This window comes from Marmota flaviventris, chromosome 8, assembly GCF_047511675.1.
Source record: "Marmota flaviventris isolate mMarFla1 chromosome 8, mMarFla1.hap1, whole genome shotgun sequence".
Taxonomy (NCBI): domain Eukaryota; kingdom Metazoa; phylum Chordata; class Mammalia; order Rodentia; family Sciuridae; genus Marmota; species Marmota flaviventris.
In genome coordinates, this window is record NC_092505.1 from 74,547,623 (window position 1) to 74,619,711 (window position 72,089).

The window sequence follows — 72,089 nt, forward strand, 5'->3', positions numbered from 1 at the left end:
TTAACAAATTTTCTGCTGTTTTGTTCTTCTCCGTGCAACATTCTGGGAAGTGTTCTATTGTCTCTGGGATGCACATTAAATTCACCTTGTATTTTATTATTTGTCAAGTAACAGAGCTCTTTGTTACTGATTTTCAGAAAACATCATAACATTTTTTGCATGATTTTATGATAAGAGGATAAGTAGAATAACTGTTTCTGTCATGAACATCCCATAAGTCCTAATATGTATACTAAATAAACATTTTTGGAAGAAAATGTTGATCCCCGTGAAATCTGTTTGAGAGAAAGAGAGTATCCACTTCCTAGAACAAATTTATTTTCACATATATAAACATTTATATTACATATTTAAGAATGTATCCTAAACAAACAAGAAATGCATAGTAATTAGTATTTTAAAATTAAAAAGGTAAAAATAAGAAAACATCACAGTAAAACAGATGTAATTTTTCAGAAAAAAAGGTGAAGGAGTTTGCCCAATAAAGTTTTTTTTTTTAAATTAAATATATTGTGGTAGAAAGAGTTACACATCTGTAATTAAAAGTACTTTGTTGTTTAAGAAGATTCTAGGTATTATTCAAGAGAAATAAAAAGAAGTAAAAATTTGTAATGTTTCATTTGAAAGGGTTTGGTGATGTGAAAGCATTTTGAAAGTCTCAGGAAAATAGGATTGGATGGGAGTTGAGAACATGATTATGCACCCCCCCCAACACACACACACAAAAAAAATTTTATTTGTTTAATAGCATATATTATTTTAAAAAATAACAGAAACAAAAATTTAAAATGTATGAAAATCAGTCTCAACACAAAGAAAAATCTGAGTAGAAAGCAGGTCCACTAAAGAACATTTTAATGTTGTCCATGTAGGATCTTTAACTTCAAAGCAGTTTGGTTGTTTGGTTACATTGAATATTTAAAATATGTAGAACTTGAAAGTATTTAAGACATTTTTATATAAAACAATCTAACACAAAATAAGGTATGAGGGAAATATAGATGTAAGTGCATAAATTTAATGGTTGTTTTTTTAGTTGATATGGTCAAAGGAGTTTCAGATAAGCTTTCTCTGATAGGAGGATGGTGCTATGCCATATTAGTTTTCAAATAACAAGTTCAGTTAATTTGTGACACTACACTCTGCTATGTATTCACAAATTTTATTTCATCAATTTACTTCCTGTTCATGAATACAAGCAACATTGATTTGTTAGATATTGGATTGATTTATTGGATATTTATGAAAATTTCTTATAGTGGTATCCTGGGTAGTTATGGACTTTATCATTAGTAGTAAAAAATAGATAACAAATATTTTGTTATCTGCCACTGAGTAAGATTGAAAACGCAGGGAGAAAAAATGTTATGTTATCACTTCTCACAGTAGATGACCTATTTAGAAAAGGATATTTAAAATAGAGATTTGCTTATTTAAGGAGAAAATAACAAATGTGCATGTATGTGACAGCTGATTAAAGTATTGACAGGCTACTGTTGGAAATGAGAGAACAAATTTATGATCTAAATTCTATGTAGATCATAACTAAGGTAATTTATAAAAAACAAGTTCAGTTTCCTGATTTGTAATACTAATAAAATTCATCAGAGTTTAGTAGCAAATGTACTGCTAATTGTTTCATGTAAAAGACTTGTAGGTTTCAAATGAAGTATCGGAAAAGGTTTCCAAAGCTAAACTAGTTCACCAATGATTTATTCTTTCTTTCTTAGGTAGCAAGCTTAAATCAAACTCCCCATAATATTTATAAAAAAAATCAAATAAGACTTGACCAATTTCCCATCCTCTAGTAGTTACAAAATCCTTCTATAATTGAAGAACTCAATATTCCAAAATTGTGTATGTAAACATAATACTTATATTTCAATAATAATTATAATTGCATGGCTAAGACTGGTTGTTAACTAAGCAGAATAAAATAGTTCTGTAATGCTGTATTAGATTTTCATTGCATTGACATAAATTCAGAGTAATATTTAATTCAGAGTAATATTTATTCTGAACATACTAACAGAGAAGCACATTTGTTACTATTACAAAATAACCAAAACACAATCAAGAAGTAAAGAAACAGTAACTGAGTTTGGTTTTCAATTCATCCTTTTAGTTTTAAAAAAATCATTAAAATAGTCGTACTTATAAGTGTTTAAATATTTCAGAACATAGCTAGTTAGAGTCTGACCTATTCCCAGCTTCTCTTTTTAATTTAGACATTTAAAAAAATTATATTTCTCTTCTGCTTTGATATCTCTGAGCACTAGTTGTGACTTTTTGCCTATACCTATTTCATTGCACACTTAGAAGGGCAAATTTATTGAAAGTATTAGAAATAAGTCAACGCTCTTAAAAGGATTACTCTGGTTTAGAAATTTCTTCTTCAGGGCAATTTATTCCATCATAGTTTGTATAAACCTGTGAAATATGTAGTGGCAGTGAGACTGAAGTTTAGAGAAACTTCTCACCCTTCCTCACTGGTAACGATATTTTGGAAATGGAATATTGTCTATTAGTTCATAGAATTGTTATTCCTTTGTTATTATACAAATATCATAAGCAGCATATATTTAATCTGTCTTCATTAATTTTTTAATGAAAAATTTACTCTATTGGGATGAAAAATTATGGCTAGTTCTCTAGAGGCAAATCTAAGAAGCAAGAAACAAGATGTAAGGGATTTGATAATTTGATAATTAAAGTAAAAAATTAAATGTTTTCAATTCTCAATTGCAATATAAAAGTTGAAATAGGCCACTAATGAGATTATCATCTTTATTCACTGAATATTTCACAGACAGATGATTATTTTACAAAGCCATAAGTGTTTTTTGTTAATGCTTAACAAGATTAAATTTTAGCACATGGATTTTAGTTTCTGCCATATTTTGGTTTTCTCACAAAGTCATCTTTAATATGCTGACTGCTCATAAGAGCCTGGTTATATTATAGGCCTTGATATGATAATTATTATTTCAATATATGTCTCTCAGAAACTTTAACATTTATGATGAATTGTTTTTAAGCAAGTATTAATTTAAAATTTATGTTTTCTCAAAAAAAAGCTAATATACCACATTTACACACACACACACAAACACACATACACACACAACACATACTCCCAGAAAAGTTTGAAGTATAAGAAATGTATTTTAATATATAATATTCTTAGAAATATGTTATAACATTTGTGTTTATAGTTTGGAACTTAAAATACAAAAACTAGAATATAAGATGGGTGTCTAACACAGGTAAAAGTAAAACTAGAAATGGTACAACCCCAACCTTTCTAAGTCTCAGTCTAGAGTACAACAAAAAGAAGAAATAAAATCTGTATATATGTTTAATTCTATAATCACACTCAACAAATCAGGTAGAGTTAAACATTGTTTTTATTTCTGGGAATATAGCCTAGGTGTAACCTGTCCTTTTCCATTAGTTTTGTCTATTTTACTTTCATTGTGATTTCATATATTTATAGGGTAATGTGTGATAATTTGGTATATGTATGCAATGTATAATTATCAAGTTGGAATACTTGTCATTTTTGTCTCCTTAATTATTCATTTAAAAATTCCTATTAACATATAATTATCATACATATTTATGAAGTATGTTATGATATTCCAATATATGTATACAATATGTTCTTAGTGACTTAATCCAATTTTTAATCCCTTCATATCTCATCTAAAAATAAAATACTTTACCTATTATGAATCCATTAATTATTTTTATATACAACTTAATTCAATCATACTTACATGGGTAAAGAAATTTAATTATGTTTGATAACTGGACAACAAAAAAAGGTAAATAAAATGGTAAAAGTATTTGAAATCAGATAAAAGTAAAAGAAGAAAAGGGGACATGAATAAATAACTAATTACTATGAGAAAATAACTTGAAGGGATCAAGTGCTTCCAAAAGATGACAGTTGAATCATTAATAAAGGTTTCCTCCAGGCTTCAGTAAAATCCCAGAATGGAAGTATCCTGTTTGCAATTATGTGAGTGGGAACAATCAGAGCAACAAAAAACAAACTATATTCTGATGTGAGAAAAGAGCTCTGGGAATCAGGAAAGAGGTAACCTAAAAGTTAGAAGACATGGACCCAGAGAAGCAACTCAGAAAAAAAGTAGGAAGCAGTCTGCAACTCTACCTGGGCTCCCTGGGGGAGGAGAACTCAATAACTCAAGCAAAAGTTAAGCCTGGAGAGTACACTCAATCCTAAATATAAACAACAAACTCAGCAAACTGCCAGTTCTGGACACAGAACAAACTCAGGGTTCTTGCAAGTTTTATATCCACTGTGGAGATTTGGGCTGAAAGTGATTCCTCTGGCAGGGCATCGTGGGCTCGGGGAAATAATCACTTGCAGTACTCACCATATCTTGAAGTGTTGGAACCATCTTCAATCTTCAGAGAAGGGTCTGTTGTTTAGTATGTGCTACCATGTGGAACAGAAGACATGGAACAGTCACACAATTCAGGATCCCTGGATACACTCTGCCATAATGTCTGGGCTGGAAGATGACCAAAAGAGACAGTGTGGAGAACGGGAGGGTCAGTCACAGACACATTGAGATGCTGAAGAAGTCAGGAGTGTGAGCAGCAGAGGACACAGTGGTCAGTGAAACCACCTCTGTGTTGAGGAATATATCTATATCTATATCTATATGTGTGTGTGTGTGTGTGTGTGTACACACACATACATCATAATCATACTCTATGAATAGAGGTTTATTCTATGAAATGATAGATATTCATTATAAAACCTATGATGAGTCTAATATGGGGTAATAAGACCATTTACATATGAATTTTAATTGTTTCATAAACTTCCATTAATAATCTATTCCTTAATATATTAAAATCCCAGTATTCACAAAAGATTGAATCCAGATGCTTTGGAATTTTTATGAGAATAAAATAAAATTGGAAACTTCTGAATCCACTCTAGAGAAAACAAAGTATTACCACACTTAAGGTTTTTATGATCTCTCATATTTTTGTCTTGATCTATGGGTGTATTACTATTTTATATGAAAGCTAATGTTGGGAAAAATAGTTTTAAGATAGTCCCTATATTCATTTGTTCCGATGTGTCTTTTCTGGGGCATGTTAGGGAAAAAAAAATGACTGTTCTCTGGCATCTCTGTGGAATTCTCTACCTTTCTCATTGTATCAAGGCTTGTAGAAGCAGATGTTTCAACCAATAATTTACTTTATGATTTACCAAAAGATATTTTTCCATATTCAAAAGAACTAATTAGAGAATGTTCAGGAAAATTTCAATGAGCATTCACTGATTGCTTCAAGTTGCATTTTTGCTAAATATTTCCAAAACATAATAGAATACTGCCTATGGTAGATTATGAGGTAGTCCTAAAAACCTGACCCTAAAATATAAGGAACCACAATTTTGATTCCAAAATAATTGTGCGTATTGGGACAACTCATAGTTTAGATCTGAAAAGTCTCACAAAGGCTCATGTGTTGAAATCTCAATTCCAATGCAGCCATATTCAGAGAAAGGGCTCTGAGGAAGTGATTGGATCATGAGGGCTCTGACCTCAGCAATGAATTAGTTCATTGATGAATCTGTAATTGAACAGACCATTTGTGGTTGTGGAAACTATAGCAATTGATGGCTAATTGGATAAAATCGTTCACTGGGAACATTCCTGGGAAGGATATACCTTTCCTTGTCCTCAGACCCTTCCTGTCTTTCTCTCTATCTGCTCTTGGCCACCATCATGTGAGAAGCTTTGCACTACCACACTCTCCCTTCCATAATATTCTGCCTCCACACAAGTCCAAAACAATGAATCCAGGTCAACATGCACTGAAACTTCTGAAATTGTGAGCCAAAATAAATGCCTCCACCTTTAAGTTGACTTATCTCAGGTATTATTCACAGTCATTGTAATCTGACCATCACACGGACTCTCCATATACTAAATTTCTGCGATATAAGCTTTCTTTTCTCAGTGATATTCCCCTAAGATAGGTTTCTCTAATAGAGGATGATATAAAAGGAAAGGTTGTTTATAACAAAGGTTGTTCAATGCAAAACAAAGGGCCCTTTATGATGAAAACACTTTCAAATAAATATTTTTCATCAAAAATTTCTCTATGAGGCTGGGAGCAGTGGCACACACCTGTAATCCCAGTGGTCAGGATGCTGAGGCAGGAGGACTGCAAGTTTAAGGCCAGCCTCAGCAATTTAGCAAGACCCTAAGCAACTTAGCAATACCTTGTCTCAAAAAATAAAGAAACAAACAAATAAGTAAGTTACAAAAAGTTCTGAGGATGCTTAGTGGGTAAGTATCCCTGGTTTCAATCCCTGGTACCATAAAAAAAGAAGAAAGAAAAGAGAAAAGAAAGAAAAAGAAAATAAAAAAAGATGAAATCTCTCTATTCTCTCTGTGAAGGAAGAGCAAGTAAAACAATGTATCAGGCTTGACATTCCATCAGTTAAACATAGATTTAGATTTAATTTTGCAAAAACTGGCACTGATGTGAACCAAATTACTATTTTCAATTTTTATACTAGTATAACAGTTTAAAAATTAAACATTTAGCTTTACTCTTCATATTACAGCAGTCCAATATAATTATGTATATATATATATATATAAAGTTGTAAATGCAATTTCAGAAAGAATAAAGAATATTTTCAAAGAATTTTGAATGTTTGAGTGTGCCCTTATGGGAAGAAAAACTTGATGATCAGAGAACTATTTATAGTGATTTTCAGTAAATCCTATTCTCTGCAAATGATCATCCAAAATGAGCTCACTGATATCTAAAACCACAAACGAGATATTTACCCTTTTGCTTTTGGCCTAGTGTTGGTGGTTTGATTTTCATTTTCATTAAAATGCAAATATCCAAAGGATGATTCTTACTATTTCATTCACTTCTTTATACCTTCCTGGAAACAATGAGTATACAATCAATATGTCTTAATTCACACTGGCTGATGATTGATTAAGAAAGAACATGATTAATTTTGGAGGGAGAAAAGATAGAAACAATTTCCAATAGGACATACAGTGTACAAGAAAAAAAAAGTACAATTGTTTAAGGAGCTCAAAGAAGTGAGTTTACTTATTGCACAGTTTTTCTGAGTGGTGATTGTGATTCTAGAGCAAATCCAGTGATAACATGAAGCAGTTCTTTATTATTGTAGTGTATCTAGTGAGGAAAATTGTATCAAAAATGGCTAATGTAAGAAAGAATTTTTATAATACTAGTTACTGTTTCAGTCAACTTTTTCACTGCTGTGACTAAAAGGACCCACCCAGAACAACTGTAGAGGAGGAAAAGTTTATTTGGAGGCTCATGGTTTCAGAGGTCTCAATCCATAGACAGCAGACTCCATTCTTGGGCTCAAGGTGAGGCTGAACATCACTGCAGAGGAGTGTAGCAGAGGGAAGTAGCTCACATGATGATCAGTGAGCAGAGAGAGGGAGACTCCACTCTACAGCTGCAAAATATATACCCCATAGCCACACCCCCAATGAAACTCTTCCTCCAACCACACTCACTTGCCTCCAATTACCACTCAGTTAATCTCATCAGGGTTCAATTCTCCTATTAGGTTAAGGCTATAACCCAACCCCTTCTTCTGATATTGTCTCACACATGAGCTTTTAGGACACACCTCATATCCAAGCAGTTACTAAACATTTTGAATGAGCTATGAAGAATGAATTGAGACCATAAAATTCCCTAATACATCAACACTAAACAAAACACATTTCCTACTGAGTATGAATAAATGCAAACAGATAAAATAAATTAATTATTCCAAATTTATATATGCATATTAAAATGAAAGTAATTAAGATTGTTATATATTCAAAAATCCTTGAAAATTCTGGGGGTGATGAAACATGGTGCAGTTGTGTTAATTGGTTTTCAGTAGGAAATATTCTACAAAAATTAGATTACTTGAGAATAGTTTAATAGTTTTTAAATTTTTTTGTTGTCATAAATTTTGAAATTTATATACAGTAAGATTTACTTTATTGTTGGACTGTTATATAATATATGATTTTGCATATGTGGAATTTTTAACTACCATCACACACAAGATATAGAAAAAATGCAAATCCTAAAAAATTCATTTGTAGGCTGGTCACAGTGGCACATTTCTTCAATTCCAGCAGCTCTGGAGGCTGAGACAGGAGGATTGCAAGTTCAAAGCCAACTTTAGCAAAAGTGAGGTACTAAGCAACTCAGTGAGACCCTGTCTCTAAATAAAATACAAAATAGGGCTGGGGATGTGGCTCTTTTTTAAAAAAAAATGTAGTTGTAGATGGACAGAATGCCTTTATTTTATTTGTTTATGTTTATGTGGTGCTGAGGATCAAACCCAGTGCCTCATGCTTGTTAGGCTAGTGCTCTGCTGCTGAACTACAGCCACAGCTCCTGGGAATGTGGCTGTTTAGTAGAGTGCCCCTGAGTTCCATCCCCAGTATCCACTGAAAAAAATAAAAAAGAAAAAACACAAAAATTCATTTGTATTCAGATCCTCCACATAACCTATCATTTGAAACCACTTATATTTTTTCTCTGCTGCTATATTCTTGCCTATTCAAAAATGGTATATAAATGAAATTATATAGCATGCAACATTTTCAGTTTCACCCTTTTTTATTTAGTATAATGCAGTTGATGTTTACCATCTTGCATGTATTAATATTTTTTCTTTATTATTGAATAGTGTTGTATTGCATGGTGTTAAAGAAAGAAAACACACATGGCATTTGTTACAGAGATCAATGGATAGACAATTACTAAAAGAAAACAAAGAATAAGGAGGATTCTGACTAAACCTACCTGAGAGGATTCTCTGTGAAGGCAGAACAGTGTGATCTGATATCAAGAATGAGGCATAAGAAATTTAAACAGAAACCAAGGGTGGTCAGATATCCAATGGTGGAGGACTTCATTAAACAGATGTAGTAGATTTCCTGCTAAAACTGAACTAAACAAGGTAGCCACTCACTGGTCCATGGACTGAATTCAGGCAGAAGAAGGAAATTTACTTGTTTTCATTGAGGAAAGATTGCTTTCAAAGGGTGTCCCTAAAGTCAACTTATTCACTGAAAGACATTTTTGACAAAGGATATTATGAACATTCCTTTGAAAGTTTTTGTATACATATACAAGTTTTCATTTGTCTAGGATGATTAATTAAAAGGGGAATTGCTGGGTCAACTGATTTGTAACCCAATTAATATATTCACTTGATTCATTATCACTGTCCATTTCAATAACCTAAAGAAAACAACACACATTCTCATATTAATTTGTGTGAAGAAAACATTTGACAAAACTCAGCATTTATTTGTGATGCAAATTCTCAGCAAACTGAAGTCTCTGAGTAAATCAGGATTTATTCAATGTAGTTCCCTGATTTCTGGGAAGAGATGGCTGGCCCTGGAGATGATACATTTCCACTCATATTTTGACTTTTGTTTCATGAATTCTTATGTGCATCTGTAGTTTAGATTTAAGTGTCTTATAATAAAAGAGTACAAATGAAATAGTAATAAAAAAATTAGATCTTGTTCAGTTCTTCCCAGAATTTGCTTGGTTTAAGGGACTTATTAAAGAAAAACAAAACAAAAAGAAATGGAGTTTTATTGTTTTGAGCTACATAACGAATATACAGACCTAACTCTATTTGAAAGAATATATACCTTATTTGTTTAGAAAATCAGGGCTGAAATGATACTCCATTTACTAAACTGTGTTAATACGGGATCTTCCTCCATGGAACCCTCCAATTCAGCACCCAAATACGTAGTACTGCAGATATAAAACTCTTATCTTTATATACTACTAAAAACTGTGATAGAATGTTACTTAGAGCATTTATTTTAACCAATCACTTAATGATTATTGATCATGTAGTATGTGGTAAGACTAAGGGCTAACATATTTGGTTTTTGAGTACAACATAAGCCATTTGGTATTTTCTCCCTTTTTCTCAATTATTAATTTAAAGTCTTTAATGCCATTATTATTGACACCGGGTATTATAGGGATAAATTAAATTTTATTTTAATTAGCTTTATATTATTTTCTTATTCAGTTTAGTTTTTAATCAGTAGACACATATGTGAAATGCTTGGTACTATGCCATTTTTTCATCCATAGGCAATTAATTTAACACCTATCATTCATTGTGATGCCCTATATTGAAAGAATTTGAACTCCTGAACTCCCCAAAATCGAATTTGCTAGACTCCCCTACCTATCAGATTCTAGTGTTGGTCAGTGGGAGAAACTCACAAGTTTTATTTCATTTATAAATTTTTATTTTACTTTGAAATCATTAAAGTTTCACTGTAATTTGCAAAACAGGAGAGAATTTCAGTGTACTCATCACTTAGTTCTCCCCCATTGTTACACTTTATAAAGTTCTAATGAAATACCAAAATCAGACATAGGACATTTGGATAATGGATGTCTAGTTATATTTTATTCTACCACATATATAGATACATATAATCATTATGTAATAAAAATACAAAGCTATTTCATCACCACTAAGATCTCCCTCATTTTATCCCTTTATAGTCAACCCCCTCTAAACTCTTCCCCTATCCCTAACCCTACCCCTGGCTACTACTAACTGGTATTCCTTGTCTATCATTTTTGTCCTTTCAAAAATGTTCTCTAAATAAAATTGTACAGTGTATGACCTTCCATAATCTGTTGACTTCAGCATAATGCCATTAAGATCCCTGATAAGATTTTGAGAGGAAGACTGGGCAGTGCAGTAGTGCCTATGGTCTTTTAGTAGCAGTAATGGGGTTGACTGCCAGCAGCTGTTTAGACCTCAAGTGACTGAGACATTGAGGAAAGCAAACAGAGAGTAGCCACTGGACTCAGAAGCCTTTGAAGGTTCTGTCATGGCTAGTTTTCAGAAGGGTCCATGGCACATGTGCCACAGACTCTGGAAAGATCCTCTCTCTTATTTTGGTTTTTCCAACCCTCTGGAAAAATAGCAGATTCTTGACATTATCAGTCACATAGTCCAGTATGTGCCCTTTGGTCTTTCTACCCTCTTAACACCTTTGTTACCAGTGCTTAATAACTGCTTTGTGAATTGCCTAGCCTGACTTTTGTTTTCTAGGTGTACCCTGCCAGAGGCATTAATAAAACGCTAATGGTAAAAAGCTAGCCATATACACTATGGTAAAAACATACTGATGGTGTCAATAGTATCACTAATATCAATAATATATGAGCTATTTTTTTTTTATTGAGGATATGTTTTGTGCCAGGCATTTTGTATAATAGCATCCTTTAAAATAGCTTACATACAAGGGGAAATAAAAAAAAAAAATAGTAGAGTAAGCAGTGTAATGCGACCTCAGTTCTGAACATAGTCTTTTTAATTATACAAGCATTTTCTATGTGAATAAGATAAATTTTAAAAAAATTAGAATCAATTCTCTGAGTCAACAATTTTGAAATAATCTATCTCATGTCACAGCCCACTTAGGAGTCTAATGGTCATCCAACTGTCAATATGGTTAAGTTTTTGATGCTTAGTGGTAAAACCAAAATATGGTGCCAATGAAGTGGTCTGGTGCTATAACACTCACATAGGAAAGTGCTATCCTGTCAAGCATTTCTGATGCCAAGTCAAGTTCAATATTCTTCAACTGGTGAAAACACTTTTGGCATTGCATTTTATGTTTGCTGAAAAGTCACTTTGGATACCAGCACTCTGGTGCCGCTGTCCGAGGCCTTGTGCAGCTGACAACATCTGTTTCCTGAACAGATTAGAATGACAACAATGCCAGGGGCCTGGTTTAATAATTGATTTCTTCTTTGAAAGAGCTTTATGTTTTGCTCTGACTTGTTATACTTTTTAAAAAGCTTTCACTCCAAGAAAGAAAATTGCATAGAAAGTCCCTTAATTTGATAAAAAATAAGATTTTACTCCTTAGATCCCTCTGAGAAAAAAAAATTGCTAGTCCTTTAATAACCTTTATGTATCTACATATTAATAATAGACTACAATGAATATCACTTGCTAATTTATCCATGAATTTTAGATAAACATAAGCCAAATTTCTCCTAACAAGTTTTACTTTATAGTAATTATATAAAAAAGTTATGATTCTTTTTATTTCAAGAAATTATTGGTTTTAAATTGATTGATCCCTTGTAATACTGAATATGAGTACTTTATATTCTTCCCAGGTATACAAATTCCTTGAGTATAAATGTTATAAATATATCATTATTTGTGTATATAAGAACTTATATACTAGTAAATCTTTAACTTTACCTAAGAGTGAGTTTTATGTTCACAATTAGTAATTTAATGGTGAATTATTAAAGCACTGACTTTTGAAATAGAGAATTTTTATGCAACATGAGAACATGTAAACCACTTGATCATGAATTCCATTTGGTTTCTGTGCTACCTTAATTACTATCAACAATGTTAATTGCCAAGTGGAAACAAAGCATTCAATGTAACAAAAACTCTGATTCAATAAAACTCTATAAAACTCTGATTCAATATTTTAGAGGATATTAAATAAATTAGAAAATAACTATTCATTTATCTTCAAATTGTATATTTTTAATAAAATGAAAATCCACATGATAGTGTTTAAAAGAGTAAATTATAGGAAAAAATATGATTTAAGGGATTATTATTTTAAATAAATCAAATAAAGGCATTCCTTTACTTGACTTTAAAGCATACTACAAAGCTGTAGTAATCAAAACCACATAATAGTTGCATAAAAACAGGCACATGAAGCAGAATACAGAGCTTAGATGTGAATCTACATGTGTATACCCAATTTATTTTCAACCCAGGTACCAAGAACACACATCAGAAATAGGTCAGTCTTTCAATAAATGGGGCTAAAAAAATGGGTAACTACATGCAGAAGAATGAAACTAGACTCCTATTCCTCATCAGTTACAAAATTCAATTGAAAATGGATTAAAGGCTTAAATGTAAGAGATGAAACTACAAAAATACTAGAGGAAAATATAAGGGAAACTTCAGGACACAGAATTGCCAATAACTTTATTTTCTTTTTTGGGGGGGAGGGAGTGGAAGATCCTAAAGACATAGAAAACAAAATTTTAAAAATATAGTAAAATAAGATCGCATGAAGCTGAAAAACTTCTTCACAAAGTAAACACCAGAGTGCGGAGCCAAATTTCAGAATGTAAGAAAATATTTAGAAACTACAGATTTGACAAGGGGTTAATATGTCGAACATGTAAAGAACTCCAAAAACATGTAAAGAACTCCAATAAACTCATAACCCAATTAACAATAAGTACAATAAACCTAAACAGGCATTTCTCAAGATATGAAATAGGAGTGGCTAACAGATAAGAATGAGTGGCTTTTGTCAAAAGATAAAGAAAACAAATGCTGGAGAGGATATGCCCATAAGGAACTCATGTGCACTGTTGGTGGGAATGTAAATTAGGAAGGCTATTATGGAAAACAATATGGAACCACCTCAAAAAATTAAAAAAAGAACCACCATGTGATCTAGCAATCCCTTTCCTGGGAATATATCCAAGGGATATGAAATCAGTAAGTTAAAGATGCTTCTGCACTCTCACTTTGTGCTGCATTATCACAATAGTCAAGAAATGGAAACAACATAAGTGTCCATCAGCTGACAAATGGATACAAAAAAAAGTATACATACATACATACATATATACACATACATATATACACATACATATTCAGGACAGATACTATTCAGTAACAAAAAAAAATAGTGGGATCCTGTCATTTGTGACAACATGGATGAAACTGGAGATAATTATGTTCAACAAAATGAACCACACATATAAAGTCAAGTACTATACAATCTCACTCATTTATGGAGTATAAAAAAGTTGATGTCATAAGATGAGAGTAAAATAGTGTTTCCCATGGGCTAAGAAGACTAGGGGGAAGAGGGGCTGGGGCACTTGATGGGTACCAACTTATTGTTCGATGAGAATAAGAAGCTGTGGCATGATATTGTGCAGTAGTGTGGTTATAGAGAAAAATAATGATTGTATATATTAGAAAGCTAGAAAAAAGGATTTAAAAAGTTCTGTCATATAATTATCCTCATATAAACATTAAACAATGTGTACATGTATCAAAACACCACATGGAACTCCAGAGACTAAGGAAGGAGAATTGCAAATTTGATATTAGGGATGTGTCTCTGTGGTTAAGTAAACTTGGGCTCAATTACATAAGCCCAAAAAAACAAAATCACATGACACTCAATTAGTATAAACAATTCTTATATATCAGCTAAAATAAAATTTACTTTAAGTCCAAAAAACACCTTCTTAAAGAATAAAATATCTAAGGCAAGAACTAAATACATTTTCAAATAACCAAAAGAAATATTATATTCCATTACCAGCATACAGTCCTGGTGCTAAAAATAAGCTTGACTTTCTTGAAAATGAAAGGTGGACATTGTTTTTTTTTGTGTATATATATATATATATATATATATATATATATATATATATATATATTTTTTTTTTTTTTTGGTGGCTTATTTCTTGAGGATATTTGTTGTTTGTTTTTTAAGATAGAATAGTAATTTAGATTTTATTCTAAGAGCACTACAAAGCAATGATTTTGTTGTGTATAAGGGACTCATCATACCAACTTTGAATTTATTATAATGAGTATAGGTGCTGCTGTTAAAAACAGAAATGTAATTCAAAGTAGCAAAAGAGAATAATTTTCTGTAAAGCAAGAAAGAGCAAGAGGTGGTTGGGGATGGTTTTAATAGATAAAAACAGAAACAGGTATACTTGAAGTGTCTGTTGGGCAAATTAAAAATAGTTGCTGTTGGTAAGGGATAGAACAGTCTGGGAGTGATAATAAATGTTTTAAGTAAACAATGTGAAAACTAAGGAAACCTTCTACATAAAAACTGTATCGATGCTGATAATTAATGTATTTAAATCAATATTCCTTCTCATATATGGTAAGAATGTTCTATAAGGAATTTTGGTATGAATGTTCTATGAGAAATTGAGAAAATTATGTTAAATTTCTCATTTTTATATTTATCTTTATCAATTTTGTAATTTTGCAATAGCTTTATCACCTATGATTGTTTAAATCTCACACAATTTAAAGTATCAATAATTATATGAAGTAATTGTTCTTTTCCTAGACTGAAGATAAATTCACTGAATGTCAAAAGATTAAATCATGTTTTAAGATCAGGGAAGTTTCTTTACAGCAAAGTTATTAACATAAAACCATACTTTAAAAAACACTTTTAATATGGTATGTTAGAAATGCCAAAAAAATTAAGTTTAAAGAATTTCTGCAATTAAGGACTATTGAGATGGAGGTGACACCTTGTAATCAATTACTTTCAAGAAGCTCATAACTGTGCAACTGAGGCAAAATATTTGTGCCTTAAAGTAAAATTTTGTGAAAATCTCATTAAATGACACACATGGGTATTTGATATGTATTTTACACATAGAAAATTTCATTTAAAAAATGACCAGAAAGTTCAAAATTTTTGAATTTTGACTATAATTACTTACTGGCATACCATATGTAATTTATTGTTGTTCCATGTGTACTTGAAAAATATGTGCTTTCTATAATTGTTAGATATCATCTTTTACATAAAATCTGTGTCAATGCTGATAATTAATGTATTTTATTCAATATTCCTTCACATTTTTGGTAATAATATTCAATGAGGAATTGAGAAAATTATGTTAAATTTCTCAGTGTAATTGTGCATTTTTATATTTATCTCTATCAATTTTGTAACTTTTAATGTTTTTATTAGCACATTATAATTATAATTAATATTGTGGTTCTTTTGAACTCATACATACTTGGAATATAATTTGTTCCAATTTAGTCCCCAACATTTCCCCTTCCCCTTCCCTCCTCCCTCTCTGATCCCCTGCCTCTACTCTACTTTGTAAATTTTTGATATTTTATGGTTTAAGTCAATCATTTTTAATTATTTCCTGTTTATTCTGTTCTTACTTCTATTTTTTATTACTTATCTCACTTCTGTATATCATCTTTTAAAAATATTTTATTTGCTATTCTACAACCCTTATAATTATTCATTCTTTTATCATTGTTTTAGAAGTTTCCAAAATAGAATATGTGTCTGTGCCTTATTAAAATATAAGAAAAATAGATATTGATATCTCAGTTGGGAAATTTCTAATTGTTACATCATTCTATAAATTTGTATTTTGTTTTTATGTTCTATTAGATACAATTATTACTGTATCAAACATTTAATCTGTTTAGTTTTACCAAAATAACATATATATATATATATATATACATATATATATGTGTGTGTGTGTGTGTGTGTGTGTGTGTGTGTTTGTGTGTGTGTGTGTGTGTTATATTTATGTTTTACCATCATTTGTGATTATTTGAAGTCATACACTTTTGTCTCAGGACAACTTTCTGCTTTTCTGTCTTTATAATTTTGTAAGGTTTATTTGTGAGAAATACTGATGCCATTGTTTATTGCTAGATCTCTTCCATTTAATCTCTGCCTAATAACATCATTTTCTAAAGTTTATGCATGGAGGTAAATCAAATTGATGGTTTAAACTAATTTCCCATGTAACTACTTACCCTTTTTTATTTTTAAACTCAAAAATATCATAAGTTTAAACTCCTTCCCTTTTTTGCTATAAATTACATACATGCACAATCAATATGCAGTCTATTGTAATTCAAAAACTTGAAATTGGGAATTCAACAAAAATTCCTAAAATAAATTTTTTATGTACTTTATGTCTTGAAGTATTCATTAGTGCTTCCATTTTTTGTTAGGATGTAAAATGTTTGTATTCCTATTGAGAGAGAGAGAAAAAAAAAGGAGAGGAGAGAAATATGAAAAAAATAGGAGACCTGATACATAATCAGAAGGAAAAATTCTCAATGGAAGTTGACTCACAGTTGACTCAGATATTAGCATTATTAATAAAAAAATAATTATAAAAATGAATATTTAACCTTAAAGAAAAGCAAGCTAGTTATTTTTTACAGATGCGACAATGTAAAAATTTAATGCTTATTTTCCTGGCATTAAACTTTTTCCCTTCCCTACCACATTTTTCTATGGAAAGGGGCAGGATGAAGCCACTTGTAAGGAATAGAAATAGAAATAGAAAAGAGGTCTCTTTCAAACAGGAAGATAAAAAGCTGCCTCTTTATAACATTTCTGAAGTACTGAAGGCCAGAACTGGCGGGAGTACAAGATATGAGATCAAACTATCATCCCAATCTTTGGGGTTTGAGAAGCTAGCTTTGCAAATTTTCATTTATGTACAAAGGAAAGACTGCTGGTCCCAGACCCTTAATCACTGCCAGATTTATCACCAATTAGCCCCATTTAGTAAAAGTGAGTATGATTGTGCACCATTGCCAGAAGTGTTAAGATATCATAATTTTTCTACTTCATTTTACAGGCAACCAAGACATATTAATTACTTGGAACAAGAGGTCAAGATATTCTTAAAGGCTGTAGGATGGGAACATGGAATTATAAGATTAAAAGATCATAATGTGGAGGGCTTTTAAATCTGGATGCAAATCTTTAAGATCCTAAACTTCAGTAGTAATGGGTGTTCCTAATATCCTAAAAGGTTAGCTAAAAATAGTTGTAACTTAGCAGACAAGAATTAAGAGACCAAAACTAAGCAGGTCTTTCACATCAGAGAACTGCAGCAAGAGATTACAATGCTGCTACTTCAGTTTCTTCCCTTACTGTCTTGTATGGAGTCACAGAACTTACTCTGGGTGCCTAGTGCCCGTTTTCAGAAGAAGACTGTGGTAGAAATTTGAGACACTGAACATTTCCTAAAGATTCTGGATATAATCTAGAGATACTTAACTTGACCAGACTAAGAAACATTTAATGGAGAAAGTATAACTTGTTTGTTTATCAGTCCACACTTGAGTGTTTTTAAATAAAACAGAACTGTTATTACTCAGCCTTAAAGAAGAATGAAATTATGTCACTTTCAGGTAAATGGATGGAGCTGGGAAATATGCTAAGTGAAACAAGCCAATCCCAAAGAACCAAATACTGAAGGTTTTCTCTGATATGAAGATGCTAATTTACACTGGGGAGCTGTATCCATACTTTGGATTATTTAGAAGGGAGTGAATGGAAGGGAATGACTATGAGGGTAGTAAGGATAGTAGAATGAATCAGATATTATTACTCTATCTGTACATATATGATTATACTACCTGTATGATTCTACATCATGTACAACCAGAAGAATGAGAAGTTATGTTCCACTTATGTATGATGTATCAAAATAAATTCTATTGTCATGTATAACTAATAAGAACAAATTAAAAAAAGAAAACAAACAAAGCTAGTAAGAGCAAAATCCTATTATTTTTGCATTTTAGAAACTATAAAGTAGTTTGAAAAAGTTGTGATTTCTTATCCAAAACAATATTTTCACATTTCAACATTTATAGATCTCCTTTTGAGAACCTTTTGGTAGTCTGAAAGATACCTCATAAAACCACAGTAAGTCATTGTTCTTTTTTATGTATTGCAAAAAGTAAAAAAATAAATAAATAAAACAATGATAGTTTTAATGAATCATATGTCTAACATTGTTATAATCTTCCAGAATATGAACTAGAATTGAAGAAACAGATTCTCGGAGTGTTTGTTTCCCTCCCACCTTTGAGCTGATGATATTCAGGGAATCCACAAAGCAGGGCTCTGAATAATGCAAAGCTCAGGACGAGTACTCTCTTTTTTCCTAGTGTCTAAGGATGGCTCTGTCTCACCAGAATTACTATTCTTCTCTGATAATATAAATGGAATTTGGACAGAGGAAACAGGAATTTTTACAAAGAAGTATCAGTGTGAGAGGCAATATATCACATGGACTAAAGTCAAGTGAAGAGGAATGTTGATTCCATGAAGCTGGGATGACTTGTAGCTTTAAAATGTTCTTATCAGGCCATTGTCAATCCAAAATTATAAAATTGAGTGTCTGTAAGATCACCATAATAGTACACTGGTGCAAAGATATTTATGATATTATATACTGAATTATCACATTTCTGATATCTATCAGACTAATTTACTAATATGTACATTGTTTTCCACTCAAAGTGCAACCTAGAGCAATGTATTCCTTATAACAGAAAATATGAATAACTAAATTTCATGTAATCCATCTTGAAAACTCTTGACTTAGGTCACCTGTTTTTTTTTCTCCTGCATCTAAAATCCATTAGAAAGTCTAATGAAAATACCATTCTGTGGATTAAAGAAAAACAGTGATTTCCTTGATTTTATTTTTTTTTCATTTTATTTTATTTTTTTTTTTATTGGTTGTTCAAAACATTACAAAGCTCTTGACATATCATATTTCATACATTAGATTCAAGTGGGTTATGAACTCCCATTTTTACCCCAAATACAAATTGCAGACTCACATCGGTTACACATCCACATTTTTACATAATGCCATATTAGTAAATGTTGTATTCTACTACCTTTCCTATACTCTACTATCCCCCCTCCCCTCCCCTCCCATCTTCTCTCTCTACGCTATCTACTTTAATTCATTTCTCTCCTTGTTTTTTTTTTTCCCATTTCCCTCATAACCTCTTATATGTAATTTTGTATAACAATGAGGGTCTCCTTCCATTTCCATGCAATTTCCCTTTTCTCTACCTTTCCCTCCCACCGCATGTCTCTGTTTAATGTTAATCTTTTCCTCCTGCTCTTCCTCCCTGCTCTGCTCTTAGTTGCTCTCATTATATCAAAGAAGACATTTGGCATTTGTGTTTTAGGGATTGGCTAGCTTCACTTAGCATAATCTGCTCTAGTGCCATCCATTTCGCTGCAAATTCCATGACTTTGTCATTTTTTAGTGCTGCGTAATACTCCATTGTGTATAAATGCCACATTTTTTTTTATCCTTTCATCTATTGAAGGGCATCTGGGTTGGTTCCACAGTCTAGCTATTGTGAATTGTGCTGCTATGAACATCGATGTGGCAGTATCCCTGTAGTACGCTCTTTTAAGGTCTTCAGGGAATAGTCCGAGAAGGGCAATAGCTGGGTCAAATGGTGGTTCCATTCCCAGCTTTCCCAGGAATCTCCATACTGCTTTCCAAATTGGCTGCACCAATTTGCAGTTCCACCAGCAATGTACAAGAGGACCCTTTTCCCCACATCCTCGCCAGCACTTGTTGTTGTTTGACTTCATAATGACTGCCAATCTTACTGGAGTGAGATGGTATCTTAGGATGGTTTTATTTGCATTTCTCTGACTGCTAGAGATGGTGAGCATTTTTTCATGTACTTGTTGTTTGATTGTATGTCGTCCTCTGAGAAGTGTCTGTTCAGGTCCTTGGACCATTTGTTGATTAGGTTATTTGTTTTCTTATTGTTTAATTTTTTGAGTTCTTTGTATACTCTGGATATTAGGGCACTATCTGAAGTGTGAGGAGTAAAAATTTGTTCCCATGATGTAGGCTCCCTATTTACCTCTCTTATTGTTTCTCTTGCTGAGAAAAAAACTTTTTAGTTTAAGTAAGTCCCATTTGTTGATTCTTGTTATTAATTCTTGTGCTATGGGTGTCCTATTTAGGAATTTGGAGCCCGACCCCGCAATATGTAGATCGGAGCCAACTTTTTCTTCTATCAGACGCAGAGTATCTGATTTGATATCAAGCTCCTTGATCCATTTTGAATTAACTTTTGTGCATGGTGAGACGAGGGGATTCAGTTTCATTTTGTTGCATATGGATTTCCAATTTTCCCAACACCATTTGTTGAAGATGCTATCCTTCCTCCATTGCATGCTTTTAGCCCCTTTATCAAATATAAGATAGTTGTAACTTTGTGGATTAGTCTCTGTGTCCTCTATTCTGTACCATTGGTCCACCCGCCTGTTTTGGTACAAGTACCATGCTGTTTTTGTTACTATTGCTCTGTAATATAGTTTGAAATCTGCTATTGCTATACCGCCTGATTCACACTTCCTGTTTAGAGTTGCTTTTGCTATTCTGGGTCTTTTACTTTTCCATATGAATTTCATGATTGCTTTCTCTATTTCTACAAGAAATGCCATTGGGATTTTGATTGGCATTGCATTAAACCTATAGAGAACTTTTGGTAATATTGCCATTTTGATGATGTTAGCTCTGCCTATCCATGAACAGGGTATATTTTTCCATCTTCTAAGGTCTTCTTCTATTTCTCTCTTTAGGGTTCTGTAGTTTTCATTGTATAAATCTTTCACCTCTTTTGTTAGGTTGATTCCCAAGTATTTTATTTTTTTTTGAGGATATTGAGAATGCGGTGTTTTTCCTCATTTCCGTTTCAGAAGTTTTGTCGCTGATATACAGAAATGCCTTTGATTTATGCGTGTTGATTTTATATCCTGCCACTTTGCTGAATTCATTTATTAGTTCTAGTAGTTTTTTTGTAGACCCTTTTGGGTCTTCTAGGTATAGAATCATGTCTCCCGCAAGTTGTGATAATTTAAGTTCTTATTTTCCTATTTTTATGCCTTTAATTTCTTTTGTCTGTCTAATTGCTCTGGCCAATGTTTTGAGAACAATATTGAACAGACGTGGTGATAGAGGGCATCCCTGTCTTGTTCCAGATTTTAGAGGGAATGCCTTCAATTTTTCTCCATTCAGAATGATGCTAGCCTGAGGCTTAGCATAGATAGCTTTTACAATGTTGAGGTAAGTTCGTGTTATCCCTAGTTTTTCTAATGTTTTGAACATAAAGGGATGCTGTACATTGTCGAATGCTTTTTCTGCGTCTATCGAGATGATCATATGGTTCTTATCTTTAAGTCTATTGATGTGGTGAATAACATTTATTGATTTCCGTATATTGAACCATCCTTACATCCCAGGGATGAATCCTACTTGATCATGGTGCACAATTTTTTTGATGTGTTTTTGTATCCGATTTGCCAGAATTTTATTAAGGATTTTTGCATCTAGGTTCATTAGAGATATTGGTCTGTACTTTTCTTTCTTTGAGGTGTCTTTGTCTGGTTTCGGAATCAGGGTGATGTTGGCCTCATAGAATGAATTTGGAAGACCTCCCTCTTTTTCTACTTTCTGAAATAACTTGAAAAGTATTGGTATTAATTCTTCTTTGAAGGTTTTGTAAAACTCTGCTGTATACCCATCCGGTCCTGGGCTTTTCTTGGTTGGTAGTCTTTTGATTGCTTCTTTTATTTCATCCATTGATATTGGTCTGTTCAAATTGTGTATCCTCCTGACTCAGTCTGGGCAAATCATATGACTTAAGAAATTTATCATTGTCTTCACTATCTTCTATTTTATTGGAATATAGGTTTTCAAAATAATTTCCAATTATCTTCTGTATTTCTGTAGTATCTGTTGTGATATTGCCATTTTCATCCCATATGTTAGTAATTTGAGTTCTCTCTCTTCCTCTCTTTGTTAGCATGGCTAAGGGTCTTTCGATCTTATTTATTTTTTCGAAGAACCAACTTTTAGTTTTGTCAATTTTTTCAATAGTTTCTTTTGTTTCCATTTTGTTGATTTCTGCTCTGATTTTAATTATTTCTTGCCTTCTGCTACATTTGCTGTTGTTTTGCTCTTCCTTTTCTAGGGCTTTGAGATGAAGTGTGAGCTCATTTATTTGTTGTTTTTTTTTCTTTTTTTGAGGAATGACCTCCAGGTGATGAATTTCCCTCTTAAAACTGCTTTCATTGTGTCCCATAGATTCCGATATGTTGTTTCTGTATTTTCATTTATCTCTAAGAATTTTTTGATTTCCTCCTTTATGTCTTCTGTAACCCATTGATCATTCAGTAACATATTGTTCATTTTCCATGTGATGTAGGGTTTTTCCTTCCTTCATTTATCATTGATTTCCAGTTTCATTCCATTATGATCAGATAAAATGCATGGTATTATCTCCACCCCTTTATATTTACTGAGGGTTGCCCTATGGCATAATATATGGTCTATTTTTGAGAAGGATCCATGTGCTTCTGAGAAAAAAGTATATCCACTTGATGATGGTTGATATATTCTATATATGTCAGTTAAGTCTAGGTTATTGATTGTGATATTGAGTTCTATAGTTTCTTTATTCAACTTTTGTTTGGAGGATCTGTCCAATGGTGAGAAATGTGTTTTGAAGTCACCCATAATTATTGTGTTGTGGTCTATTTGATTCTGGAACTTGAGGAGAATTTGTTTTATGAAAGTCGCAGCACTATGATTTGGTGCATAAATATTGATAATTGTTATGTCTTGTTGGTGAATGGTTTCTTTTAACAGTATATAATGTCCTTCCTTATCCCTTTTGATTAACTTAGTCTTGAAGTCAATTTTATTCAATATGAGGATGGCCACCCCTGCTTGCTTACGAGGACCGTGTGCGTGATATATTTTTTCCCAACTTTTCACCTTCAGCCTGTGTATGTCTTTTCCAATCAGATGTGTCACCTGGAGGCAGCATATTGTTGGATTTGTTTTTTTAATCCATGTTACCAGCCTGTGTCGCTTTATTGGAGAGTTTAGGCCATTAACGTTTCGAGTTATTATTGATATATGGTTTGTACTTCCAGCCATGTTTGATTATTCATCTTTTTTTTTTTTTAAATTTGGTTTGTTTCTCCATGATTTGCTTTCCCCCCGCCCTCTGTCTTTACTGAGGCACTTCCCACTGATGGTTTTGGTTATTGTTTTTCATTTCTTCATTGTGTAGTGTTTTGCTCAAGATGCTTTGCAATGCTGGTTTTCTGGCTGCAAATTCTTTTAACTTTTGTTTATCATGAAAGATTTTTATTTCTTTGTCATACCTGAAGGTTAATTTTGCTGGATACAAAATTCTTGGTTGGCATCCATTGTCTTTCAGTGTTTGAAATACATTGTTCCAGGATCTTCTCGCTTTCAGAGTCTGTGATGAAAAATCCATTGTTAACCTTATTGGTTTACCCCTGAATGTAATCTGCCTCCTTTCTCTTGTAGCTTTTAATATTTTCTCTTTCTTCTATATATTGGATATCTTCATAACAATGTGTCTTGGCTTTGGTCTACTGTGATTTTGTATGCTCGGTGTCCTGTATGCATTGACAATTTGTATATCCCTTTCCTTTTTTTATTTCTGGAAAGTTTTCTATAATTATTTCATTCAGCAGGTTACTCATTCCCTTGGTTTGAACCTCTATACCTTCTTCTATGCTGATGACTCTTAAGTTTGGTTTTTTTATGTTATCCCATATCTCTTGGATGTTTTTCTCGTGATTTTTTACCAGCCTTTCTGAGTTGGCTAGACTCTTTTCAAGATGATATATTTTGTCTTCATTATCTGACGTTCTGGCTTATACTTGCTCCACTCTGTTAGTGATACTCTCATTTGAGTTTTTAATTTGGTTTATAGTTTCCTTCATTTCTAGAATTATTGTTTGATTTTTTTAATAATCTCTATCTCCTGATAAAGATGCTTAAGTTCTTCTTTTATCTGTTTATGTAATTCATTTTTAATGTGGTCTTTCACTGTTTGAATTTGCTGTCTCATATCCTCTTTAAGGTTCCATTCCATCTGTCTAAGGTAATCCTTGAATTCTTTATTTGACCATTTTTGTGATGCCTCTAGGTCCTCCTGAATATTTAGGCTGTCCTGCATTGTTTGTATGCCTTTTCTTCATTGCTTTTTCATGCTGCTCATGTTACTTATTGTTCTGTTTGACTGCTGAGTTACTATTTACTCCTATAAATTTATTTGATGCTTGGGAGGACAGGTAGTAGAAGGGAAGGGAAGAAGTCACTAAAGAGAATGAGAGTAAGCAGGTAGAATTCAAGGAAGGGGGAATAAGGAAATTGAAAAGAAATGAAAAGACAAAAGAATAAAAAATAGAAAATAAAAAAATTAAAATTAAAATTAAAAAAATATTTTTTTAAAAAAAAAACAACAAAAAAATGAAAATGAAAAAAAAAATTAAAAAAAATTAATAAATGCAGTCTTAGAGTTTGATTAACTTCTCTTCCAGTAGGTGGAGCTGTTCCCACCGGGCCAAGCTTCTCCTCTCAATATGCGGGAACCAATCACTGTGTAGCAGCTCCTCCTCCCAGACTGGGCGGGTCTCTAATCCTGAGTGCCTAGGGCCTTCTCTTGTGTCTAGTCACTTCCCCACTTTTCCTCAAGCCGGGCACCGCTCACTGGTGACACTCACCACAATACTGGCTACACGTCAGGTCTGCTGCTCTTGGGAGCCCTATTTTCATGAACGACTGGGCACACTCTCCCTGTTTGTCATTCCCTCAGACCCTAAGTTTGTATAGCTTGGGGCTGAGAACCCTCAGCGAATTTTGCTTGCCCTCCGGTAGCCACGCCCCAGGTAGCTGGTGCAAGAGACCTCAGTTGTCAGCACTGGTGGGAGCAGTAGCCGGGAGTTCCGCACCACGGGTCCCGCGCCACTCCTGATTCCCTCAGTCTGGCTATAGCACTCATGGGAGAGCTGGGAGGGGCCCTTAAGGTTTCCCGCTGTGTGGAGAGGGAAGGCTAGGGGGTTACACACCTGTTGCTGCCGGTTTCAATGGAGTTATCTCCTCCGCTGCATTCTGGTGACATCAGTTCTCTGCCATGGTGATATCCCATGCAAATGGCGACAGTTCGTTCCCTTTGCCAGGTGACCAATGCAATGGATGGGTCCTGACTGGCTCTCCCAAGCCCTGTTTCAATCCTGTGGCCACTGCCTATGAAGGCTCGGTTGGCATTAACCTCCGCAGGTTCAGAAGGGCTGACCAGTTGTTTCAGCGGGATCGTTTAGTGCTGAGTCACAGCAGTTTGCGAGAAGCAGGTGAATGGGAGCTTGAATTCAGCTGCTCCGGGCTTGGTGTGTGTTCTGAGAGGCCCAGACTGTTCGCCCCAGATCCAGGTCAGCTCAGCATTGCCTAGTGATCCTGAGCAAACAACATTTAGACAGTTCACGACTCCCTATGCCCACACAGCTGAAGAGGTCAGAGACTTGATCTCTCTGCGCCCGCCACCATGTTCCTGCATCGATTTCCTTGATTTTAAATGCTTTTCAAGAATTTATTATCCAAGATTCTTGATAAAGTCAGACTAACTCCATTCTTAGAAGATATAGTATATCAAAGAAGACATTTAGCATTTGTTTTTTAGGGATTGGTTAGCTTCACTTAGCATAATCTGCTCTAATGCCATCCATTTTGCTGCAAATTCTATGATTTTGTCATTTTTTAATGCAGAGTAATACTCCATTGTGTATAAATGCCACATTTTTTTTATCCATTCGTCTATTGAAGGGCATCTAGGTTGGTTCCACAGCCTTGCTATTGTGAATTGTGCTGCTATGAACATCGATGTAGCAGTGTCCCTGTAGCATGCTCTTTTTAGGTCTTTAGGGAATAGACCAAGAAGATATAAGGAGAGTAACTAAGATCAGAGTAGGGACGAAGAGCAGGAGAAGAAGATTAACATTTAACAGGGATGAGAGGTGGGAGGGAAAGGGAGAGAGAAGGGAAATTGCATGGAAATGGAAGGAGACCCTCAGGGTTATACAGTGGAGGGGGTAGAGAGAGAGGAGGGGAGGGGAGTGGTGGGGAGGGGGGATGGTGGAGGATGGGAAAGGCAGCGGAGCACAACAGACACTAGTATGGCAATATGTAAATCAATGGATGTGTAACTGATGTGATTCTGCAATCTGTGTATGGGGTGAAGGTGGGAGTTCATAACCCACTTGAATCAAACTGTGGAATATGATATGTCAAGAAATTTGTAATGTTTTGAACAACCAACAATAACAAATTAAAAAAAAGAAGATATAGTATATTAGCATCAACTATTTGAAGAGTACTAGCATGTACAAACATGGTATTCACATTTATAAGGAAAAGATTTAAATAGCAGAATTTACTCCAATATGTATTGCACTAGAAACAACAAAGGTTAATGTATTGTATTAGAAACAATAATAGCAATGTAATCAATTGCAATATGTCTTTCAATAAAAAGCTCTGTACACACTAGTAGATAGAAAAGGTAAGAAAAATATAAGTTATGTTTTTTAACCTGTAAGAGAACTGAGGTATACAGACTAATTCCTTTACTCTAGTCAATAAAGTCAATAGAGTGTATTTAGTAAAAAGTACATGAAGATTTATATAGTTATTTTAACAACAATAACAATAATAAGCAATTTTGGATTCATTAACTCCATATAGCATTTCGGTTATTGACATTCCTTCATTCATCCAATGTTGTGACTGATTAGCCCACAAGGAATGAATAAGAGACATTTTAATAGACAATCTATACAAAGTCTTTCCAGGAACAAACCTACTCATCTTCAAAATTTGAGATACCCCACTTATCCATAGTTTTGACCTTGTCATTAAAGCTTGATTTTGGATTAATGTATTCTTTTTAAAAAAGAAAAGAAATACTATTTTGGTTCATTCTTTCTATCACACATTCTTATTAGGTTATATTATTCTCAGATATATTTTGTTATACATGGTAGAACTAGTTCACTTTCAGTGTCAGAAGACTAATTTTCTTTCATTTAATTGTCTTCTGAAACTTTTATTTTTAATATAAAGACACAATATAAGATGAGGCTGTGATGACCTAGAGACATGCTCATGGAATACAATCAGTATAATCAGGCAAATCCTTAAGTTCAAGGAACATCAGAGAAAATCCCTACAACAAATAGAAAGTAACAAGTGTAATGATTGAACTATTCTTTGGTTCCTCAAAAATCTAGGTTTTTTCTTTATTTTTTTTATGTTTTTAATGCCTGTTTTATTAACACAGTATTGAAAGAAAAGCAAAATTACATATCTCTTTCCTTGATAAAGTAGCCCTGCTGATGATAAACAAAATGTTTAAAGAAATGATTACATGTTGTGGCTGCTGCTGTGGAGCCCAAAGCTGGAAGACTGATTATAAATAAATAGATAATCATCAAAATATTCTTTGTCTGCAAAGCCTTATTGTACTGGGAAAGGAAATTAAAGTCAAATGAGCTTAAAAGGTGATTCCTTACATAGGAAGCATTTCTGTATACTTAGGCCACTTTTATTTATCCCAAAATAAGAAAGTGTAATAAAAAATTTTGATTTTTAAGAGAAATAATTCAAATTCCTTACAATTGTATATTTTTTCAATAAGCATTTTTTTTTTTGTTGTTAGAACAGTAATTCAGATTGAGTATCCCTTATTTGAAACACCTGGTACCAGAAATGTTTTGGATTCTGTACTCTTTCAGATTTTGTACTATTTCCATATATGTAATATAGTATATTAAAAATGAGTCTGAAGTCTAAATATAACATTAACTTATGTTTCACATATACCATGTATGTATAGCCTCGAAGTTAATTTTATACAATAGTTTTAGTGCATCTTCTTGTTTACTTCAACCTGTCACCTGAACCCCTTTGTGTAATTTTGCACTTGTGGCACAATGTTGGGGTTAGAAAAGTTTTAGATTTTGTAGCATTTCAGATTTTAGGATAAATTAAGATAATAGAACTCTACTGGAACAGAATTAACACATTTTATATTTCCCCAAAAAATGAATATAATAATATGTCCATGTTCCCCTGTTATTAACATTTTACTTTGCTATAGTATATTTGCTGCAGTTAATAAAATGCAATGATAAACAACAGTGAACTAGATTTATATTTACCAAGACATCTTATATCCTCAGTTTTCATCTCTTTCCTTTTTTTTCTGTTTCAGGATCCCATGTAGGGCACAATATTACATGTTACATATATTTCTCTTTAGGATAGTCTTGGTTGTGATAGCTTTTAAATTTCTCCCTCCCCCCATCCCTCTCTCTGTCTCTTGATAACCATGAGAATTTTGATAACTACTGGTTAGGTATCTTGTAGAGTGTCCATTACCTAGAATTTTTATGATTGTTTTCTCATGATTACACTAAGATTATGGATTGGGGGATGTGTGGATTTCCCAGTGAAAAGGTGCTCTTCTTACCACATCGTATCAAGGGTATGTGCCATAAACATGAGTTAACACTGTTGCTCTTGACCTTAATCAAATGGCTGAGGTAGTGTTTTTCTGACCTACGTAAAGTTGTTCTTTTTTTCTTCCTCTGATATTTTACTTTTGAAAGGAAAACACTTCATATGGCCCATACTTTAGGAGGAAGGAGTTGTACTCTGGACTTCTGAGAGAAGAATATCTATCAATTATTGCATAAGGAATTTGTGTTTTTTTTTTAAACCTGTATATTTATTTATTTGATTATTTGTTTATATCAATAGGAATGCAAATATTTATTTTGTAGTTTAGGTTATATTATAAAGTTTCTGTATCTATCTCATTATTTATGTTTTCTAGACTTGGTTATTGGGAGCTTTTATGGTGTTCTGAGTGGCATTTTTGTTTTATTAGAAATTCTTTACTTTCTGACATGAGAACATATTCAGGCTTGTCTTGTATATTTTTAACCCAGCTTGATAATGAATCACTTTCCAAGGATCCCTGGTTTCTCTAATTAGGGAAAGGGATTATAGACCAATATCTGCGAAGTAGGTGTGCACGTGATTGTGGGTTTTTATTTCTTCTAATCCTTTCTTAAGAAAATATATGTGTTTATACGAATCCATGTGTATTAGCCCATTTTCATTACTGTAGTAAAATACTAGAAGCTGAGTACTTTAAAAAGAAAAGAAGTTTATTTATCTCACCATTCTGGAAGTTCATAAATATGATGCTTTTGTAAGGCCCCTATGGCAAATTGTATTATAATGGCAAAAGATTATATAGAGAAAGAAAATCACATATCCAGACAGGAGCTCAGAGACCAATATAGGCTTATGCTCACTCTTCAACAATTCACTTTTAAAGTAAGTACCTGTTTGTTTTTTTTTTTTATTGTTGTTGTTTGTTTGTTTTTTGGTACTTTGGAGTAAACCAAGGAACCTTCTACCTCTGAACTACAACTTCAAAACTTTCTAATTTTATTTTGAATTTGGGTCTCACTAAACTGCCCACACTGGTCTCACTAAACTTGTGTTCCTGCAGCTTCAGTCTACAGTGTAGTGTGCCAAGGTGACCCATCCTCACAAAATATATCATAATCTCTTCCAAGGATATGCCAGCCCCCAATGACCTGGGGACCTCCTATCAGGCTGCATCTTTAACATTGCTACACTGGAGACCACACTTCAAACACATGCCACATCCAAGCCTCAGCACTGTGTGAGAGCACTGAGCTCCCAAATCTCTGTACACGATCATCTGTGTTGATTAAGATGATTATGAGTGAATGCTGATGTCCCTGATTCTAATCCATCATGACATGGAAGATTCTAATGTTCTTTATTCTCTGTAAATTCTTATTTTAACAGTGAGATATACTGGCCCCCACCATCCAACATCCATTTGCTTGATTGTTCAGTTCTAGTCTCAATAGTTAATGATACCACAATTGTTAACATGTATCCCAATGAGAAATGACTTTGTCAATTAGATTATGGGGCTTATGTAGAAGTAGTTTTGTTTTAGTCTTATGCACTCTGCTCATTTCAGATTTACTCAGATCAACATTTTCCCCCATTCTCTTTAGTAAGAGTGTTTCATAAGTTTGTATTGCACTTAAATTACTTTGTCACATCCCCCATACCATTCTGAGATCTTCATGATATTCTAAGTATTTTAAACAACTTATATGCACTAAAGTTCAATTTTGTACTATAATTATATATATATATATATATATATATATATATATATATATATATATATATATAATAACAACTTTGAAAACAGTATGGCAATTTTATTTCCAATTTATATATATATATATATATATATATATATATATATATATATATATATATATATATATATCTTTAAATGCATTAAGTCATATAGCCTTCATTACGATGACATATAAGGAGTTTCATTGTCCTTGAAGTTCTTTTTTGTTTCAACCTATCTAACCCTTTCTCACATACCCTAGGAACCACTGGTAACTAAGACTTTTTCTTTTTCTTTTTTTTAATCCCTGCTCTAGTTTCACCTTCTCTACATTGTCATATAGTTGTAATCATGTGGTAACAGACTTTTAAGAGATTTTTTTTTTCATTTAGTAGTGTAACTTTAAGATTCATTCATCTCTTTTCATAGCTTTTATAACTCTTTTCTTTTCATCTTCTATTAATATCCCTTGGTATGGATGTACCACAATGTGATATCATTTGCCTAGTGGAAAGACCTTTTTGTTTGCTTCTAGTTTTTGGAAATTATAAAAGAAATTGCTATAGATATTATTGTGCAAGTTTCAATCCAGAGATAAAATTTCAAGTCACTTAGTTAAATAGGATGATTATTAAGATCAGATTTACTTTGGAAATAAAATTGCCATACTGTTTTCAAAGTTGCTATCCCATTTTGCATTCTCAATAGCATTGAGTGAAAGTATTGCTGTCCTTCACTAATAATTGACTGGTCAGTATTTTGGATTTTACCCATTCTAATAGTAGCTTAGTGTTATATCATTATTGTTTTAATGTATAATTCCCTAATGAAAAACATATTTTCATATACATATTTTGCCATCTGTATATCTTAATTTATAGTATATCTGTTCAGACTTTTTTCAATGTTTTGTTTTTTTAATTTATATTTGACAGCAGAATGCATTACAATCCTTATTACACATATAGAGCACATTATTTCATATCTCTTGTTGTATACACAGTATATTCAAACCAATTCGTGTCTTAATACATGTACTTTGGATAATAATGTCCATCACATTCCACCATCATTTCTAACCCCACCCTATCTAGAGCTTGTCTATTCCTTCCATGTTCCCCCTCCCTACTCCACTATTAATCAGCCTCCTTATTTCAGAGAAAATATTTGTTTTTTTGGATTGGCTAACTTCACTTAGCATTATCTTCTCTAACTCCATCCATTTACCTGAAAATGTCATGATTTTATTTTCTTTTATTGCTGAGTAATATTCCATGTATATATATGTCACATTTTTTTTAATCCATTTCTCTATTGAAGGGCATCTAGGTTGGTTCCACAGTTTAGCCATTGTGAATTGTGCTGCTATAAACATTGTGTATGTATCCCTGTAGTATGCTGTTTTTAAGTCCTTTGGGTATAGACCAAGGAAAGGGATAGCTGGGTCAAATGGTGGTTCCATTCCCAGATTTCCAAGAAATCTCCATACTGCTTTCCATATTGGCTGTGTTTTCTTATTATTTATTTGAAAATTCTCTCTATATATTTTGGAAACAGATCTTATATCAGATGTGATTTCTGCAAGTTTTCCTCCTAAAGTTTGTTTTTGATTCACTTTACAGAATTATTTTGCAAAGAATAATTTAGAAAGTTCAACTTGTCATTTTTTCTCTCATTGATTTTTTTTTTTTTTTGAGATTTGTCTAAAAGCTAATTACCAAACTCAGAATTCCCAAAATTACCCCTAAATTTTTACAGTTTTCTAATTAAATTTGTGTCCATGATTCATTTTTCAATTAACTTGTGTGATAAGGGGAAGTCTATGTTTTGGTTTTTTTGCATGTGACTTTTCCAGATTCATAAGTTGTAAACACCATTATCCACTGAACACCTTTGCTGTTTTATCAAATATCATTTAACTAAATTTATGTGGTCCTGTTTTTAGACAATCTGTCTCATCAATTTATGTCTATTGTCATTAAGATCATGTGGTCTTGTTTATAGTAGCTTTGGAGTAAGTCTTGAAATTAAGTAGTTTTATTCCTCAAACTTTGTTGCCCTTAAAATATAAATTTTAAATTTTGTTGAGACTAAAAAACAAGCTTGCTATTATTTTGATTTAGACTATATAAAACATATTAAGTTTCAAAGAGTTGACATCTAAATGATATTGAATCTTTTAATTCATAAACACTGATTTCATTAATGTTTTCCCTTTGTTCTCTCTGTAACCTGCAATCCCTCATGCCTTTCCTGTCACCCTGTGTACTGAGCCCTCATACATATATGCATATATTTATGTGTTTCTTATCAATTGTCTAAAAACTCTGAAAAAGGGAAACAAGCAATTTATATTTTTTCCTACACTGATTGAAAATATTTATTTACTGACATTACCAATTCTGATTTGTTAAATAATTTGTTATATTTAAAATACACTAAAAGCTAAATATATTTTCTTGCCAAGATACATATTTCATTGCTGAATATTTATAATGTATTTATCAGCATTTAAAATTACATTTCTCTGTCAATTGTCTATTTTAAGTATATTTTAATTTACAATTTAAGTGTCTTTATTGGTAAAATAAGTTAAAATATATTCTTTTTTAATTTTTTAAAATTTGTTCTAATTAGTTATATATGACAGCAGAATGCATTTTGATGCATTATATTCACAGGAACACAACTTCTCATTCCTCTGGCTGTACATGATGCACAGTCATATTAAACTGTATTCTAATAATTATTTGGCAAATAAATCATCCCAAATTAAAAAAAAAATTTTCTCTCAATGATATTCATGAGAGCTATTTTGGCAAATGAATTTTTAAATATTATCTTCAAAGTTCTATTAACTAGTTCCCTTATGATTTTCATCTTTCATATTATTATTTAAGAGGTCTTTAATATCAAAAGATTACTTTTTAAATTTTAATATCTAATATTTTAATTCACTGTTAGTGGCCTTGGTTGTTACAAATATTCAACATGTTTTTCACTCAATGCACAGACATTTATGTAGAATGAACAAACTAAAATAAATTTTTCAGTCCACCAAAGCATAGAAGTTATCACTGTATTTCTTTGCTTGCCTATTGCAAAGATTGTAAGCTGTTTTAAACCTGTACATAAAAAGATGACTCCCTAGACATATGGCTGGACTGTGACTGGGAAATATTCAAAGAGATATGTACAGCACATGTTCTTCTAGGTCTACCCTGTAAGCAGCTGGCCATGTAATCTTTAAGCGATTTTCTCCATCTTGTGGCTAAATGTAGAGGATGAGGGTGGTACTTGGAAGGGTCCTACTGATTTAGCACAATATATTTCTCTGAATATAGCTTAATATTTCAAATATCAGTTAACACGTGTTTGCTTCACAGTTAACATAACAGTTTATCTGGGGTATGCATCACTGTTTTAGTTTTTTCATGAATTTTATCTGGTACATAATGACATTTTTTTTCTTTCAAATTAAAATCTTTCCTTAGGTTTGACATTTTTCCCCCTGTTTTTGGACACATTGTTATGTTAGATTAATTGTATTATTCTGTTCAGATAGCAAAATTAGCAAAAAGAGTACTGTTCTTCACAATCTATTCTCCTTGATTTTGGGGTCAAATCGACCTGATATTGAGTAAACCATTAATAACAGAACTGCCTTGGGCAACTTAACCTCTCTCAACATTAGTGTCTACATCTCCAACCACGACTTTTTGGATTAGTAGTAAAAACTCTAGTTAAATTTAGATTAAAAATATATTTAAATGCTTACTATAATGTGTAGTATATTAAATCCCAAATTGTGGTTAATATAAATTTCATGCTTCACAATATTTCTGATATAGCCCATTACCTATAGTGTGTGCGTATGTGCATATCTCTGTACGTCTATTTCATGTTTTTAGGATCATCTAAGTGTCTCAGAGATCTTTTCTCACCTAATGAGGGAATCCTCTGCTGTTGTTTTCTTACTCCTTCAACTTGCTATTTGATAACACATCATAATTTTCACCAATTTTGTTTGTTTTTCAAATGCATCTGAATGCATTTTTTTTTTGCCAAGAAGGAAAATGAAGACATTATGAGCATGAGAATCCTTTCATTCTTTCTCTCCTTTCCCCCATTTTTCTTCTTTCTTCCTTTCTGCACCTCCCTCTCTCTTTCATTCTCTCTCTCTCTCCATGTCTCTCTCTCTGTATCTCTGTCTCTTCTCTTTTCCTCTCTTTTTCTCTATCTCTCCTCCCTATCAGCCTTCCCATTTGCTGATACAATACTAGAAAATAGACGTTTAATATACATGTGAATTATTTCATCAGTATAGTTTTCCATTGATTTTAAAAGTTTTTGATTTTGCTACACTGATGATTTTATTTTTTTTCAGTTCTAAAGCTTTTATTCCTCTTAACAATTCAAATTTGTTTTTACATATTTTTCTTAAGTCTGTTAATCTTCTCATCTCAGCCTCTTGCTTTCATGTCTCCTCTTTTATCGTTTTCATTTCTTAAAAGGTATTAAAATAATGTTGTAAAAATACGTATGTTTTGAAAATATAATTCATACATTCCAATTATTTCTCCTTCCATACATTTTACATGGTATGATTATTATCTCTTTTATTCATCCTAGATTCATTTTTCATGAATACCATATTTTCTTTTGTTGTTTTTGTGGAGGCAGTGGGTGCCAGGGATTGAAGTCAGGGGCACTGAGTTACCCTCTGTACAGTCACATCACTAACCCTATTTTATATCTTATTTAGATACAAGGTCTCACTGAGTTGCTTAGCATGTCACTTTTGCTGAGGCCAGATTTGAACTTGCAATCCTCCTTCCTCAGCCTCCCTAGCCACTGGGATTACAGGTATGTACCACAGCACCTGGCTTTTTGTTGTTATTTACTCATTCTTAGATAAGACTAAGTGTTTCCTAGACTAACTGAATAGCTTGACTAAATTCTTACAGCATTTTTTATTTATCTGAACATCACTGAAGCCCTCTGTAAGACACTAACCTCAATCTGCCTGCCTATCTATCTATCTTTATTTATTTTTCATGTGATCACTCCCTGAATGCGCGCAAACGCACGCACACACACACACATACACACACACACACACACACACAGAGAGTTTAGTCTTTCACAAGCTTTTGAAGCCTGGGAATAAGTTAGTGCCCAGTACTTTCAGCAAGGGACACTCACTTCGCCTGCTTTTTTCTCTCATTGTTGCCAAGATCTTTCCAAATCTAACATAACACGGATTTGAATTTCTATATTCTATATATTGATGTGTAAAATTAAAGAGCATTTCTTTTTCTCCAAGGATTTTGGCAAGCACAGAACTTGTATTTCTGCTGATGTTGGTATAAAAGAAAGCCAAAAGTTAAGAATAAACACAAAATAGCTTACAAAAGACATTCCAGGATTTTTTGTTTTTCCAGATTTAGGACAATTTCAGAAAATTGGAAGCTATTTTGAGTACTGTGTATGTATCAGGCAACCCCTCTTATCCTGTCTCCCCTTTGTTTGCACTGTCATTTATCCTGGAGGCCTTATTACAGGGATTATACAAAAAGAATTATCATCCCCTTGTTTCTAGACCCTAAGAAAAGTTTAAAAAAAAATGAGATTCAAGGCATTTATTATTCTGAGCCCTGCCAATTGCATCACTTTGGCTGGCTAGATGGGTATCAGTGACTATCTACAAGAGATTATCTTCTGCATTCTGCAAACAGCTTGCTTCCTTTGCATGTTCAGGCTGTAGCTCACCATGGTGATTTTCAGTTCTTAGTGGAGTGATTATCTGATGCATTTACTACCTGCTTATATTCAATCTGCTACTGAACTCTTCAGCTGGCAAAACTGGGGATCTGGTCTGCAACCAGGGTAGCAAATGCCAGCTGCACCTCCAGCTCCCCCATCCAAATTCATCTTTGAGTTTGGCTTTTGTACTTTGGCAAACACCTTCCAGTATCAGCCATCGTCTATCTAATCCATAGCTGAGAAGTCTTATCCCTCAACTTGCCATGGATATCTCATTCTTAGCCAGAGTGGCTTTTTGCAAGCCTGTTATCTCCTGCCAGTAACTTCTCTAATCTGCCTTGTGGTGGCACATAGAGCTTGACAGTTCATCTAAAGAGCAGAGGAACTGAGGCATCTACATTTGGGGGTGAATAGTTAGGGCCAGGACAGTAATATCCATGTACAAATACCACGTGAGAGGTGCAACATTGCTTCACTCCTCGATGAACACTGACTTCTCAGAGTTATTCAGTTTTCTTGGGCTTCTCTAAACTGAATCCTTAAGTGAAGAAGATTGATGTAATCATCTCTGCTGCAACCCATGTCTGAGAATATGCTAGTGAAAAGTCTAAATGAAATATGTATTTATGGGAGACGAAATATAAATCTTATTGTTTTAACATGTAATTTTTAAACATTAGTATATTTCTTCTCTGTTTGACTTGAACTTTACTCTAAATATGCACTGTGTCCATGCATTTGCTCAGTGATTTTTCTAGCCAGCTTGGGAGAAATTAGAATTTTCTCATTTAATTGAGTTTTCATTCTTGATTTAAGACCTTTCCTACTAAGTTGTTTATGTATTAAGAGAGAGAAATGTATTTAGGGACAGTCTTCAATGCCTGCAGGTGCTATTGCTATTGCTGTCCATATTTTTGGTTCCTGTATTTTTTTTTCTAAAATTTGTTGGTTCATAGGACTAAAATATCTCACAGAGTAGAGATACCAGTATTTTCTGTTACAAATAGTACTCTAGACCTCACTCTACTCTTTGATTTATGATAAAACTTACTGATGTCTGGGTTATTTCAAACCCCTATTGGGAAGTCAGTCAAAATAAAACCAAAGACCCATAAAAGTTTTCACATTTTGTAGCAATCTTAGAATAACTTTTTGTTGAAGCAAAAGGGGTTTTTATAGAAAGATGATTATTTGTAAAATAATTTGCATTAATATATCCCATCAAAATATTTTTCTCAAAATTTTAGAGCTTTTAAGGTAATTTTATTCATTTGTTTCACATAACACAGAAATGATTTTGCAGAAATAAAATGTATGCCTTGGCAATTAAAAAAAAATCCCTTTAACATGATAGTGAATCTTGAAGAAATTCCTTTATCCAGTGCTAATTTTTTAATACACACTTGTTTCACTGCAAAAGAAAAATCTGCTATTTTTTTTTCTTTCTTTCTTCTTCTTTTTTTTTTTTTTTTTTTGTTGTTGTTGTCTTTTGGAATACTCGTGAAGCTCCTAGAATTGTAATTTTGAGTATTATCTTCCTCCATCCTTTTTGTCCTGGAAGTTAGTAAGCTTTATTCAAATCAATAAAAAGATATTAGGCAAGAAAAGGGGAAGTTTAATTTCCTGCCAGGCAAAGACAATACCACTAAGAAAAATATATAAAGTCTCCAAAATAAGTTTTCTTGTTAAATAGTGTATTCTTTGAAATATTTCCAGAAATATAAGAAAAAGGTTTCAATAACAATCACTTGTAAAATTTAAGAAACTGTTAATTATCTACTAATTTACTTTAATATAAATTTGCAATATTATATGATAGTTCATACAGTTTTTCTAGATTCATTGTTCATAAAGATATAAAATGAATATTTCACCAGCTCTGAATTTTACATCTCTAGTTAGAAAATAATCACTGAAATTTCAATTGTAGATTCTTAAAATCTAAATGTCCTTGTTCTTGGATAGGCAGAATTAATATTGTCAAAATGGCCATAGTACCAAAAGTGCTATTCCAATTTAATGTAATTTCTATTAAGGTTACAATGATGTTCTTCAAAGAAATAGAAAAAAAAAACAATCATAAAATTCATTTGGAAAGAAAAGAGGTCCACAATAGCTAAAGTAATCCTCAGAAAGAAAAACAAAGCAGGAGTCATCAAATGCCAGTCTTTAAATTATCCTACAGAGATGTAGTAACAAAAATGGTATGGTATTGACACCAAAAGAGATATGAGTACTAATGGTACAGAATAGAAGACACAGAGACAAACCCAAATAAATAAGAGTTATCTCATACTAAACAAAGTTCCCATAAACATACATTGGAGAAAAGGCAGCCTCTTCAATAAATGGTGGTGGTAAAATTGGAAATTCATATGTAACAAAATTAAGTTATACCCCTATCTTTCACCCTATGGGAAACTCAACTCAAAATGGATTAAGGACCCAGGCATTAAACCAGAGATCCTAATTCTATTAGAAGAAAAAATAGGCCCAAATCTCCATCATATTAGCTTAGGAACCAAATTCCTCAACATGACCCCTAAAGCCCAAGAAATAATATCAAGAAGCAATAAATGGGATGATATCAAACAAAAAATCTGCTTCACAGCAAAGGAAACAATCAAGAATGCGAATAGAGAGCCTATAGATGGGAGAAAAATCTTTGCCACCCACATTTCAGATAGAGCATTAATTTCCAGGATATACAAAAAGCTCAAAAAACAATTGCAATGACAGCTGACACTAGGTAGTATAATTTAGCAGTGCCTAATGCTTGAAAGGACTCTGTTGACACATTGAGCCATTTGCCCCATAAGGAAGTGCTGCATATACAGGAATTCCCTATGTACTTTCACAGGAGCTCTCAAAATCACCATATGAAAGGGTGCAGGCTTCTCATACTAACTGTATTCTTTAAAAATTTCTTATTAAATTCTAAAAGGCACTATTTATTTTTAAAGTTCTGAGAACTGACTAGGGACACCTACATTCCTGAAATATTTTTTTTCTGAAATATTATTATGCCTTTCATAAGAATTAATTTGAGTTTCAGTTTCTCAACTTCCCCATTCCCCATTCATCTGCCTCCTCTTCACTGCCTTCTATCTCTAGACTTATAGCAGGATGAAATAAAGAGATATTATTGTTCTAATTATGCTGCTTAAAACACCACACCATTTGCTTTCTGAACTCATCCAGTTTTCCTCAAGAGTTTCATTTAATATATTTTATAGGAATTTCTAACAGGTGTTGAAAACCCCCACTCTCTGCTCACAGAAAGACGGAACTTCACATTTAGAAATGGGATGTAAATGGAGGGTTATATTTCACTGGAACAAATACGTGTTTAAGCTAGTAATTACCATTTATAGTGCTGTCCTTAAAATGTCTAACATTCCCCTTGGCTCCCCTGTACCATTCATGCTAATTCTAAGACAAGAGTTTCCAAATGAAAACAAACCTTATAAATCTTTCAAAGTGGTCATGAAGATACTCTTTGTGAAACTATAAAAACCATTAGATTGACAATGATAATATTATGTGCATGGACATATCTTAAACTCTTGGATCTATATCGCTTAGGAACAGGAACTCAATATGCTACATAAATGACAAGTTCTGTGCAATCATCTCCATTATTAAGAGGGAAAGGCAGTGCCAGGAAAGCTAAGTAGCCATCACAGGCCATATGAGCACAGCCTCTGGATTTCCCAAAGATCTGGCTGCTACAGAAAATGCTGTCATGAAAGAAGTCATTTAGTACTGAGGGATAAGTGAAATTGCTGATTACTAGTTGCATGTATTGTCTCCAGTTTTTATATCTATGACATTTTAATTTTCTTCTCAAAACCAGTGATATTTCATTGTACTACAATACCATTGGTATATTTATCCACTTTGAACCTCAATTCTAGTATATATCTATGACAAGATTTTATATTTTACTAACCCTTATATTGCACAAACTTTTTCCCCACCCCTTTATTCTTTCATATCATACTTTTTTGGTGACTCACCAAAATTGATAAAATTCCAATAAGGTGACTTCAGTTTGCTCAAAAAGTGCCTAGAACATGGTCATTTGTCACTGCATATTGGCTAGAAATATCCCCATGTTATTTATTTCATAGCAGCTAAAACTATCAGCCAAAAAGCCATTCAGCTCATAGATAAATATTTATATCTATCTCTTTGATCTTTTTGTGAGTATGAGCTCTCTTAGTAATAAATTGAAGGTACTTGGTTAGGGTGTCCATAGAACCCCACAAATCATTGCTATAGAATTTTGTTGTTTCATTTATTATCTTCCTTCTCTATAGGAATTGCTTTGTCCAGGCCACTGGTCCCTGTGCATCACAATTGGAATTCCTTCCTGTAAAACTTTGACATTTTCAGAGAACATTTGTGAAAAATAATACTTAGCACAAATTCCTCCTTGATACCTTGGACATTCTGTAATATTATTTTATTGTAAGTTTTTCATTGTCCTCTTAAAATATTGAACATCAATTCATTGGTGAGTAAGCAAAAATTCTGTTTAAAACTTGACCCAGAACATCTGGCTTTAGGGAATAGGTTTTTTATTTTACTGATGTTCCAACAACTTACCCTGTACTATAGCTTCAAAACAGATTAACATTCAATCATTTACAATGAACAGTTTATGCTGCCTGCTGAAGAATTTATCAATGACAAAATCACACAATATGCCTTCTGATTGTCAGTACAGGTTAGCCAACTCAGTAAATAGAGAGGAAAATAAGGCAAATAGTATTTTAGTTCTTCTTTCACACTCGCAGGCTATTAAATAAGTGAGTCAGAGAGTCCCGGCATATTGGCTAAAAATGGCACCATGTTGCTTACTTCATAGCAGCCACAACTATCAGCCCAAAGCCACTGGTACCAAATTCAGATTCTTACACATGAAGTTATTTCATATACAATCCAAATAAAGATATTTTTAGCTATTTAAAGCATATTTCCTTTGCATATCCTTCCAAACTGGGCCCAACATCTGATAACCATTGGTAAAACAAATGCAGTAACTATAAACTACCCCAAACCACTACTGCCCTTTTAATACTCTGACACAGAGACTACGTACTTTACTGTAGAGTGACACAACTTGTGGACATTGGCTCCCTCACTGATATTTTTTCTCCCTGAAAAGTCCTCAGAGCTATCTTTTCCTGGATGATGGCTTTATTCTATTGCCTCTAACAAGTTTGCTCCTGAGAGAAACTTCCCTCCCATGTAAACATCTCCAAATGCTGTTCAGTGAACACTGCTGCCATGTGCTATGGCTACTCTTCACCCTCTTTTTTCCTAGATCAGCCCCACATTCTCAACCTTTCCACAGAGGGAATACACTCAATTCAATTGAGAGGTTTCTTGGCCTTGGTCCAACACTCAGTATCTTAAATTGGGGGGGGGGGGAGACACAAATATGATTTTCTGCCAATTTCAGAAATTTCTTTCACCTTATAGAGTTTTCTTTATTTTTTTTTTTAATTTTAAATTGGTACCAGGAATTTAATCCAGAGGTACTTATCACTGAACCATATCCCCATCTCCCTAACCCCTGCCTTTTTTTCAATGTTTATTTACAGACAAGTTCTCACTAAATTTCTTAGGGACTTGCTAAATTGCTGAAGATGGCTTTGAACTTTTTTGATCCTGACTCAGCAGCTGAGATTGTAAGCATGTACCACCATGCCTGGCCTCATCTTACAGATTCTAATATAACATGAGGGAACAATATATGTAGTTTCTCTTCTTCCACTATTAATTCTTTAAATATTTTAAAGCATTTTATTATGAAATCATTTTATACACATTTACAAAATTAGTAGAGGATTCCTATATATTCTTTACCTTGTTACTTTCATAACTATAATATAATGATGAAAACCAGGGAAGTAATATCAGTACAATACTGTTAACTAAACTATGATGTTTTAATATCATTAGTCACATTTTATTGTTTATTTCTTACAAATTTTTATGCAGGATATTGTTATGATTGGTCTTGTTTGTCAATTAACTGGATTGAGAGATGCCCAGAAAATTGGTAAAGAACACTTCTGTGTGAGTTTGTGAGGATGTTTCCAGAGAGAGTTTTTCATGTGGGTCAGCAAATTGATGGGTAAGACACATCCTGTATTTGGGCAGCACCATCTAAATGGCTGGGGACCCAGATGGAACAAATATCAGAATGATCTCATGCAAGCACAGGTGGATTCTTCCAGAACGGCTTTTTTTTTTTTCTGCTGTCACAAACAAATACCAGACTCCAGATTTTTCACTCTTTAAATACAGTCTTACAGGGAACTCCCAGTCCTTCAGCCTGGGACTGGGGCTACATCATCAGTGTATCTTCTGGGGCTTCCTTCTTCTTTAACTGAAAAGCTACTGGTTTTCCTCACTCTTCAGGCTGCAGGTGCCCATTGTGGGATTATTTGTCCTTTGACTGTGTAAGCCAATTAAATTGTTCCTTCTTATAAATACTTTTTTTTTTCCAATAGAGAATTCTGACTAATAAGGATTTATTACCCCCCTCCTTTTTTTTTTTTTTTTTTTTTTTTTTTTGCTATTTCAGGTATTTTGAACTATCCCTTAAGTTTTTGTGATGTAAAAATAAGAAATTAATAAACTTAGGCTGACATTTATTTTTCTACTTTTTTGATTTCTCTGTTATCAACTTCTATCTCTGCTATTACTGTTACCTTTAATTACACTGCACTCTGCTTGTGAACATTGTTATTTTTTAATAGAGCAGACAAACTTCATGGGCAATACTAATTTCAAAATGTGTAACAACTCCATCTGTAGTTCTGAGTTTCTTGGAAAAATATTTTTTTCTGATTTTTAAAGAAAAATAAAATATTATTTGTACTAGTTAGAAAAGTTTACTCCATTGACATATTGAATTGCTGAGAAGCTGCTATTAATCACTACTATTTGAATCAGATGTCTGTATTCTGCTGCCACAATAAACATTTGTTTTTTTCTTTACAATTTGCCTTTTAACTCTATTAGATAAACTTGTAGATGCCTCCTTCTATTTTTGATAACTTATCATTTTTTCTCCAATTTTCATTTGAGTTCTTTCTTCAATATACCCCAGGTTGTTTCATCCACTCTGAAGATTTCTTACATCATGTGATTGTTGACTTCAAAATAATTAACATTAGGCAGGTCTTTCTTCTGAGTTTCATCTTGTACACATTCATTTTGTTATTTTACATTTATCTTAAACTTAGTATGTCCAAAACTGAACACTTGTTTCAATAAAATGACTTTATTTCCTTCTCTCCTATAGTCATTTCTATCCTAATCAATGTCTTCTTTCTGAATTATTACACATATCCAGTAAGCAAAAATCAACATATTCTTCAAATTTTACCTACAGAATGTTTTTAAACTTATTTAGTTTTATTAATCTTCATAGGTAAATAACAAATTCAGGTCAGAACCACATCACTTTCTACCTATGTCCATCCCATGATCATGCAGTTAAATCCCAGTGGTCATCTACTAGTTTCCTCCCTTATGTTCAATAATATGAAATAATGATTTGCTTAAAACATAAATAAGATCTGCACAGGTAGAAAACAATTTTGGGGGGGGGGTTCTTTAATTTTTGCATGATTCAGGAGAAGCACTGATAACACTTTATTCTAGACTATTTTTTTAATTGGATGTTTGTTTAGCAAAGAGATTCAAGGAAAAAAATGCCTCTCAACTGGACCCAAGCATATCATGATTACTCTTCAAAATAATAAAGAACATGTTTTTTTTCCTGGATAAAACTTTAGTTTTCCTTATTTTCCATTAAAAAGATTCATGTTCTTTGAGCTAAGGTCCTCCTTCTGCAACAACACCTATTGCCTGGCCTAGTATAATCCAGGTCCACCTGTGTTATTGCTAGGGAACAGGAAGTAAAAGGAACTACCACAAATGCATTGATACTCACTTGTTTACAGTGCAACAGATAACAATTTCCGTTATCTCTTATTCAAAAATCTCAAGTCATCTCCTAGTACTCCTAACTCAGGCTAATTTATAAACTTGCAAGTAAGGTCAAATCTCCTACTATTCATGTATTTCTAATGTTTTATCTTTCTGGAATCAATGTTTTACAGTAATACTTTAAAGGAAATCTGGTAGTAGTTGAGCTTTTCTTCATGGACTGTGTAAATCTATTTCATTTCGTATAATGCCAATGTCTATTTGTTTACTAAAAGGTAGCCACTTGAACTTTCTTCCAGTTTCTCAAATGCACTAAGTATTTTCTTGCTTTGAAGCTGACCTCTTACCTCAACACTACTCTCCTTAACCTGTGGAATCTGCCTTGGCAATTTAAAGGAAGTCTGTTTTAAACAATCTTCACACTCACACCCTCACCATCACTATGAGTTACCTGGTTTCTTTCCTCTTAGTTGTAATCACAAGATCTTATTTTATTTGACTGGTTATTTGTTTTTGTCTCCTTCTTCAAACTAGGTAATACCCTTATTAATACAGATTTGGAATACAGTAGGTTTTCATGGTGTTTTCCATTCTCAATGTGACTGTGAGGCATACAATTTTCTATGTGGGTCTTACTTTAACATAGAAAAAAAGAAAGTTTCTGGTATTTCAAAAAATTTCTCACTCTTACACTAATCAGTATTCCAGATTAAAAAAAAATATGTACAGGTTATTAATAACATGTGTTTGGTTTAATTTCCAAATAGTTCCTATAATATATGGGAAAATATAAACATTCAGTTATACAGTTAAAAGTTTCCATTAGCATCTAATAAAGCAACATACTGTCTCATAATGCATAACAGGTAATCAATAATTTTTCCTAACTTTATACCGACATAGTAGTTATTCTAATGCTAACATTAAGTGATCAATAAATATTTGTTTCAATTGATCAAGAGTGTATCTATGTGAGCACTTCACTGGAGTCAAAGTGGAGAATGGACCAGTTTAGCAAAAATATTGAATATACTTGGAACCAGAGAACATTATCATTTTGATGCCATTGGCTGTATTTAATTGTATTTGTCAGTTTATATAATTTAATTTCAAATTGATTTGATTTTGGATCCCAATGAGTTTTCTGACAGTTTTGAAACTGAAAACTCAAATGTCTGAGTTAAAAGCCATGCTTGCAGTAATGGCTGAAACTCCCCAGTTAGTCACAAATGCAACTTATTGTTCAATTCATGGTGGTGAGAAGTGCATGTATCATTCTGCTGTGAATGGGGGCTCCTAGGGATGATCATATACGAATAAGTGTGGGAAGTAAAACTTCAGAGTGGACATCTCACCTATCATATCTCCCAAAGTGCCAGTAAAGAGATAGCTCTAAAAGGGTATGAAACATAGGTCACTCACAATTGCAAAAAGAGAAACTTAGCTCTGTTTTTGTGCAAAATGTAGTTTTTCAAATTAAACTGATTGATGCAAATAATTCTGAGTTATAAATAACAGTGCTTGTGGACAAGTAACAACTGCTTTAAAAATATCCACAGTTTCTACTGTACCTAAAACCCAGCACTTATTTTTTTTCTGTTTGCTCTGGGACCCATTCATCTAATTGATGGCAGGTTTACTGCAGGAGTTCAAAGTTGAAAGCTTCTCTGGGTTTCTGAGTAGTGAGGAGCACTGGACCAAAGTTTTATATTACAAAATCATATCTAGGGAGGTAGAAATTTTGAATAATGGTGTTATGTCTTAGACATGAGGCATTTCCCAAAATGTCATGTGTGAGACAATGCAAGGAATTTTTGAAGTGAATTGGCAGGGTTATGATAGCCTTAACCTAATTGGTGCATTAATCCTCTGATAGGGATTAACTGGATGGAAACTGTAGGCAGGTACAGTGTGGCTGTAGGAGGTGGGTCATTGAGGACATATGTTGGGCAGTTTGTATTTTGTCCATAGTGAGGAAAGCTTTTTCTCCTTCCTGGTTGTCATGTTCTGAGCTGCTTTCCTCTTCTACCCTTCCAACTATGATGGAAAAAGTTCATTGGTAATCGTAAGAAGAGAAACTTGTCTTTCACCTGGGCCCAGCTGACTATCAGTGGGAAAATAGTGATACAGAAAGACCAGTACTGTACAAATTTCAGTGGCTCAATGGAATCAGCTATCTAGGGACTTAGATCTCTGAAACTATGAACTCTGAATAAATTTTTCCTTCTCTAAAATTGTCTCGGTCAGATTTTAATCACAACAGTAGAGAAACTGCCTAAAACAAATGGTTTGCTGTTTTTTGTTGTCTTATTTAAAGGTATCAAATATCACAAACAGTTTTCAGGACTTCTTCAGTCTCTGACTTTACAGTTTCTTGTAGAGCGCAATCTCAATAGCAAAGTTGTTACTAACATACGATAAAATATGACCACAAATATTATATTTCAAATCTGAATTTGATCAAAAGTAGGAAAAAAAGATATCAAAATACATATCTTTCTTTTCACCCTCATTAAAATTTTTCAAGGATCCTTGAGATTTCTTTGTTTAGTCTGTCTCATCACAGGAAGAACTAATTATTGTGTGTGTCTATGTATGTATGTGAATGTACATATGAATGTTTTTGTGTGTGTCTGCCTCAGTGAGGAGCAGAGCCAAAAGAACTGAGTGGCTCATAGATGTGAGTTGACTCAGTCATTCTTTATGATATAGCCTACAAAACTGTGACAGCCAAACATACTAAATAATAGAAATGAGAGAAAGGCAGAGCACTAGGGAACACTCTCAGGAATACAGTGAAATACCCTTTATCATTTTTACCTAATATATACACAATTACAAATATTTAAAAGAGTATTGATGCACATTTTCCATCTTTTATGTTAGTCTCTTTAATATAATGTCCTAATTCTTTTTCAGAAAGGAAAGTGAATGTTTCTATGGCACTGTTATTCTAAATAGACTAGAAGTTAAGAAATCAAAGGCAATTTGGTATAACTATTTATACGTTTCTGCTGAATTTGTTCATGCTTATGGAGAAAAATAAAAGAAACCCAACTAGAATTGCCAAATGAAATAGAAAATGTCCAGTTCAATTTGAATTTCAGAGAAACAGCAAGTAATTTTTATCATAAATATGTCCTAAATATTGCATGAGACATAATTACTTAAAAAATCATGCTGTTTATCTGAAATTTAAATTTAACTGAAATTTCTGTCTTATTATTTAAGTCTTGCAATCCCATGATTAGGGCACCAAGGTCCCAGCATGAGGACATCAATAGTGCAGTGGAGTTTAAAGAACCAAGAGAAGGATGTAGCAGTTATACTAAATGATATTTCAAATTTGCCTTAGATTACTATAGGGTAGAGAGATCTCTAATTGTGATTCTATAAAATCTGAATTTACTTGCTCTAATATTGGAGCATGGAAATATTTTAAAATAGATTTGTTCCTAATTAATAATTTCACCTCAGTGACTATGTATTATTACTAATACATTTATAGTTCTTTTTATTTTTTTTTGTTTTAATTAGTTATACACGACAGTAGAAAGTACTTATGCACTTTGATATATCATACATAGTTGGGATATAATTTCTCATTTTTCTGAGCATACACATTGGTCATGCAGTCACATATATACATAAAGTAATAATATCTGTTTCATTCTACTAGCCTTCCTATCCCCACATCCCCTCCCCTCTCCTGCCTTCACTTCCCTCTATGTAATCTAAGGTAACACAATTCTTCTCTAGTGCCCCCCACACCCCTTGTGATTAGCATCTGCATATTAGAGAAAACATTCAACATTTGATTTTTTTGGCTCATTTGGTTTAGCATGGTATTCTCCAACTCCGTCCATTTACTGGTAAATGCCATAATTTCACTCTTCTTTAAAGCTGAGTAATATTTCATTGAATACATATACATATATATATGTACATATATATGTATATATTTATCACATTTTCTTTATCCATTCATCTAACTTTTTATCACTTTAATCTATGAGAATGCATATCTAAATAGCTGATACAAATAGAGAAGGGTTTTCTTTGCTTTAAGAATAGGAACCCAGTTGTTTAAGCATTTACCAAATTTTTTATATGAATTTTTTTTTTACAATTTGTTAAAATGTTAATTATTCTCTTCTCATTTCAATTAGTGCTTTGGAAGATGATACTCTTTATTTCTGTTGGATATCATGTACTCATTCTTCTCTGATTATAAACCTTAATCTCTTTCACAGAGTGAAAAGATAGTAAGAAATTCATGTTTATCATTTAAGTTGTCTGGTTGAAATAAATTTCCAAAGATTTATTGATGAACTATTATTCAGAAAGTAAGATAGATATGCATATTTAATAGATAGATTAATTTATTAATCAACTACTGAATACATTAATTTCCTTTTTAGTCATTGGTTGAATAAAGTGGTTACTATTTACAAATAAGAACTAAGCATGATTCTTATTTTGTATAATTTTTTTTAGATATCCATCATGTGTCAGGATCATTTTTAGACACTGAAGATAAAAATGGAGGATATGTAAAATGTTGTGTCTTTGCCAAGTGTACTTTTTTAAAGCGGGCATCAGATTATGAATAGTATAAACGGGTACAATAAATACATAAAATGTATATTATGTAAGATGATGCAATGTGCTATAAAGGCAACTGACGTTTCCACCCATGAAAGAGAGGAGTACATAGATGAGTGAGCGTTCAGTTTCACTTTGGAAAGAGAAGACTGAAATGGTTGCAAGTGAAGCTGACTATCAGTGGGAAAACAGTGATACAGAAAGACCAGTATGTATAAATTCCATTGCCTCAAGCATGTCTGTTGTCCCAGGGACAAAAGGTAGTTCAGTGGAATTGAAATGGAGTAAGTTGGGGGAGGGTAGTGCAGGTCAGTGGAAGAGAGAACGCTCTGGCCTGCTGCACAGGGCATTAGTTGAATCTTGAAAAAGCCAAGAAAATATCAATATGAATTCAGAAACAGAGTCACGTGAAATTAAGTATTCTAGGAACACTAGGAAGTACTTAAAGATCGTTAGATGAGTTTATAAAAGAGCATAGTGAATTGATGATATGATAGTCATGTTTATGTCAAGTAGCCTTTGATGTATGCGTGAAACACAGCCACCATTTGTGCAAGCTGGATTAGACAATTTTTCCTTGATAGAGGAATCTAGGTGAATTGCTCAAAAAAGATAAATGATTTAAGGGATTTTCACTGTTCCTGCAGGCACAGTTGCAGGAGTTCAGAAAGAAGAGAAATGGGAGAAAAAAGGCAATGTGGAGAGAACATACATCAAGTTCCTGGTGAGAAGAAAAGCATGTATTTTTTTATGAAGATGAGTGACTGATCCAGAACATGAACAGAGGGCATAATAATATTTATGCAGATAGGACAAAGGCTGAAAATAATTATGATGCTATGAATGTTAAGGGAATATTGAGGTCTTATCTGCGCCCTTCAGAGTTTGGAGCTTCTGCAGGATTTGAGCTATGGGTGGAAAAGAAAGCATAGAGGAGTCCCTTTGGGGCTGTTCACTCTCCCTATAGATGTGAGTTATATACTGTAACATAAACCCCCATGTTTAACACCAGGTTATTTTAAAAATACTTATTCTAGAAACTAAAATTCATAATTCTCTGCATCATCCCTGTTTTCACTTTGAAATTTCTGGGCATATATGTTGATAATATGTCTTTTAAGAACACAATATATAGCTTAATATATACATCTTGGGATACTCAAACAGAGGAAGACTGCATTATTTTAATTAACCTAAGGAAAGTAGAAATGGGAAATATTTGTTTGTGTATCTGTGTGCCTGTTCATGTCTACATACAAGTACATATTAATTTTAAGGGTGTGCATATGTGTGTTTACCTATATCCATATTTATGTCTAAATCTGTTATATAGGAAGATATTTTAGAGAGAAACATGACAAAGTGTCGCACAGGAAGACATGTCTTTTGATAAAAAAAATAATTAGGAAACTTTTTGTTTTGTTAAATCTAACATTAATCATTCAGAACAAAAATAATTTCCAAAGACAAATCCTAGGGGAGTAAGTGCTACAGTTTTCTTCTGTTTCAATGGCTACACACTAGTTGATTATGTTTTATTTTTCTCTTGTTTGAATAAACTTATCTTGAAAAGTCATTAAAACCAGCCAGGTACATGATACTAAACTGCAGATTAAGGATTTATGCAGGTATTATTATATTTGCATAATGGACTCTGTTTAAATTGGTTGCAGAAACATTTATTACCTACAGCTTCTATAATAACAATGTATAATACACCACACTGAAAACATTGATCCCCATCTGGTTTAAAGATTGTCAAATGGTATAATGATATGTGGGCTCTAGAAGATTTAGAAAATACATTACATGGCTTGAAAGACACTTAGCTTTATGGGTTTCAGCAGGAACATGATTGCTAGAACTCACTTAAGGGGTCCTAATCTTGTTTATACCCATAACTTGATGGTAACTATATTTTTCTTAACCTTTATGTTTCAAAAGAAATATCTACATGCTACCTTAGTGGCCTTTAAGAGCAGCTAGGGATTTCACTGTCAATACTTCAGTTTAAGCAAGGAAAGAATATCGCAATTATGCTGTGTGTCTTATTTCATGTGCTTACTAAGTAACCCCAGAAAATAGAGTAAATATCATCATTCAAAAGAAAATCGAGTGAATGGAAGATTTTTAAAATCATAGACATATGTTTGTGGTAAAGCTAAACAACAAATAAACTTCCTACAAATGGGCACAGTTCATGTAAATGCAGCCAATAATTTGGGTGCCATGAAATTCTAAGAAGTTGTTTCTTCTGGCCAACTAAAACATTTTTATTTAATTAGTGGCTAATTTCAAAATTAATTAATTCATTTTAAGATTGCTTAGATGACTATATTTCTTTTTAAATTGAAATAAAAAAGAAAATTGACCTTCATTTTTCAAAAATTCTTCAGTTTCTTCACCTGTTATTTCAAATCATCTCTCCCTATGCAAACCTATGGTATACGGCCATGTGTCTGACTTAGAATATGACTTCTTAGATCACTATATACACAAATTTCTAACAACTACTCTTACTTTTGTAACCTGATCAATCATCAAAGCTGAGTTTGCAGGAAATAAATTATTTTACCTTCTTTCTTCTACAACTGGTCAAATTGTTCTTTTTACTCTGCCATTTGTGGCTCTGTATTTTTTCAGTAAGGTAAGTCCAAAATCTTGGAGAAATATTTGACCTTTCCATTTTCATTTCTTACACTCAATTCATTATTAAACTAATTCAATATTACCTGACCATTGTTAGTCAATGATAGCTTTCAACCCCATATTATTACCTTTCCATGATCATAGCATTACTTGAAGTTCTCATGATTTTATAACTATTTATATTTAGTGTATTATAATTTTCTAACTGGTACAATTAATCTCATACTCTGTGTGTTTTTAACTGTCTTATGCTATGCATCCAATTATTTTTCAATGCTATCATCATTTTACCTTTCATCTGTTTAATCTCTGTTGTTTCATTTCTACATCCTGCGTCATCTACCTTTGTCAACATATAATCTGGTCTTTTTATTACATGTTTTTCTAATTCTATCAAATAATACTATTTTATATATCTTTGAATTTATATTAGATGATTCACACTGGGTTTAGACATTAACACTCTTTTCTATGCATTTATATTTGCTTTATGTTGTTTAACATAATACCTTAAAGACCTACACATTCTATAAGAACTAAATTAAATGTGACTTCCTAGAGAGAGCCATTTATGATCAATTTACTTGTAAGGGTCCCTTAGTCAACCTCTATCTACTCTATATGTGGCATTTTTTTATACTAGGTGACTCAACAGGAGAAATACTACAACTGACCTTTTTACATATTCCCAACTTTATGGTACGTTTCTCCTCTGAGCCTTCTTGCATTATCCCACATGTGAGCTTTTGGGGGCACCTCACATCCAAAGAATAGCAGTTTGTTATTAGGAAGTTTTAAACCCTAGAGAAGAGCAGCATTATAACTTGTAAAATTAGGATAAATTAAAATTTGTCTTCAATGGCAAAATTTAACTAAGGGACAATTGAAAAAATAATGAACAAATAGTCTCAATTCAATTTTTTTTATACTTGATTTTAAATAATTTGAATTTATTTATTTTGGGTACTGGGGATTGAATCCAGAGGTGCTTTAAAACTGATTTACATTCCCAATCATTTTTATTTTTTTTTTTTTAATTTTGAAACAGAGTCTCCTTAAGTTGCTGAGGCTGGCCTTGAGCTTTTAATATTCCTGTCAGGAATGCTGGGATCTGTGGTGTGTGTCACCACATCCAGTTTAGACCTCATTTTTCTGAACAATATTTTTCTCCACCATTAAAACAACATTTTATGAAGTCGTCCCACTTCATTTATTTCTTTAAACAAAAAATGAATATTGTAAATTTCCAGCCTATGATATCCTATTCAAAAGATATAGGCTAGGAAACCCAAATGAAAAATATGTATATAATGAGAAGTGGGATAACTGGGTCAAATAGTGGTTCCATTCCAAGTCTTCTGTGGAATTTTCATACTGCTTTCCAGAGTGGTTGCACCAATTTGCAGTAGTCCCACCAGCAATGTGAGTGTACCCTTTCTTCATATCCTCACCTATGTTTATTATTACTTTTATTTTTAATAATTGCCATTCTGGTTGGAGTGAGGTGAAATCTCAAAGTAATTTTAATTTGCATTTCTCTAATTGCTAGTGATGTTGAACATTTTTTTCATATATTTATTGACTGTTTATATTTCTTCTTTTAAGAAATATCTGTTTAGTTCTTTTGCTCATTTATTGGTTTTGTTGTTGTTGATGATGTTACGTTTTTTGAGCTGTTTGTATATGTTGGAAATTAATGCCTTATCTGAAGTGGGGTGTCAAATATTGTTTTTCATTATATTGGCTCTCTCTTCACACTTTTGATCATTTTTATTTTATTTGCCAGCCTCAACAACTTAAAGAGATTTACAATTTACTACATATGGATTTGCAGTTTTTTCAGCACGACTTGTTGAAGAGGTTCTTTTCTCCAATTTATGTTTTTGGTGCCCTTGTCTAGCATGAGATAACTTTATTTGTGTGGATTTGTCTCTGTGTCTTCATATCTATTAGTCTTCATGTCTGTTTTGGTGCCAATACTATGCTGTTTTTGAGTATTCAATTTTAAATGGTTTCATGGCAGAAATGAAGGTAGTATTTAGAGGACTATGCAGACACATCGAGATGTATTATTAATACATTTAGTTATTTTCGTGTATATTTCATGCAAATTAGATCTGTATCACAATACAAATAAGTATCTTACATGATATAAATGTAAAGAGCAACACACTAGATATAACACACACACACACAAAAGCAGATAATATTTTTATTATGGATAAAGTCATCAATAATATGAGAAAAATATAAATTTGTGGATAAACTTAAACACACTAATATATCAGATGTGATTCAATGAATAATATAGCTAGGGCATTGAATAAGTCTGAGTGTACAAAAGACTCTGAAGATGCTTTGAAGGAGGACAGAAGTCCTCTATCAAGAGTCAAAGAGACCAACAGTGATATCAATGTTCTTGTGATCCTAGGGAAAAAAAATTGAGTAATGGAAAATATCAGTGTTAGCTTTCCAAATAAGAAAAGGGAACTATAAATTAGACACAGTAGTTTGATGAATCTTCCCCACCCCAAGATATTTGTTGAATTTTGAAAATATACAAAGAAGAGCCTTATATGTGTATCAAAACAACTATGAAAATATGAGCAACTATACTGGCGGTCTTAAGATATTGGGAAGATAATGATTAAAAATAACAATTAGAGTTCAGAGCCTGTGAGTGAGGGTGGACTATGGTTTTATAAATTTTTAAAAAATATTTACTTTTTAGTTGTAGTTGGACTCAATATCTTTATTTATTTATTTTTATGTGGTGCTGAAAATCAAACCCAGGGCCTTGCATGTGCTAGGCAAGCGCTCTACCTCTGAGCCACAACCTCAGCCCATGGTTTTATAAATTTTTTCATATTCTGTTTCTCTGTAGAATTCTAGTTAATACAGAAGATGACAATTTCATAGCCTATCCTATTTTGAACATTTATAAACAAGAAGTGTTATTTCACTCAGTAGAAGTCATCCATACACTTGTAATTTTTCAAACACTATGTCAAATATTTAAGGGAAAATTACCAAGCAGAGAAAATTATAATATTACGAAAAGAAGAAGGAGCAGAGTGAGGTGGCATGTACCCCTAATCTCAGTAGCTTGGAAGACTGAGGCAGGAGGATCACGAGTTCAAAGCCAGCCTCAACAAAACCGAGGCACTAAGCAACTCAGTAAGACCCTGTCAATAAATAAAATACAAAATAGGGCTGGGGATGTGGCTCGGTGTTCCAGTGCCCCTGGGTTCAATACTGGGTACTCCTTACCCCCCACAAAAAGGAGAAGGACAAGAAGAGGAAGAAGAAAGGAAGGAAGAAAGAAAAGTACTTATAATAGTACTTATAACAGAAGAAAATATGTAAAAAGGTGGAAAAAGAAATAAAATTCCAACAGACACTGAAATCTATTAAGTGGCAATTTTAAAACTAATAAATAAATTAACTAAAATTAAGAACTAAATGGATCAATTTAACAGAATATTAGACACACAGCAGGAAATTAATATAAAATTTTATAACTGGAAATCAGAGGAAAAAATGATAAAACATATCCAAAATATCATTAGATTCAAAGAACTCTACTATTAGGGCAGACTCACCAGGAGACTTTCATTTCTGGTAAAATTTCTTGCAATTTTGTAAGTATAGATTATAACATCAACCTTTAACCTGAATTGCTAGCACTTTCCCTATCCCACAGATTTTAAAATTGCCAACACTCATGATTGTGTTAGCTAATTCCTAAAAATAGATGCCAGATTTAGATTTTTGTATCTTACTAATTCTGTTTCTCTGGAGAATTCAAGTTAATACAGAAGAAGACAATTATAAGTAAAATGATATTTTAAAAGATTTAAATGAGAGGAATATTCCCATCACAACAAATTGTAATGGAATTGAAACTAAAAATAAAAATAAATTTGTAATTTTCCTATATGTATTTTCAAAACTAGATCTATACTTTTAAAAAATTACCCACTAAAAGAAAGCTTGAAATTCACATGTCTTTACTGGTAAGTTGTTTCAGACCTTTAAATGTGAAATAACAACAATTTTACTCCAAGCTTCTATAAAATAAAAAAAAAATGAATAATATAAAATTTCAAGTTTTCCTACCAGTGTTTACTTGCTCTCATAAGCTGAGGAAAATTTAAAAGATGATAAAATGTAGTACAATTTATTTTAAACTCTGGTACATAGACACCTTTCCCTAGTTTTTCCATCAAAGATTCATTTAAGTGTTGTTATGGAAAGATTTTACAAAATAGTTAAAGTGTCAAAGCCATTAGCCTTATTTTAGGAAGATATCAGGGAGAGCCCAAAATAATCATAAGGAATCATTAGATCTATTAGTCAAAGACAGGGTAAATCAGATTTAAATCATGCCAAGGGTTCCATGGGCCTTTGTTGGCTTGAAGGTGGATGGTACCATATAGCAAACACTGAGGCAATCATTAGTTCAAAACAACTTGGAGCTGATAGCAGCAGGAAGGATAGGAGACAGAAACTTCAGTAATATAACTCTCTGATCTGCACAGTTGTGAGTAAATAATGTAGTTGTATAAAGACACAAAATCTGTGATAATGAGTTATGCAGCAAGAGAAAAGCAGTACATAATTTAAAATATATCTTGTAAATTATAATAAAAAGGTAGAAAAGGAGGATATTTAAAATATGATAAATAATTTCAGGGGGAAAATTTATATTGACCATCATACTTAATGTTATAATGTTCAAAATGTTTCCAATGAGATTAGAACCAGAGAAAGAATATCATCATTTCATTTAATCATTGTACTGGAGTTCCTAGTCATAGCAATACGTTTTAAAAATATAAATAAACTGGAAAAGAAATTGTTGTATAAAAATGATTTAATGATTATATAGAATATTTGGAAGACTCTGCACAGAATTTACTATTACAAATATGTAATTTTTTCTGGGAAAGGTCAACCTGCAACATTAGTTTCATACATAGCAGTAACAAACAAAATATGAACAAAAATTATTATTACACTAAAGTATTCTAATATCTATAAATAAATTTTGCAAGTTCTAATACACCTTGAATAATAAACATCAAATATATGATGAATTATAAATCATTATAATTAATTATAAATTATTAATTAAATATATAAAAGAATATTCTACTCATGTAAAGGAAAACCGATGTTAATTCCACCCAGACTGACCTATGAAAACAATGTAGCCGGGATAATAATACCATGAGCCAGGGTTTTCAAAAACAAACTGACTCTCAAATTCCCATTCAGATGGAAGTTTAGGAATAACTAAGGACTCTTGACAAAGGCTAACAAAGTAGAAGAACTGCCATTAAAAGACATTAAGACTTTTATAAAGCTACATTAAGTTTATAAGTATAGATATGAGGGTAAAAGAAATGAATCAATAGGCTCGAATGGTTTTTAGAAACACTCAAATATATATCATCACTTGATTTATGTCATAAAAACATGTTTGATAGTCTTACAGGGAAAAGATTTTTTTTTTTCAAATATAGCAGAGTTAATTGGGTATCCATATAGGAGTAAAATATTCTACCCAACTACATACACAAAAATCAATTTTAATTATATTATAGAACAAAATGTAAAACAATGAAAGATTTTTAGGAAAATATAAATAGGGAAGAAATGGCTGGTTTCAATATAGGTAACAACTTTTATTTTTTATACTGTAAAGAAGTTTTACCAAATATTTTGGTAAAGGACTTATATGAAAAACTCCTGTAATAAATAAGAAAACACTGTTCAATAACACTATGGTGAAATTATTTGAACTTATTTCTTATGTAAAAATGATACCAAAATAGTTAACAAATTTACAAAAATATGCTTAAAAATTATTGCTCATTAGGAACTTTCAATTCAAAATTAAAAGGCAATACAATGGAACAAGAAATGAATAACTAAAATGAAATATAGATAATACCAACATTAGTAGAGATATGGAGCAACTGGAAATCTTATACATTTTTGGTGACATTTTAAACTGAATATTGCAGAAACTGCTTTGCCCCATGTATCTACTAGTGCTAAACTTAAGCACATCTTGTAACTCTGAAATTCCAGTCCTAGGTATTTACTTAAGAATATAAACTTTAGAAAAACATTTAGTCACAAAATAATTCATAGTGTATTTGTACACTGTTTATTTTTGTACATATATGTTATGTTAAATAAACTGTGAGTAAATATTAAATTCCAATTGCTAGGCTTGCTTTATTTGCTAGTATGAATTAGTAATTCTGAGTTTCTTATTTGAGGTTGAGCCAATGATTATATGTATTGATTATTTAGCAGTAATCTCTTTTGGAAAATTGAAAGCATCATTACAGTACACTTTGTGATATTTACTATACTGGAGGAAGGCAGGGAGGAGATATAGAGGGAAGGACAGCCTGATGGGAAAAAAGAGCTAAAAAGAAAGCAACAGGGAAAGAGAATAAATGTACAAATAAAAATAGTAAGTATACCTAAACTCTTTGTATTCCTTAGGTCTATCCAATGTGTGGACTTTGAGGCAATGACCCTCCAACAGTAAACATTTTTAGCATTCAGCACTTACTGCAAAAATCTAATTTCCTACTCAAAGAAACCAATACTTAGATAAAAGACAAAATCTAATACCAAATCAGGTAAAGTATAGTATGGTTATGGGAGATCTTAATTTATGGTGCTTAACAGCACTCAAGGAATGACAGCAACATATCAAAAGGACATATTTTCTAGCCCAAAGGGGCTGTCACAGATGCAATCTGAATCAATCTGAAGACCAAATTAAGATAATCATGGATTTTAATTCCATGAAAAACTGACATTGTGTGCTGAAAAAAATGGGTAAAATATATGCAGTGGAAAGAAACACCCTTTCTTAAATTCAAATGAAAATTTAAAAACATATATGATATAATGGAGGTAGAAAAGTATCAGCGGGTAATGAAATTCATATTAATTTGATTTTTAAGATACTTAAATTTGATTTTTTGAGATACTTGCAAATCTCAAATAATTTCTTTATTAAGATAATTGATAGCTGCAAGAGGAAAATATAAATTTATAGTGGAAAAACGAAGGTGTACTAATAAGGGATTAGAGATAACATCAACAATGCTCAGAAAAATATAATAGTATGTCCATGGTATTTTCCCCTACTGTGCCTAACTTGATTCAGATCCCTTCAAACAAACATATAAGGTAGGAAATTTTAGTTCTAAAGGGAAAAGACACGAAACATGGTCACACATGCCTATAAGCTCAGTGGCTCAGAAGGCTGAAGCAGAAAGACTGTAGTTCAAAGCCAGTCTCAGCAACTTAGACACTGTCTCAATTTATAAAACATTAAAAAGGGATAGTGATGTTGCTCAGTGGTTAAGCGCACTTGGGTTCAAACCCTGGTATAAATAATAATAATAATAATAATAATAATAATAATAATAATAACAACAACAACAACAACAACTGAAAATGACATTATTGAAATAATTTACAAGATTTGGATATAAGCTATGGATAACCTTGTCAACATTCCATGTATGTATAATACATCAAAATATACTCTATTGTCGTGTATATGTAAAAATAACAAAAAATAGTTTTGTAAATGCTAATTCTTTTTATTTTGATAATTTTACTCTGGTTTATATAAGATTACCCTTGTTCTTGTTTTTATGGAAATGCATACTGTAGTACTTAGAGGTATAGAGCTTAAGGTGTACCATGTATTCACTAAAGTAAGTTTTATTTTATACCAGATCGTGCCCATCTCTTTGTGATTTTTCATCTGAACTTCCTGGAGTAAACCCTAAGGGATTATTAAAGAAAAAAAAACTCCTCTTACAAACCAAGGAGATACTGGCCACAGCAATTTAATTGACTCAATGCACAAATTATGCTAGTCTCTAATGGAGCCCTATTGAATTGGGTCTATAATGCTCTCTATATTAGTTTGTTCAGGTTTGCAATGTAACCTTAAATCTTCAAAAGAAAATATGTGCATATAAATGCTGCCTTGAAGTAATCTTCGTGTAGGCAGTTCAGACTGAGACTATATTTATGTGTTTATATCCATATTCTTGACATATTATTTATGTTAGAATATGGCACCTGAGTGCTGTATTGACTACACACTGAGGTTTAAAACAGTATATGGCTATTTAAAAATAACCCATCTGGGTAAGAGAAGGCAATTACCATTATTGCCTTCCTGTTATGTAAGTTAAATCCCACGTATGAATGTACTCTCAAGAGAAGATGATAGATTGCCTCTTTGTTAAATTAAGAAGGTTCAAAGAATGCCATTTTTTTTTTGAAACATTGCCCTGCTCTTTCTACACTGCTCTAGTGCTCACATTTATAATCAAACTCAAGTACACAATTGGACACGGCTTGCCTGGATTCAGAGCTTCCCTTCCTTTCCTGAGATTTTTTTTTTTTTTTTTGATGGATGTTGCATCCTCAGCAAGCCCATCTGTTGGCATATGGAGATAGTCAAACAAAAAAATAAAATAGTCACATAAGTTACAAATCAATTACTAAACAACTCCATATTTTTATTGGCACAATCAGAACATTGAACACATTGCTATAAAATGAAGATGATTGGTGATTTTTTTTGTGATTTTTTTTCCTTTTACCTGCTGTAAAACAATAATGTTATTGGTATAATTGGAAAAGCACAACACTGTCTCATATTAGCCTGTTTTGCCATGTCTATAACCATTGAAATGAGGAAATTTTAAACTGAAAAATTTTTAAAACCATGTAAATCTTTTCGTGTACGGTATTATAATCACTAAAAAATAATGACAAAAGCAATTTGCAACTCTTAGATGTTTTTAAAATCTTACATCAACAAATTCTGTTTGAGTGGATAATGTAAGATTTTTAATCTCTCATTTTTCTCTTTATAAATACACCAACTATACGGTTCTCAAATATAAAGTTGATTAAAACTTTTTTGCACTTCTAAAAGCACACCTTTGTTTAGGACAATTTAGAAGTCAGGCAAGTGACAGCAGTACTTTTTCTGTCTTCTTTTGTCATAGAATTGTATGACTACACTAGTTTATTCAAATGGAAAGAATGCAACAATATCAGAGGTTAATAATACATTTAACAGAATCTATTTTAACCTCTATATTTTGAAGAAGAAAATTAAACCCAAGGAGTTTATATTGTAATTCCAATACTTTGCCTACATACAGTACTCTTAATCCACAAATCAACCTATTAATCCAACAATACTTTTGAAGTCTAACTATAAACTTGGCACACATGAAAGAATTTTAGAAATGGAAATAAACACAAGCCTTGTCCTTGTCCTTGTTATCAGACATCATATCTATTTGATAAAATAAGATATAAATGACAGTATGAATAGATTGTATTATGCAACTGAATTATATTTCAAAACAAAATGGCAAGTGTCATCTGTTAATTGTCAGACTAATTGTATATCTAACAATAATTTTAGAAGTTTGGAGCGTAATGGTAAAATTATGAGATTGCTCAACTCTCAAATAATTCATAGAGATTAACAATGAACTCAAAGAATTTAGAATTTATATAAGCAGAAAAAACATGCAGAGTATTATCTGAAGTCAGAATGATCAGAAATTTTAAATAGGTTTTTAAGAATAAAAGAAAGACAGTATGAAGTATTTATTCAAGTTACGTTTAAAAATTTAGAAGTCAGTAGATAAGGCAAAAATCCATCAAATTTTATTTTCAGAATATTTAATCGTAAAGAAGAAAAATTTAAAGACACATAAGCAATAATGCAACATAATTCTTATAATAATCCAGACAGATAATAATTTTGCATTTTGTAAACTTCATAGGCATCCTAAAGAATCGGAAAATTTTATAATAGCACTACTAACTTTGAATTGATTTTATGCAACTCTTAGAATTTATATAAAAATTATTTGTGTAATCATCTTCCTTCCATGTAGTTTATGACTACCTGATGTTTTGTAAACATCATCAGTTATAACATTCATTATAATAATGTGAAGACGTTATGGTTCATTACTTCAAAGATAATGTGACTTTAGTACTTATCAACTCTGAGAGATAAAAGTATTTTTTATATTTTTAAATACAAATTACCTCACCTTCAAAATGTATTCTCTAAATGGTTCTTGTATAATTGAGATTTTTAAAAATTGACACATCTTAATGGAATACTTAAATTTTTTTCCTACTTTTTTGAATTCTAAGACTTTATAAATCTTAAAGAAACAAGCAAAGAAACAAAATGATGTACTATATTTAACATTTGAATTCATAAATTTTCAGGGAACACAGAGGAGTGTTCCCAAATGTTCAGTGGACTTGTTTTCCATACTTGCACACATGTATGAAATGTAACTGTGTTTGTGTCTGTAGATTTTCCATTCGGTGAGATAGATTGTGAATTAGTGCTATTCAAAACATACCTTCATAGTGTAGAATGTTATGTAATGCTGCGGATATACCTAAAAATATTTTTTAAATGAATGTTTTTGTGAAGTAGAACAGGAAAAAAAATAAGGAAAGAAAATGCAATGTTCAGAGCTGTTCAAAAGTGAAAAATGCTGTTGTGGGAGGCACTGAATTCTCTCCCTTGGATTTTCTAAGGGAGGCATGAAATGAAAATATTCAAGCTCAAACACAATAAAGGTTTAAAAGAGAACTGGGAAATTAAATGAGGTTTTAACCTAGTATGAATGCGTTTTCCAACTATGGTTTTTAGCCTCTAAAACAGCATTGTAATTGAAACTCATAAGTGAGTTTTAGTAAAAGGTTTTGATTTGTTTTCTTTTGTGTATTTGCATGTATGTTGGTGTATTTAGATTTTGTACATTGTATGAACATTTCAGACTAGCTGGTACACTAGTTGTGTGGTATATTGACTCATTCAAGTGAAATAAAGGTAAGTTCAGCCTTGGTCAATAAGGACTTGGTGGGGTGATCAGTAGAGGGATTTTTTTTTTTTGAATATATTTATTTTATCTTTTTTTTGTAATTTCATCACTTTCATATTGTCATGAATAAATTTTTGTTTAATGATTAAATTGTTTGTCCTAATCAACTCTTCTTGATTTTGTGTTAGACACTTTAAGCTTTTACTGATGGTTCATAATTTCCTAGTTGCTTGCTATTTATCTTATTTCTATGATGCATGGCAGTGGGAATCAGAGACCCAATAGTGAAATAACTATTACAGTCAAATTACGAGGTTATCTTTTCAGATTTTTAAATTTTATAATCAAATATTGATTACAATCTAGATTTAGGTGGTTTCATTTTGGGCAACCCTCAGAAAATTTTACATAAAGTTTTATCCAAAAATTTAGCCTCCAAATTTAAAAATAATACTTTGAATTTATTGATATTTAAACAGTTTTTGCTTTGGTAAAATGTGCATTAAAATATTTAATCTTCACAACAACTCAGTCAGCACTATCATTATTGTCATCAATCCATTTAACAATGTGAAGATTGAGAAAGACATGTTGTATAATTTCCATAGAATCCTATACCCAAACATCACAAATCTCAGATCTGGGTCAGAACTCTGTGGCTTCTACCCAACCTGTACATTATACTTGAAGGTAGTTATATGAAAAGTTAGAAAAGTGATGATAATCATCAATGTGCTTTTTGTATTTCTTAATAATAAGTAGTATAAATATTAATAGTTATTAATATGGTGCCACCAGTACATTAAAATTTAAGAAATATCTCTTTAAGTAAAAGTTACAATAAAGAAAAGAATACTATCTGCCTTATCACCACAATCTGGAACTCCAGGATCTTTTCAACCAGTTTTTCTAAGTTAAGAAAACTCCAAAAGGAAACTGAAATGCTCACATGCTCCACTGAAGGCTGGCTTTAACCACAAGCCATCTCTAAGATACCTCTCAGAATGACCAGAATGTCAAGCTTCAGGAGGGCACTGGTACTATCACCCAGCTCTGCAGTTCACATGCATTTTTGGGGGGCAATTCTTTGATCAGGTTATAATATTTCACTCATTTGTTTAAACAGAAGTAGAGAGTGGAAAACTAGCACATGAAATGTTATAATAAATGAACAATGATAAAGTTATTATGTGTGTTGTAAGCTCTGGATCTCATCTTCTGTTAAAAATGTAGTCTTCTAAAGCAGATCTACTATTTATTCAAATATAAGGGAGCAAAACATTTTTTGCTTGAATCTCAGAACAGTTAGGGTGACAGATGCTCTGAGATGGCATTTGAAAGGCAAACTCACAACAGTGAACACTGTACCACTTATATGATGAGTAGCATCCTGTCAGCTTTTCCTGACAGAAATTTATATGAGCTAAGGAAGATGATAACTTTCTAAAGTTGGAGGTCTCTGAAGTGTTGCTGTTATGCAGGCTGCCTCTGTAATAGATTGAAAAAGACATCAAATAGTCAGAGAACAAAGATGACTGTTAAGAAATATAAGGGCCTTGGCTCCTAATCCCTTTTCAGAGAGGAACCATTTAACCTACTCACTGATGCAGAAATCTTGATATTTAAGAGTTTTCTCAGGTAAGAGTTTTGAATTGTTCTAAATCCGGAACAAAAGTTGATCTCTGTGTTACCGATTACGACAAATGGTTGGTTCTGATTTTCTTTTCTTTTCTTTTTTTTTTTTTTTTTTTGTTCCAGGGATTGAACCCAGGGTACTTAACCACTGAGCAACATCCTCAGCCCTTTTACACTTTATTTTGAGACATGGTCTCGCTAAGTTGCTTAGGACCTCACTAAATTGCTGAGGCTGTCTTTGTACTGTGATCCTCCTGCCTCAGCCTCCTAAGACACTGGGATTACAGGAGTGCACAACCATGCCTGGCTGGATCTGAATTCTTTTAAAAGTAACTGGTGACTGGCCTTGTATCCAAATTTGAAAGTATTGCAGTATAATAGTAAAATATCTCATTTTGTGGGGTTCTTCCACCTAATTGTTTATTTTGTGATACTAAATAGTATCTACCCAAGTCTGCTTCTGTTTGTAAATTTTCTAACTGGTTGTCCTCTTTTCCCTAATCAGAATATAACTTTATCCTGAGCGTCCTGAGCACTCAATGCATGTTGACCCATTTTCTTTCTATTTAATATGCTTAGTGTACTGACTAAAATAGACACCATCTGAATAGTCCCTCGATTTTGAAATCTTACTGTGGGCCCCAGTCATTGTCCTTTGATTTTATTGTTGACAATTTGTTAAACCACAATTGATCAGAGAAATCAATGATGTCTGACCTACTTCACAGAGAAGATAAGAAAGCTGGTCCAAGGAGATTACTTAAGTTGCCCAAAGATGCATGATATTGTATATTTTTGCATATTCTCTGTTAATCTAAAAGAATTACAACACATTAAAATGACAACTGAAACACCATAAGCAGGTAGAAGGTAAAGCAGCTGAAAAGAAAACGGTGTACAAGATAAATAATAATAAAAAGACAACAATCTTTATAAAATAGAGATAAGCACAGTGAAATCATGTATATTCTAGAGGTGGAATATTAATTTACCTCTGAAGTTTTAGCAGTAATCTGAATAGAAAGGTTATATGAAGAAAATAATTTTATAATGCTTAACTATAAAGTCACACAAATTACTAAGGAAAAAACAAGTATTATCAATAACACAGAGTTCTCCAAGGACTTATATACTGAGAACTTTGTAATAATTCATAAATATATTCTTATAGTAGACAACAATATTTCAATATCAGCTAATAATGGCAAACCAAAGAATAAGTGATAAACGCCTTTGTATGAAGATAAATAAGAGTAGTTAACCAACACATTGCTAGTTTTGCTTATTTGAGAAATGCTTTATTATCTTTGATGTAAATAAACTTCATATATCTAAGTTATTTCTTCAGAATTAATTATTACTTTCAACTAAAATATTTAAAACTTTTTAAAAAAGTTGTATTACCTGGTAAATACGCTGAATCTATATTGCAATTAGTTTATTTTTATTGGGACAAATGATATAATTTAGTGCTTTTTAAATTTTTTTCGTTCCCCTTTACCATGAGTCACTTTGGGCAGAGATTCCTTCCCGGTTATCTCAGTCTGTTTTGTGTAGTTGTAACAGAATGCAGGAAAGAGTTCTGTTAATAGTGAAGAGTTCTGTTCAATACTGAACAGAACATTATTGGCTCACAGATGTGGAGGCTGAGAAAGCTCATCCCATGAAAGAAAGAATGAGCAACATGGGTCTGAACTTCCCCTTTTATAATGGTATCTATCTCACATATGTGTATGGAGCCTTCATAGCCCAATCACCTCCCACTGATCCTACCTCACAAAAGCAATTACAATTTATCATGAGTTTTGGAGGGGAACAATGTCCAAAGAATAGCACTAACCCAGTGAATAGTAATTTGTTTGTAATACTTGTTCCCCACCTCCAAAGGGACTGTAGTAAGAGATAATGTACTATATGCCTCACCAGAGGCCTTAAATATCCTTGTGTCAGTAGTCTTACCCTGTAGCATTTCACCATACATCCTGAAAATAGAATGCCCCAAACATCCTAGCTAGATTCGGAAATAAGAAACCTTTATGACTGATCCTGTCTCCAGACCAACAAATCTCTCATACCCAGGAATGAAATATGTATAGTTGTATCACTTTGTTGTATGAAGATGAAAGGACTACTTATTTTGACATGATCACAGTTCTACCTAATACAGTTACTGGGTACAGAGTCTTGTGTTTGAACATGCATATTAGAAGTATTAAGTTTATCAACATGTTTTTTTTTTTTCTTACGTGTTGATACATATTGTTAAAGTTTCTGAATTGAAAGTCGCCCATATTTGAATCATATTTGAGCTAAGGAAATACAAAATGAGGCCAAATACTTGTTTCAGAATTATTCATAATTATGCTAGCCTACATTCATTTCAAGATGTTGCCTTTAACTATACCCAGAACATCTCAGATGGACTTTTCTTGGGGCTTGCTATCATAGTTATGACAACATTCTTTGGGAACAGACTTTACACAGGACCTCAGTTTCCTAACTTTGTACTTTTTCAGATTGATGTTTCTTCTGGAATTTTACCTAAACTGGGTCAAATATTTAAGTTTGGAGAAAGAAAGTTAGGAAGGAAATGGCTGAAGATGAATCACATATGACTGATTGGAAGTCTTTCTTTTATTTTAGTCAGTTAAAACTCATATCATTCTTCTAATAGTCTACGTTCTCTAAAATTTCATATATATATATATATAAAATTCAACTGGATAAAATCAGAACTACTTATAGAACAATATAGCAAGTATTGCCAAAAGTTTCTTTTTTTCTGAAAAAAAATGAACTGAGATTCGTTTACTGCAGATTAATTTTTTGCACTGACTATGTCCCAAGTGACTATAATTTCATTTATATCACTTAGAAGTCATATTGCTTTTTACATTGCAAATGACCATTATGTCCAAGGAAATTTATCCTTGATGATAAAATAGTCACAATTTTACTTTTATATAATGTCTTTAAAAGATAAGCATGATGGAAAAAATGCCACACTTATTTTTAATATTAGTAACAGGGAATCCAACTAGATTGATTGCTTCAATATAGTTGGACATGAAGGAAAAAAATCATATTTTCATGATTCAGTGATGAAGATCACAACTGCATCTCATACTGACATCATCCATTCACACAATTTTCTATTTGGCTTCATGTGATGGAATTAAGAGCTTTTGGGGAAGTTAATTAGATCCAATTATTACTCACTTAACCTAATTTGACATCAATGGTCTGGGAAGAAGTCATCCGAATAAACTAACTAGTGATTTAGCTACTATACACACATAGTTCAATGGATAATTTTTTCCTAATAAACTCATTTGGAGAAGATGAATATACTAATTGAGGAAAAATAATCAAAAAGAGACGATCCAATTAAGAATTCCTAAAATATTGGTAGCGCAATGGAACTGGTATGTATTTGTTATTATACTTACTTATTTTTTAAAAGTGTTCTCTTTCTCTAAATAAAAATAATTTATTTTATTTCTAAAAGTCTTCCTTATTTTGCTTTTGCTTTTATATATGACAGAAAGCATTTGACCCATACTTTTTGAGTTTGGCTTATTTCACTTGGCAGGATGTTATCCATTCCCACCTATTTGTCAGCAGATACCATGATTTCATTCTTCTTTAATGAGTAAAACTCCATTGTGTACCCACATTTTCTTGATCCGTTCATCTATCGATGGGTGTCTAGGTTGATTCCAAGATTTGTCTATTGTGAATTTTGCTGATATAAACAATAAAGTGATTGTATTGCTATAAATGCTGGTTTGAATTATTTGGGGTAAATGTCGAGGATTTAGATAGTTGGATCATATAGTGGTTATATTCTTGATTTTTTGAGGAATCTCCATACTGTTTTCTGCAATGGTTGTACTCATTTCCAGTCCAATGGGCAACATGTTGAGTGTACCTTTTTCCTCACATCCTCAACATCACTCACTATTTATGTGCTTGATAATTGCCATTCTACTGGAGTGAGATGAAATTTTGACCAGTGAAATAGAGGACATAGAGACAAACCTCTATAATTATAGCCATTTGATACTTGATAAAAGAGCCAAAGTTATGTGTTGGAGGAAAAAAAAATAGTCTTTTTAAACAAAGGGTGCTGGGAAAACTGGATATCCAAATGGCAAAGAATGAAATTATCTCTCATCCTGAATAAAAGTCAAATGAAAATGGATCAAAGACTTAGGAGTTAGACAAGAATCCTTGAAATTTCTAGAAGAAAACATGGGGTCAACACTCTATGAGACAGGCACAGGCACCAACTTCTTCAAAAGCCCCGCAAAACTCAAGAAATGAAACCAAGAATCAATAAGTGAGATGTCATCAGAATAAAAAAGTTTTGATACAGTAAATAAAATAATTAAGAAAATGAAGACAAAACCTACAGAATGGGAGAAAATCTTAAATCTTAATTAAAAAACTTAATGTCAAAATAAAAACCAATAAATAAAGAAAGAACTAAATAGAGATTCCTTGAAAGAGACACAAATGACTAATACATTCATATCTAGCAATGAGAAAAATGCAAATTGAAACTACACTAAAATTTCATCTCACTCTAGTTAGAATGGCAATTGATTTTATAATTTCTAGTTGGTTAACAAAATCTACATTAATCATATAAGTTATTTCTGTGGTATGGTAGCACTAAGGTATTTCAATGCTAATTTTAGGGCAGAATGCTCTGAAAAATCAAAATAAATGGTCCACTCAGATAGCATTACAACATCCTCTCACTGGAGTGAGCTTATTATGAAATTTTGAAAAAGAATGTGATAGACTCCTGGAAGATGACCAACAAATACATTTCCCCATGAACTGAATTATTCTCATTCTTTGGTAGGAAAAACAGATATTCTGAACAAAAGGTAGTTTACCAAGTTCTGATGAGAAATGGTTGAGGATGAAAAATAGTTAGAATATAGAAAATAAGCCTCAACTTTCAACATGACTACTGTATGAGCAGATGATAATAAAGGTGAATTAAAGGTATAAATGACTTAGAGTCATGAGTACCAAGTAAAATCTCTGAGAGAGTTCAGCAAAGCATATTATGATAAAAATATAAAAGCAACACCCCTTATACCTTGTCTTTTATTATTCCTGAAAGTTAACCAACTAAATACCCCAAGCAAAGAGATAACTTCTAACTTGCTCATATAGTGCTCCCTAGTCAGTGAGTATAGTCAGAGCAGTAGTCAGGCATGGGCAGGAAAGAGAGGGGGAACATGCCTTCCTATAACAGGCATCGCGCATAATCCTCTCAGTTTCATCCTTACAATTTGATGTTTTATACACTTCTAAATGATCAGTAGCCCGGTGACACATTCAAAACATCATTGATCTTACCCAATTACAATGATTTGAGTTATGAAGGTAGTTGTCAAGATGTGCAAGAAAGACAGCAATGAACATTGTTATAATGTATAGAGATGTTTGAAGCAGTAGCACTAACAAGACAAATACAAATTACAGAAAGAAGAGTCCTTGAAGAATTGGCACCATTTTTTTTTGCTTGTTTTGTTTTGGTACCAGGGATGGAACTCAGGGGTGCACTCTACCACTGAGGCACATCACAATCCCAATTTTGTATTTTACTTAAAGACAGAGTCTCACTGGGTTGCTTAGTCCCTTGCTTTTGCCAAGACTGGCTTTGGACTCGTGATCCTCCTGCCTCAGCCTCCTGAGATGCTGGGATCACAGGTATGAGCCACTGCGCCCAGCAAGAATTGATATAATTATTTAACCAGTAATAGCCATTTCTGACAAACCCAGGTGATCAGGATATCAGAATACCAGACATTGGACTTATTTATTTGTATGAAGAGCATCTTGAATCTACTTACCTCTTTACCCAACTTCTTCAAATAAATAGCACATAACTATTTGGCACAGTATGAGATCTGATGTATTTATTCCTTGCCCTACAAAGTTAATAATAATATATGCATTTATGTAAAATGAGCTTGTTCTAGAAATCTGAATGCTAAAAGAACTAAACAGTACATAAAAAAGTGATATTCACTGCAAACTACTAAGCCCCATTGTTAAAAAAAAAAAGGAACTATGACATTGAGTAGCAAAGTACATTTTATAATGACCTGTGGTACAATACAAAACATGTAAGTCCAGGCAATCGGATTATAGATTTATAGTTTAAATTTGCTATTGTGTTTACTGTAAAAATAACATAAAAAAATTAGAAAATAAAAATATGAAAAATTAGCCCATTGTAACTATAATTTTGTTTTAAAAACTTTAGAAAGAGGGTATCTTTATTTGTTAGTTAACAATTGTATGCAATTTAAGACAACCTCTTAATATACTTGATTAATTCCCCTTCATACAAAAGCAGATGCCTTTCCATCTTCTTTTAGATGGATGGAAATTTTCAGCAACCTAATTTTGACTCTGAGTCACTATCAGCAAATGAACTAGCAGTTTCCTTGATCTGATCAACGCAGCAGGCCTGCACAGATGGGCCTCCAATACCTCCTGTCATTTAGTGCATTAGTGATGCCTGGTCCTAGATCTAATTACACAACTCCTGCTTGGCCAAACACCATAGACCTTTCTTGTCTGCAGTGGATCCTTTTTGAAGTTTGTAAATATTGCTTTGTCTCCTGGAGTTGGATGTAGTCTCCTGGCTAATCTGATAAAGCAGAAAAATAATGCTACCTAACCCAAAGCTGGCCTACTGCCTTAGTGTTATCATTGCTTTTAACACTTGTATCCTTTTTCATAATGAATAAATATAAATACTTTAAAATTAAATAAATCAAGCCCTATTCCCTAGGCAATTGAGACTCTAATTCCTCAGGATGCTTTTTTTTCATTTAGAATCAGCCATACAGTTGATAAATTTTATCCTGTATCAAGACTCATCCCATTAGCTTTCATACTCTTCTCCCACATGAACCCCATGCATTACCTTATTGCCAAGGTAGGAATAAATCTTTATGCTGATAGAATTTTAATTTTTAAAACAATTTAAATTTCTGTAAAGTAAGTACTGCCATTAACAGAAAAGTCTCAGGCAAGAGAAAAAGAATCATTTAGTTTCAGATGAATAGATAGATACTAGATAGTTAGTTCCACAGAAACATATATAGCATGTGAAGGCTATCAAAGTTTAATAATCTTTTCTAATAAAACTACCTATATTTTTTATTTTATTATATTATATTGCTTACAGTATAATAAATGATCTAATAAATAAAATATATAATTATAATACTATTTACAACATAATAAAACTAATCTTTATTTAATCTACAGATAAGATAAATCAAATATATGATCAAAGAAAGTTGTTATCCAGTTACTTAACAGTATGCTGGCTTAATTTTTGTTTATCTTGTTCATATTGTGGTACCTTCTCTCATTTAGTATTGTGACCTTTTTTTTTTGAGGTTACATATCTTTGCATACAAAGGAAATATGAATAAGAGAATTGTATAAAGCCTTATACTAAGCCTTATTAAAACAACAAGTAGGGCTGGGTATATAGCTCAGTTGGTAGAGTGCTTGCCTTGCATGCACAAGACCCTGGGTTCAATACCCAGCACCCCCTCGCAAAAAAAAAAAAAAAAAAAAAAAGCAATAAATAAGTAAATTCATGGAGAACACTCTGCTTCTGTAGATCTTGTCATGTCATTCAGGATGGGTGA